Below are 72,089 nucleotides of genomic sequence, written 5' to 3' on the forward strand. Positions count from 1 at the left end.
TGATAAGCTGAACTCAACCTCAACTTAGTTCCCAACGCTTTCTATAAACTTTCCCAAAATCTAGAAGTAAATCTGGGATCTCTATCAGACACAATACTGGATGGAATACCATGCAGCCTCACTATCTCCTCAATATACAACTCTGCCAACTTCTCTAAAGAGTGATTAATCTTCATCGGCAAGAAATGCGCCGACTTAGTCAATCGATCCACAATCACCCAAATAGAATCATTACCTTTCACCGTCCTCGGCAATCCCGTCACAAAATCCATGGAAATGCTATCCCACTTCCATTCAGGAATCTTCAAAGGTTGCATCATACCTGCCGATTTCTGATGTTCAATCTTTGACTTCTGACAAGTCAAACAGGCATACACAAACTTAGCAACATCTCTTTTCATACCAGCCCACCAAAACAACTTCTTCAAATCTTGATACATTTTAGTTGCACCTGGATGGATACTCAATCCACTCCTATGGCCCTCTTCAAGAATACTCTTTTTCAATTCAGACACCTCAGGAACACAAACTCTACCTTTAAATCGCAGGATGCCATTCTCATCAATCTCAAAATTACCACCATTACCCTGGTTAACCATAGTAATATGATCAACTAGAGCGACATCAACTTGCTGACCATTCCGAATATCTTCCAGAATTCCACTAGTCAACTTCAGCATACCCAACTTTACACTATCAGCGGAAACTTCACAACCCAAACTCATATCACGGAACTGTTCAATTAACTCGAGCTCCCGAACCATCATCATAGACATATGTATCAGATTCATGGTTTCGTAAGTGGCTCTGATACCACTGAAGGAGAATTGCCATCCATGACGCAGCGGAATTTAAATTTTTCTCCATTTAGTGATCCTTACGAATGGGCATGATCAGTGATAGAATCGTTACCTCTTGTGGCGATTCAAACCTTTGGTGCAGATCTCTGATAATGATCAAAACCTTTGATACAGATCCACGGGGCGATCACGAACGTTGAACGATGACAACGTCTCTACTCAGTCCACACGAACGGATTCCTTCAATCGCAGTGCTAGCTGTTATGAATGAAGGCTTTAAGTGAGAGAGAGATACGAAATTCCAACTCTTCAGTTGTGTTTTCTGTCTCAGTGAGAGTTTCAATGCTTCTACCCAAGGGGTTCTATTTATAGAACCACTTGTGTGGGCTTCAAGCCAAAAAGCCCACTTAAGTGCATTTTGGCCCATATCTCATAAAATGCCAAAATCACTTAAGTATTTGGTACCTTAACATATTTCGTATTCTACTTAAGTACACCGTACCTTACGATGTTCCTTCATTATTCTATCTCTCATCAATCCGTCCTTTGTGTGTGACCCTATAGGTTTTCGCGGCGTTGGCAATTATATTAAATCACGCATTTAACATAATAAATAGTGAGCGGTATCTAGCAACACATCACTGCTACCCAAGTCACGAAAATGTCATGTGATCTGACAAAACCTCCTGTGATAATAATTATGTGTATAATTACCCCTTTGCCCTTATGTCTATATTGAACACAAGGTATAGACCGTGTCACCCTTGCCCAGTTCAATATTGGGCCCATAGACATTTATCCTATTACGCAGGATTGGAAAATTCCATCTAGGACACTCATGTCCCTCAGCATGCTTCGTGGAGTACCCATCAACTGTCTTTATGGTTATCCAGTTACGGACAACGTTGGATCAGCAATAAAGCACTCGACTCTACATCTAGGATCCATAATGGTTTCAGGTCGAAGAGTGGTATACACTATTATCACCATGAGAATAACTTATGACACTTTGCATAACTTTCTATATAGTATTCTCATAGCGGGTCAATCCGGTATAAATATTACTCCTAATATTCATACCTATGTTTAAGACTTGATAACTCTTTATCCATGATCCATGAGATGTGATCATTAGTCTACAAACATAATAGTCTTAATGCTTTAATGTTATCCCACTTCACACTAAAGCTCGACTACGGATACTTTAAGAATAGTGTCCTTATGTTCAATGTGTTCTCATGATTAAGTCACACTTAATACATTAAACGGACTATCTATTCCAGGGACTTTATTAATCAACCATAATAAAGAAAATGCCTTTTATTATTAATAAATAATTCGATACAAGTACCAAAAGTATTGGCCTTTAGGGCTTACACCAACAATCTCCCACTAGCACTAGAGCCAATCAGGCATACCCCGTATGCCCATTGATCTAGTATGGCCATCATGCTTCTGCTGTGCAAGAGGCTTTGTCAGTGGGTCAGCAACATTGTCAAGTGTAGGTACTTTACATATTTTCGCACAACGCCTAAGTATGTGTTTGGATCGTTGGTGAGATCTAGGCTCATTAGCTTGTGCGATAACACCATTGTTATCATAATAGAGACCAATGGGATCCACAATGCTAGGGACTATGCCAAGTTTATTGATCCAAATAGCTTCCTTTGCTGCACTTAAGGCAACAATATACTCGGCCTCAGTTGTAGAATCAGCAACTACATCTTGCGTTGAACTTTTCAAGCTCACAATGCCACCATTTAAGCAAAACACATAACCAGATTGGAATCATTCATATTAAAGCGTCTCAGCACTTTGTCTATGTATGTACTCTGACTTAGGCCAAGCAGTTTTGTGATCTATCTCTATAGATTCTGATTCCTAATATATAGGCTGCTTCACCTAGGTCCTTCATAGAAAAGCATTTCCCTAACCAAGACTTTACTTGTTGCAGGGTAGGGATATCGATTCCAATGAGTAATATGTCACCTACATATAATACCAGGAATACGGTCATGCTCCCACTAACCTTCTTGTAGACACAAGGCTCATCTTCGTTCTTGATGAATCCATACAGTTTAACTGTTTCATCAAAACGAAGATTCCATAAGTAGGTCACAGGCTCATCTTGATCCATGAGTAATACATCACCTAGATCAGATATCCATATATCTCAGGTAGGTGATGTATCCTGCCTGACCTACGCTGGTCTTGTTCTACTTGAGCAGGTTGCTCTTACACAACTACTTGTGTTTCCTGCTCTAATTCCTCCATAGGTGTATCGATACTTTGTGATTCTTGAATTTCTTCAAGTTCTACTTTCCTCCCACTGATTCCTTTGGAAATAAAATCCCTTTCTAGGAAAACTCAAGTTCGAGCGACAAACACTTTGCCCTCAGAAGGATTGTAGAAATAATATCCTCTTGTTTCTTTAGGATACCCCACAAATAAGCATTTGTCAGATTTGGGCTCAAGCTTAGTTGAAATTTGTCGTTTCACATAAACTTCGCAACCCCAAATCTTCATGTAAGACATATGTGGTCTCTTACCACTCCATATCTCATATGGTGTCTTTTCAACCTTTTGGATGGAACACGGTTAAGTGTGTAAGCTGATGTCAATGGTGTATGTCCTCAAAAGGAGTTTGGAAGATTGGTGTGACTCATCATGGATCGGACCATGTCCAACAGGGTTCGATTTCTTCTCTCAGATACACCCTTCCATTGGGATGTTCCAGGAGGAGTAAGTTGGGATAGGATCCCACACTCTTTCAGATGGTCATCAAACTCTAGGATTAAATACTCATCACTTCGATCTGATCGAAGAGTTTTAATATTCTTACCTAGTTGGTTTTAACTCGTTAGGTTTCACCCTTTTGTATTAATGTTATTAATAGGTATTTCAAGATCAAGGACATATAGTCCATTGTTCATTTGTGCAGTAGCATAGAATATATCATTCAAATAAATTGAGCAATAATTGTTCTTTATTATAAATGAAAAACCAAACTTGTCCAAACAAGCAATGGAAATAATATTCCTGCTAATTGCAGGTACATAATAACAGTTCTCTAACTGAATTATTAAACCACTAGGTAAAGTCAATACAAAAGTTCCTACGGCTAAAGCAACAACCTTTGCTCCATCGCCAACTCGTAGGTCGACTTCACCTTTTTCCAAATCTCTACTCCTTTTTAGTTCCTACACATTTGTACAAATGTGAGAATTGCATCCAGTATCTAATACCCATGATGCAGAAGTAGATAAATTAATAACAAAAATACCTGAAGTTGAAGTCTCTACTCCATTCTTCTTATCTTCCAGGTACTTTGGGCAGTTCCTCTTCCAGTGTCCGGTCTTACCGCAATGGAAGCAGGTGCCTTGTTTTGCTATGCCTCCACTAGGCTTCAAAGCAGCAGTGGGTCTGGGATTGGCAACTTCCTTGCCTTTCCCCTTATCACTCTGCTTAGTGGGCCTTTTGTTCTGTCTCTTTCCATTTCCGATCATCAGAATGGACTTCCCTTTTGACTTCAGATTCTGCTCGGCAGTTCTCAACATGGCGAGCAGTTCCGGAAGAGATTTGTCCATATCAATCATATTGAAATTTAGGACAAATTGACTGAAACTATTTGGCAACGATTGCAAGATCAAATCAATTGCAAGTTCCTTTTCGAGGGGAAAACCCAATCTCTCAAGGTTTTCCACATACCCAATCATCTTGAGTACATGGGGACCTACAGGGGCTCCCTCAGCTAACTTGCTTTGAAAAAAGGCTTTTGAAACTTCAAGCCTCTCATGCCTTGCTTGCTCTTGATAGAGCAACTTCAGGTGTTCGATCATATCGAACACTGACATGTTCTCATGTTGCTTTTGCAATTCTGAGTTCATGGTAGCCAGCATGAGACAAGCAGTTTCATTGGCATCATCGACATGCTTCTTATAAGCATCTCTTTCTGCCTTAGGTGCAGAACTAGGAGGTTCCTCTTCAGGAACAGGTGTCTCCAAGACATACAACTTTTTATCATGTTTGAGGACAATCCTCAGGTTTCGGTGCCAATCTAGAAAATTTGTCCCAGACAATTTTTTCTTATCAAGGATTGATCGCAGAATGTTGTTAGAGGTGTTTGCTGTCATGGTAATCTACATAAGGATTAATGAAAATATAAGTATCATTGACATATTCAATTAGGCTTTTAATTAAATATGCTTCCACTATTTTATTCAAAACAAATGACCCTCATCATTTGATTCGGAAAATCCCGTTGGAAGATTTTCTAGTGGGTCGAGATCCATATTTCACTTCGTTCTAAGTCCGCGTAGGCAGATTACACAAAACTAGGTTATTTTAGGTAGGAACTCCTTCCAATTGTATCTCATACAACTCTCGAAAATTTCAGTTGGGTGAATAACTCCTTATTCTAATCCATCATATGGATTATTTCCAACTCTTGCTTCTAAACATATATATAATCTTATTATAATTTGTTTAGTTAAGTTTGACCCATTGTTTTAACAGTTGGATATTACAATTATCCCATCGCACCTTACTAATATATAGATCATGCACCTCGCGTAGGCGAAACCTACATTATCCATTACTAATCTTGATGAGTGTTAAAACTTGGAAAGCATAAACTTAATATTTAATTTGAGGGAATTGCAATTTTTCTGATCTCACCGGCTTGTTTATCATATAAACCGTCTCTCACATGCATCAACATACATTCACATGCATCAACATGCATACATACATAATGAAACAGTTATGGCCCCTAGCGCAATTGTTCTCCCAAGCCAATGAGAGAACCTAAGCTAACCTACAACGATCTAAGCTTCTCCAAGCAAGATCTTCAAGGTTGTCCTCCTTTGGAACTGACTTCTTTGCTTTCTTCATATCATTACATTACATGAAAGAAACTCGTTTTACATACGAGGGAGTGAGATGAGAAAAGAAGTTACATTTGGGAGATTAAGAGAGAGGCACGACACGCAGGTCGTATTTTAAAATCCAAAGCAGAATAAAGGAAAACTAAGGCCATAACCGATCACCACAAGACAATAATAAACACTTTATTATTATTATTATTATTAATTCCTTTAATTAATTAAAATCAAATTAAATTTCGATGATCGATCACACTACGCAGAGTTAGCCGGGGGTCCGCTGCCCGGTCAGCGGACAGGGGTCAAGGGGGCAGCGCCCCTTGCGGGGTCGAAGGGGAAGCGCCCCTACTCGAAAATTTTAATGAACAATTCATTTAAAATTGATGTCGTTTTTCGTATCAACACTTGATACTTCAAAGCACTTTTTCTAGCCGAACGGGTGAATTTTTTCTTGCGTTAACCGGTTAACCATATGCGTTAACCGGTTAACACTGTTTGAAAACTTTTAGAAAATTCTTTTCTGCCTTGCGTTAACTGGTTAACCATATGCGTTAACCGGTTAACACTGTTGAAAAATTTCTTGGAAAACTGTTTTCCGCCTTGCGTTAACCGGTTAACCAAATGCGTTAACCGGTTAACACTGTTTGAAAATCTCAAAAAAAATTATTTCGCATTCCGTTAACCGGTTAACCATATGCGTTAACCGGTTAACACTGTTCCAAAAAGGTTTAGAAGGCTGTATTCAGTTTCTCGTTAACCGGTTAACCCTATGCGTTAACCGATTAACACTGTTCGAAAAAGTGTTTAGAAAGCACAACTCTTGTGCAGTCAAACCCCAATCGCATAACTCTCTGACAACACAACCCTTGTGTCGTCACTAAGCATGATGCACCGATTTCAGACCGTCAAATACATCTCGATTGTTAATTCAGTATGATTGATCAACACGTCATTGCTTCACCATACTAATGTCGGATCAAGAAGCAAACGATCATTGATCGCTCAAAGGAAAACAATCATTGAGGGTTTGAATGAACGAAACGAGAACACTATATCATATATAATGTATTTTGCATCAGGATTACATATATCACATATATGTAACTTGATCGGTCTCAATTTAACCTTTGATTCATTCTGTCTTTAATCATATTATTACATAACAAAAACAAATATCAGATTCATGGTTTCGTAAGTGGCTCTGATACCACTGAAGGAGAATTGCCATCCATGACGCAGCGGAATTTAAAATTTTCTCCATTTAGTGATCCTTACGAATGGGCATGATTAGTGATAGAATCGTTACCTCTTGTGGCGATTCAAGCCTTTGGTGCAAATCTCTGATAATGATCAAAACCTTTGATACAGATCCACGGGGCGATCACGAACGTTGAACGATGACAACGTCTCTACTCAGTCCACACGAACGGATTCCTTCAATCGCAGTGCTAGCTGTTATGAATGAAGGCTTTAAGTGAGAGAGAGATACGAAATTCCAACTCTTCAGTTGTGTTTTCTGTCTCAGTGAGAGTTTCAATGCTTCTACCCAAGGGGTTCTATTTATAGAACCACTTGTGTGGGCTTCAAGCCAAAAAGCCCACTTAAGTGCATTTTGGCCCATATCTCATAAAATGCCAAAATCACTTAAGTATTTGGTACCTTACCATATTTCGTATTCTACTTAAGTACACCGTACCTTACGATGTTCCTTAATTATTCTATCTCTCATCAATCCGTCCTTTGTGTGTGACCCTATAGGTTTTCGCGGCGTTGGCAATTATATTAAATCACGCATTTAACATAATAAACAGTGAGCGGTATCTAGCAACACATCACTGCTACCCAAGTCACGAAAATATCATGTGATCTGACAAAACCTCCTGTGATAATAATTATGTGTATAATTACCCCTTTGCCCTTATGTCTATATTGAACACAAGGTATAGACCGTGTCACCCTTGTCCAGTTCAATATTGGGCCCATAGACATTTATCCTATTACGCAGGATTGGAAAATTCCATCTAGGACACTCATGTCCCTCAGCATGCTTCGTGGAGTACCCATCAACTGTCTTTATGGTTATCCAGTTACGGACAACGTTGGATCAGCAATAAAGCACTCGACTCTACATCTAGGATCCATAGTGGTTTCAGGTCGAAGAGTGGTATACACTATTATCACCATGAGAATAACTTATGACACTTTGCATAACTTTCTATATAGTATTCTCATAGCGGGTCAATCCAGTATAAATATTACTCCTAATATTCATACCTATGTTTAAGACTTGATAACTCTTTATCCATGATCCATGAGATGTGATCATCAGTCTACAAACATAATAGTCTTAATGCTTTAATGTTATCCCACTTCACACTAAAGCTCGACTACGGATATTTTAAGAATAGTGTCCTTATGTTCAATATGTTCTCATGATTAAGTCACACTTAATACATCAAACGGACTATCTATTCCAGGGACTTTATTAATCAACCATAATAAAGAAAATGTCTTTTATTATTAATAAATAATTCGATACAAGTACCAAAAGTATTGGCCTCTAGGGCTTACACCAACAATATATTATGGCAAGGAGTTACAATTATTGAATAGGTGGTCGTTAAAAGGAAATTATAAGGGGGGAAAGACGTTATTGACATGAGAATTTATGAAGGATGTGAAGAGTCATAAAAAGGGGAGAAGGAAACCTATATGATGAGGATACATATGAAAGAGAAATTTCATAAGTTTTCTTATCCATAAACAACTTCTATATTTACACCTAAATATAAGGATAAGACAAAAGGTGCACCCGTTTTCTTATCCATAAACAACTTATATATTTACACCTAAATATAAGGATAAGACAAAAGGTGCACCAATAGGGGGTTAGTCTAGTCAAAATGATTTTTCACTTTAGTGTTTATCATCTTTTTTTGAGCATGCCCACTCTTTAAGTACCCATCGAATTCCACAAGAAAATCAATTACCCCAACAATTTTATTCTCGGTCATTACAACCGCGATGGGAAATTCTTCCAAAACCCTAGTTGTAACATACAGAAGGAAGTGGTTGTGGGAAAGAAATGGTGAAGGTTGGAGGAGGGGAAATCGAAGGATTGAAAGAGATATAACTAAGTGCAATTCTTTTGAACAACTTACAAAAGAAAGCAACTTACAGAAGAACAAAATTAGATGAACCTTCTTCAAGATAATGTTATAAAAGAAATCAACTTATAGAAGAAAGCAACTTCTTTGAACTTGTTTGAACATTGGCCATGTTAATATTCATACATAAAACATTTCGATTTATTTACCAATAGACAAATTGCTCAAGTGATGGATAATTTCCCCAATATGCTCGTAGGCATGGGTTTAAACCCTGCTTAGACAGAAATGACCTAAATGACGTCGTTTGAGGACATACAAGACTACATTGACATTTTTAAAAAGGATCAAAATGAATTCTGAGATAAAATTAAGGGACTAAAAATGATATTTTGTCTAATTAGTCACTTAATCCTTTACCATTGCTACAAAACTTCCCAAACCAAAATGATTTTTTTATATTTATGCATGAATATTTTGAAAATGTCACTTATGCTAAAAGAGATGGTCAATGTAGATTTCATGTTCTATAAGAGTTGCTTGATCAGTGTGTTGAAAGATCATTCCATCACCCTTTTGGGGTGGAAACGGTGACTCAACTAACTTGAAATAGTTGAGCAAAAGGTTAAATGAGTTAAATGTTCAAGGTCAAGTCTTTTCAAAGATGTAAATTTATACTAACATTAACCATTGACAATTTGTGATTCAAAAATAATTCCATCGTCCTTCTTGACCTTATATAGGGAAAATAGTTGATTTAATCAAGCCAAACATGTTCAAACTCATGCATGAGTCATCCCACTACTATATTGTTCAATGTTTCTTACAAGTCCACTGTGGGAAGACATTGTCAACTAGAAGATCATAGTGTATATATCTTTTTAGAATGGTTGGGTATAACGATATAGTCATGCTCATAGTGATGTCATAGTTGGATGATGTTAAACCTATACATATTGAAGACTTTGATACCGATGAATGATAATATAGTAGACTTAACTAAATACTATTTAAAATATATATGATCAAAATCAAAATTTGTTCGGCAAATGATATTTGATGAGAGAGAAATAGTATTTACGAGTATGAGAATGATGATTACTTATAAACTAAGCCATTTCTAACAACTCTATAAATATAGTAACTTTCTCAAATAACAAACTTAATTATTAATTCTTAACAAGAAAAACTTAAACTCATATAATCTATGGCATCAATCCTGATAATATTAGGCTTCATGTGATGTTGTTTTGTTACCAAAAGTATACAAGTTACTACATATGGCTATAATGCTACACGAGACAGCCAAAACTATAATTAACAAAGATAATAACTTGTCTTTTTTTGTTGCAACCCCACGTTTGTCCCTGTCAAATGGTAACCACAAAATTAAATTTTCACAGAGACTCGAATATAGATATTGAACATTTACGCGACATTAATATTGATATATTGACATCGATAATAATTTAAAAATAAATAAATTAAAAGTAATCACAAATATCGATGTTATATGAGTATCTGAAACTGACACGAAACGAGGTGAGAACTTACTTTAGAGCAATGGCGGCTGGAAAAATGTAACCAGCAGAGAGTGCAGTAGTAGCACCTGTGAATTGGAAAGCATACCAAATACTAGGAACATAATTAGCTCCAACAAAAACAAAAGCCATGAGAATTATTGTGACAAAAAAGAATCTCTTGTTGTCAAAGGCAAGTGGAATTGCATGGGGAAACAAAAGACCATCTAGGTTAAGTCTAAGTGAGAAAAAGACAATTGGGAATACAAGAATAAGGTGAATTCCATAGCTCACTCTAACTACATCATTAAGAAATGTACTATAACGAACTCCAAGATCTCCATCAAAATTCGCAAGTACATCATCTTGTATTTTGTCTCCAAATAATAATATTCCGAAAAGACTTGTTGCTATGTACGCAGATGTGCATAGTATAAGTGATGTTCGAACTATTGCATTCATATGAGAAGGTTCTTTGAGTTCATTCTCTATAGGATGCACTGCAATTATATAGATGGTGTCAGTATCCGATACAGACATAATTTTTCAGAAATATTGATGGTACAGAGTTTTGTACTTGTTGAAATATTAAACTTGATTTGGGCCTAATTTTATTATTTGATTTTAGACTTAGTTATTTGGGCTTAGTTTATATTGGATAATGTTTCTAGAAAAATCTTGTAGTATTTAGAGTATCTAGATATTTCTTAAGATTGTAATATTCTCTAGAATACTCTTTGAATATCTAGAGTTGAGAACTCTCTAGAATTAGTGTGTCTAGAGTTCTCCTTAAAGTACTATAAATAGAGATGCAATCCAACACTTTTGAATCAAGCAAAAATACAAAGTTCTCTCTTCCATAAATAATTCTCCTACCTTCCAAGTTTTTATTCAACCCTCTAATATTCCCACACACTTTTCCTAAACACAAAAGGGTCTATTTCCAACAAAGTGGCATCAGAGCTTCAAGGTCCTAAAAAAAATGGCGAATGGAGGTTTCCCTTTTCAAATGCCGATGCTCACAAAGAACAACTATGACAATTGGAGTATCAAGATGAAGGCGCTACTAGGAGCTCAAGATGTGTGGGATATCGTTGAGAAAGGCTTCAATGAGCAAGATGAAGCCTCGCTAAGCCAAGGGGTAAAGGAGACATTGAGGGAGTCAAGAAAGAGAGACAAGAAAGCTATCTTCCTCATTTATCAATCGGTGGATGAAGATACATTTGAGAAGATCTCCAACGCAACGACGGCCAAAGAAGCATGGGACAAACTTCAAACATGCAACAAAGGAGTGGAACAGGTGAAAAAGATTCGTCTTCAAACTCTTAGAGGTGATTTTGAACGTTTATTTATGGAAGAGTCCGAGTCAATTTCTGATTATTTTTCTCGAGTATTAGCCGTAGTCAATCAACTTAAAAGAAATGGTGAAGATGTTGATGAGGTAAAAGTCATGGAGAAAATACTTCGCACTTTAAATCCAAGTTTTGACTTCATTGTTACCAACATTGAAGAAAACAAGGATTTAAAGACCATGACTATTGAGCAACTCATGGGTTCCTTACAAGCATACGAAGAAAAACAAAAGAGAAAAATTAAACAAAAGGAGGCTATGGAGCAACTACTACAACTCAACATAAAGGAAGCAAATTATGCGAATTACAAGAGCCAAAGAGGACGAGGTCGTGGCCAAGATCGTGGGCGTGGACGAGGACATGGAGGAGAAGGAAGAGGTAGTTACAACAACTACTCTAACAATGGAGAAAGAAGTTGGAATCCACAAGCAACAAGAGGTCGTGGAAGAGGAAATTCATGGTCGAGGTGTGACAAATCACAAATCAAGTGCTTCAACTGCAACAAGATCGGTCACTATGCATCTGAGTGTAGACTCTCGAAGAAAGTTGTGGAGAAAGCTAACTTTGTAGAAGAAAAAGGCAGAGAAGAAGAAACTTTGTTGCTCGCGTGCCAAAACCAAGTTGAAGAGAAAAGAAACAAATGGTACCTCGACACCGGCGCAAGCAATCACATGTGTGGCGATCGAAGCATGTTCGTAGAGATCAATGAAGCGACAACTGGCAATGTCTCATTTGGAGATGACTCAAAGATACCGGTCAAAGGCAAAGGTAAAATTCTTATACGCTTAAAGAATGGGAGTCATCAATTCATATCCAATGTCTATTATGTTCCTAACATGAAGAATAATATTTTGAGCTTGGGACAATTATTAGAGAAAGGCTATGACATCCACTTGAAAGAACATAGTCTTTTCTTAAGAGATTGTAGACATAACTTGATTGCTAAGGTGCCTATGTCAAATAATAGAATGTTCCTCTTGAACATTCAAAATGATGTTGCAAAGTGTCTCAAGACTTGCTATACCGACTCTTCGTGGCTATGGCATCTACGATTCGGACATCTCAACTTCGATAGTCTAAAATGTTTGTCAAAGAAGGAAATGGTGAGAGGCTTGCCTAGTATAAACCACCCAGACCAACTATGTGAAGGATGTCTAGTTGGGAAGCAATTTCGGAAAAGCTTTCCAAAGGAATCAACGTCAAGAGCGACAAAACCGCTAGAGCTCATACACACTGATGTCTGTGGACCAATCAATCCAAACTCTTTTGGTAAGAGTAAATACTTTCTCCTCTTTATTGATGATTATTCTAGAAAAACCTGGGTTTATTTCTTGAAGGAGAAGTCAGAAGTGTTTGAAAACTTCAAGAAGTTCAAAGCCCTTGTGGAGAAAGAAAGTGGTCTTTCCATTAAGGCCATGATATCTGACCGAGGAGGAGAGTTCATTTCAAATGAGTTCCAAAAATATTGTGAAGACCATGGAATCCGCCGCCCACTAACAGTGCCAAGATCACCACAACAAAATGGAGTAGCAGAGAGAAAGAATCGGACCATACTTAACATGGTGCGAAGCATGCTTAAGAGCAAGAAGATGCCGAGAGAGTTTTGGGCCGAAGCAGTGGCATGTGCGGTTTATCTGACAAATCGTTCCCCAACAAGAAGCGTGCATGAGAAGACACCACAAGAAGCGTGGAGTGGAAGGAAGCCTGGGATCTCTCACCTCAAAGTGTTTGGAAGCATTGCCTATACTCACGTTCCTGATGAAAGGAGAACAAAGCTCGATGATAAAAGTGAGAAGTATGTATTCGTCGGTTACGACTCAAGCTCCAAAGGGTACAAGCTCTATAATCCAAATAGTGGAAAGATCGTCATAAGTCGTGACGTGGAGTTCGAAGAAGAAGATTGTTGGGATTGGAGTCTTCAAGAAGACAGGTACGATTTTCTTCCTTACTTTGAAGAAGAAGACGAAACGGAACAACCAATGATAGAAGAAAATATTACACCACCGGCCTCACCGACACCAAGGTTGGATGAAACAAGCTCAAGTGAGAGGACACCACGACTAAGGAGTATTGAAGAGCTTTATGAGGTAACCGAAAACATAAATGACATTAACCTTTTTTGCCTTTTGGATAATTGCGAGCCTCTAAGCTATCAAGAAGCAGTTGAAAATGTAAAGTGGAGAGACGCCATGGAAGAAGAAATCAAGTCAATCACGAAGAATGATACATGGGAACTTACTACACTTCCACAAGGACACAAAGCAATTGGAGTAAGATGGGTGTACAAGGCAAAGAAGAATGCAAAAGGAGACGTGGAGAGATACAAAGCAAGATTGGTGGCGAAAGGATATAGTCAAAGACAAGGAATTGACTATGATGAGGTATTTGCCCCCGTTGCTCGTCTTGAAACTATTAGACTGATCATTTCTTTGGCAGCCCAAAATGAATGGAAGATCTATCAAATGGATGTGAAGTCGGCCTTCTTGAATGGTTTTCTCGAAGAAGAAGTTTATATCGAGCAACCACAAGGCTATGAAGTAAAAGGGCAAGAAGAAAAAGTCTTGAAGTTGAAGAAGGCATTGTACGGACTCAAGCAAGCACCGAGAGCTTGGAATGTTCGAATCGACAAGTACTTTCAAGACAAGAACTTCATCAAGTGTCCATATGAGCATGCACTCTATATTAAAGCGCAAAGTGGAGATATTTTGATTGTGTGCTTATATGTTGATGACTTGATCTTCACAGGGAACAATTTAAGCATGTTCGAAGAGTTCAAGAAAGACATGTCAAATGAATTTGAGATGACAGACATGGGGCTCATGGCATATTATCTCGGCATCGAAGTAAAGCAAGAAGACAAAGGAATTTTTATCACCCAAGAAGGTTATGCCAAATAAGTCCTTAAGAAGTTCAAGATGGATGATGCCAATCCAGTTGGCACCCCGATGGAATGTGGAAGCAAGTTGAGTAAGCATGAAAATGGAGAGTTTGTTGATCCAACTCTTTACAAAAGTTTGGTTGGAAGTCTGCGTTACTTGACAAGTACAAGGCCGGATATTCTCTATGTTGTAGGAGTCGTAAGTCGCTACATGGAAGCTCCAACAACAACTCACTTCAAGGCGGCAAAAAGAATCCTTCGATACATCAAAGGTACAACAAATTTTGGCTTGCACTATTACTCTTCTAACAATTATGAGATTATTGGCTATAGTGATAGTGATTGGAGTGGAGACTTGGATGATAGAAAGAGCACTACTGGTTTTGTGTTCTTTATGGGAGATACTGCTTTCACTTGGATGTCAAAGAAGCAACCTATCGTCACACTGTCGACTTGTGAAGCTGAGTATGTTGCCGCCACATCATGTGTTTGTCATGCAGTTTGGCTAAGAAATTTGTTGAAAGAATTAAAAGTGCCACAAGAAGATCCTGTCGAAATATGTGTTGACAATAAATCAGCACTTGCTTTGGCAAAGAATCCTGTATTTCATGAAAGAAGTAAGCACATCGACACTCGTTACCATTTCATAAGAGAATGCATCGAGAAGAAGAAGGTGAAGTTGAAGTATGTGATGTCTAGAGATCAAGCTGCCGACATTTTCACCAAGCCACTCAAATTGGAAACTTTCGTGAAGCTAAGGAATATGCTTGGAGTCACAAATCAAGTTTAAGGGGGGATGTTGAAATATTAAACTTGATTTGGGCCTAATTTTATTATTTGATTTTGGACTTAGTTATTTGGGCTTAGTTTATATTGGATAATGTTTCTAGAAAAATCTTGTAGTATTTAGAGTATCTAGATATTTCTTAAGATTGTAATATTCTCTAGAATACTCTTTGAATATCTAGAGTTGAGAACTCTCTAGAATTAGTGTGTCTAGAGTTCTCCTTAAAGTACTATAAATAGAGATGTAATCCAACACTTTTGAATCAAGCAAAAATACAAAGTTCTCTCTTCCATAAATAATTCTCCTACCTTCCAAGTTTTTATTCAACCCTCTAATATTCCCACACACTTTTCCTAAACACAAAAGGGTCTATTTCCAACAGTACTGACCGTTATGATGACAGATGTAAGCAGTGACGAGTATAGGGATGGTAGTGAAGAGTTTCCAAAAGGATTCATCGTCTGTTAGTTTAGGCATTAAGCGTGGCATAGTAATGCTTCCATTAACAAACTTTAGAATTGCAAGACCTGCTGTTATCACCACAAACACAATAGCCAGTGCCACTGATAATGCTGAAGTGTACCTCAGTGAATCTGATATGTATACCATAAAATAGATCAAGAATTATGTAACATATTATAAACAATAATTATAAGAATTTTTAGATGAATATATATATTTTTTAATCTTAATTGGACGTACCTACACGTCTAAAGGATGCGAGAGGGATAAAAACAAAAAGTGTTGTGAGAAACAATAAGATAGGACGCGTTGACCAACAACGTGGACCAAACCATTCATCTAAAACTCCTGAATAGTGAACTCCTTCTGACCACGTTCCCGAGAACACATCACCTGTTATTGTAACATAGTACAATAGTGTTAAAAGAAATAGATTTTTCGAAGAAATTTTTTACACTGCATAACAATTAATTTTAAAAAAAAAAAAAAAATTTCAAAATAACGTAACATATTTATTGAATACAATTCAAATAAATTTTGAATAAATTGAGATGTAAATTGAATAATAAATTACTGCACTTTAATAAATATAAAAGTTATTATTCTAAATAAACTTTTGAACAAAATCTATTTATATTTATATATATTTTTAACTTATCAAAATAATTGTTTTGTTTGAGAAAAAAATAAATATTTAATCTGTCAATTTTTTAAGATCTCCAATTTATCAATTTTTACGGTTTTGACGATTCTCATTGGTTCAATAATTTATCTGATTCAACAATTAGATTAAACTATGATCTCTTCGACCGGTTTGATCAGTCAATTCAATCCTAATATATAGCAAGGAATATGTGTTAATCTTATTATCTTATGATGTCTTTTTTTCCGAGAGACATTTGAAAATATATGGGTATTATATGCTTTTCGTTTCCTATGTTTTTAACCTCTAAAAAATTCATAAAATTAATATAAAAAATAGAATTCTGAACCTCTAAAAAATATTGATTAAAATATTTTTAAAAATTTAGAATATGAAGTGTGTTTTTGAGGTCTATTCTAAAATTTGGACTCTTTCAATATATCACTCATGTCTCGAAATAGAAATTCTTATTCACAACCCGGTATCTTTTCTAGGGAGACGTTCTTTACATCCTTGGTGTTGTCTCCCACACTCTTGAAAATTTGAAAATATCTTCATTTGTTTGGAGATGCATCTTCGGACGCATTCAAAAGCACATCAAAATGAGCTTTTATGAGATTCACCCCAGTTAAAAAATAGTTTGAAGATGCATCATCGTATACTATTTGGGTGTATTTGGAGACGCAGCTCTGAAATATCTTATGCACTCATTTATATGATTTTGTTATTCACTCAACTGATTTAAAAACAGGTCAGTGATATTTCCGGAGATGCATATCCAAATGTGCCTAACCTGATTTGATAAAATACCTCCCTGTAAGGTAACAACAGTGTTTCCTACATCGTATGCATTACTTTGTAAGTATCACATAACCAAAAATGTGAGAAGTCGAGTAAAACCCGTGGTTGACATGAAACAAGTCAAATGTGAAGATGGAAAACTTGTCAAACTTGGTGTTGTAGTGGAAAATATAATGGATGCATCAAATTCTATAGTAAATTCTTCCACAAAAGAATTATATGTCGACTCTGTTCTAAATTTCAGGAGTGTGTATGCGTTATATCCATATTTGCTGAAATATGTTGAGGGAACTATTCTGGACCAGGTAAAAAAGATGATTGTTTATGCATGAACCAATCAAGTTCGACACTTTAGCAAAACAACAACTAATAGAGTTGAATCTGCACATTTTAGGTGAAGAATTAGTTAAGAAACAGTAAAGGTGATTTTTGTTAAGACTCAGACGCCTTGGGCCAAATGCCTAGAAACTAACATAATGAGATACAAACATCTTTTGGTCGGAGCATTACTGCGTTAGAACACCTTTTCAAAGACGACGTCCTTTATTCTCAATTGGTTGGAAACACACCTCAGGTGGCTTTGAATTTTATTTTTCACGAAACCACGCGAGCGGATATAACAGGTTCATATAGCTCAAAGTGAGGATGTACATTCAGGAACTTACAGTCTTCCATGTGCTTGTTTAAGTTCAAAGAAGCTAAAGCTTGAAAAAAAGATTCGTATGGAATAAATTTGCACTCACTAGTGTTAGATGCCCAAAAGTGCTTATTTGAGCTATCATATGTGGGCATCTTTCACTCTATTTCCCTGCTAAAATTGTCAAAATCACCTTGGTTTTTGATGAAATGCATTACATTGATAAACAAGCTTGGTGCCTTTGATTTGTGTGTTATTGTGCAGAAAGAAGGCATGAAATAATTGAAATTGAAGACACAAGAAAGTTGGCAAAGGAACCAAAGCAAACAAGCATTCATCAGCCTGCTCGCTAGGCGAGGGCTGTGGCGAAGCACTGGTTCGCTACGCGAGCGCCAAGCGAAAAGCTCCAGTAAATTGTCAATAAATTCGCCAGGCGAGCTGACAGCGAAGGTGGTAGCGAGTTCGTTCTGTTTTGGTGAAAAGCGCAGCCAGCACTCACTCGCTAGGCGAAGCTCTAGCGAGTCCCCAGCGAGCATTCCAGTAGCAAAACCTCTCAACCTCGCTGGGGCGAAGGTTGAAGCGTGTCCTTCGCTAGGCGAAGGTATGTTCGCTAGGCGAACATGACAGTTCAGCAGACCCTGTTTCTCTGGGCGCAGGTGCCTTATGTGCCCATATTAGACCCTCGCTAGGCGAGCCATTCTGCTCGCCTAGCGAGCATGACAGCCCAGCAGAGGTCTATAAGTAGCAGGTGCCACTTTTGAGCACCATACCTCATTTTTACCAACTTTTTCCACTTTTGTACTTTGGAGAGATATTTTACAGCATTGTTCTAGGGGATCTTTTATGCCCTAATTTTCATTTCTCTTCATCTTAGAACCATCTTCTACAAAAAGAAGGTGGATTCCCATCCAACTTCGATTATCCGACTTGGATGTTGATCAACCTTCTTTCCTTACTTGCCGACCAAGCTACCATGAAAATGAGTAGCTAAGTCATCCATTTGTCAAGGTTAGATGTAGGTGATTACTAGCTTTGTGTGTAAATGTAAGGATCCTCATATGTAAACTCTTTAATGGTAAATATATGATGAAAACTTTGTTTCTATTTAAAACTCTTTGTGTTGGTTTATGATCGAGAGATGTTTACCGACTCTTGACCTAGGTTTTCATCCAAACTTGTTTGTTAGCTAGAGATAGTAATGAATGATTTTGTTCACCATAAGGTTGAACCAAAAAGTTGTCATTTTGATAGATTGTGTTCGAGAGAAACAATGGATCAAAATGGCAAAACTCACAATGTGTGTTCGAGAGAAACATATTGAGAGGACTTTGTGAAATGATTTATCATCTAAAGGAGTTTATAAGATTGTTGACCGAGCAAATACATGCAAAGTGATCATTGAAACCTAACTTTGGCAATATTTCTCATTTATTCAAACCAAAACTTTTACCGCAATTTATTACTTTTTATGCAAGATAACTTGATTAAAACCAAAACCCTATTGTTACATTGAGCTAAGATTAATACAACCATCGAACGGCGGTGATATCTTACAATCCCTGTGGATACGATAACAAAAACCCGACACGAAATATACTTTCAACAAAATGGCGTCGTTGCCGGGGATTGTAAATTGATATTGCGAGCATCGCAATGGTTGTTTAAGTTTTAGCTTGTGAATTTTTGACTTGTGCTTGTAATTTGTTTGGTTTAGTGTGCAGCTTACGTTTTATGCGAGGGCAAATCCCTGTGGACGAACTTCTTTTTGATCCTGAGATCGAGAGAACCGCAAGGAGGCTTAATAGCAAAACAAGACGTAGGAGGCAACAGGCTAGGCAACGCTAAGAGCAAGGAGAAAGTTATTCAACCACAAATCCACCACCATTCATACCAAACATGGAGCCACCACCGCCACCTATTTCTACTCCATGCATCAATAGTCCAAGGAACACCGCTCAGTTTGCCAACCACACAGGAAGGCAAGCTGAGATGAAAACGGGAACTCTGAATTTATTATATGGGAGTCCATTCACCGGAATGGACCATGAAGACCCATTTGCTTTTCTCACAAAATTTTATGAGATAGCATTGGCTGCCGGAGTGGATCAGGCTCAGGAGCTTCCGTTGTTCAGACGATTATTTCCCCACGCTTTGCTCGGTAAAGCAAAGGATTGGTACCTAGATCAAACACCAGCCGTAATGACAGACTGGAACGTGTTAGAAGAGAAATTCATTGAAAGATTTTTCTCCCATAACCGATTCATGGAATCAAAGACGGCCATCTCGGTGTTTTCTCAAGGAACCAGTGAATCATTAAATGAAGCGTGGGAGAGATTCAAGTCCATGCTGAGGAAATGTAAAGGGCATGGATTTGATGAATTGACTCAAATCCATATCTTCAGAAATGGACTTCAACCAAACTGCAAGACGTTGTTGGATGCCACCTCGGGTGGCTCGTTGATGTCAAAAAGTGCCGAAGAAGCCACAAACATTATCAATCGAATGGCTTTAAATGATCTGCAGAGTCAAAGTCGTGGAAATTCTTTGAAGAAGGCGGGAGTGCTTGAGCTTGGGACGAATGATGCCATCCTTGCCCAAAACAAGCTCATCTCACAATAAGTGGAACTCTTAACGCAACAAATCAAAGAGTTAAGAGAACCGTCAAAAGCTAAACAAATAGCTTGTTGTGAACTTTGTAAAGGTGAACATGACACCGGATTTTGTCCACCTCCCGGTTTTGACGAAGTAAACTACATGGCCAATCAACGGGACTATCAACCGAGACAACAACAACAACAACAACAACCTTATCAACCGCACCCTCAAAATCAACAACAACAATTCCAAGGGAACCAAGGGTTCCAACCTAGGAGTAACTATTACCATAACCAAGGTTATGGAGGTGGTTCTTCTAGCCGTCAAAACCCTCCACAAAATCCGTATCAATCTCCACAACCGCCGGTCGTCAATTCTAAATTGGAAGAGACATTGACGCAATTCATGCAAATGTCAATGGCCAATCAAAAGAGCAATGACGCGGCCATAAAAAATCTCGAGACTCAAGTTGGGCAACTTGCCAAGCAACTCGCGGAACAACAAACCGGTCCTTCCTTTTCGGCAAACATGCAAACAAATCCTAAGGAGCATTGTAAGGCGATTATGACGAGAAGTGGGAGGGAGTTGGGTAGTGAGAATAAAAAAAGAGTTGAGAGTGAACAAAGAGAGAAAGAGAAAGAAATTGAGGAGGAAATAGTGGAGGAAAATGTTGATGGTGAAGTAGGAGTGTGGAGTGATGAGGAAGAAGTTGAAAAGAATAAAAATAATGGTGAAGTTGAAAAAGAGAAAGGTGTGGAGATGGAAAAAAATACAAGTGATGAGGTAATAAGGGAGGTAGTGAAAAAGCCTAGATGGAAAAGTGCTAGAGTTGCAAAGGGAAAGGAGGTAGTGAGCGCTACTCCTATCCAAAACCTTCCTTATCCTCATGCTCCTTCCAAAAGGGAGAATGAACGGCATTACGCCCGGTTCATGGATATTTTTAAACAGTTGCAAATCAACATTCCGTTTGCCGAAGCCTTGGAACAAATGCCTAAGTATGCCAAATTCATGAAGGACATACTAACCAAAAAGCGGAGGTATACGGAACCAGAGACCATCGTCCTTGATGCGAGCTGCAGTGCCATTATTCAAAGGACGCTTCCTAAGAAAGAGGTTGATCCGGGAAGAGTTACATTGCCAGTTAAAATTGGTGACGTGTATGTCGGGAAGGGACTTATTGACTTGGGGTCGAGCATTAATCTTATACCTTTGTCGATTATCAAGAGGCTTGGCAACATTGAGATTAAGTCCATCCGAATGACGTTGCAATTGGCGGATAAATCGACAACCCATCCTCATGGCGTAGCCCAAGATGTTTTGGTGAAGGTCGACAAATTCTTTTTCCCGGTCGATTTTATTGTTATTGATATGGAGGAAGATGATGATGCTCCGCTCATCTTGGGCCGACCATTCATGAAGACCGCGAGAATGATGATAGATGTTGATGACGGTTTAATGAAGGTGCGAGTTCAAAATGAGGAAGTCACATTCGATCTATTCGAGGCAATGAAGCATTCCAAAGATAGAAATGATAGCTTTCGCATCGATGTGATCGAAGACGCTATTATGGAGGTTTCAAAGCATATTCATGAGATATCTCCTATGGAGTTAGCTCTTGACGACTCATTGGAGGTTTTCACTATGGAAGAAGAGCTAGCTCTTGAGGAATGCTTAAAGGAACTTGATAGTTTCGACGACCTACAACCATGGGAAGTAGAGGAGGAAAACTTGAAGAAGGAGGTCATTGACGAAAAAGCGCCAATTGAATTAAAAGTGTTACCTTCGACTTTGAAGTATGTGTTTCTAGATGAGACCGAGGCAAAGCCGGTCATCATAAGCAACCTTTTGACAAAAGAAGAAGAAGCCCGTCTAATCATTGTGCTAAAAACCAATCAAGAAGCTATGGGTTGGACTCTTTCCGATCTAAAAGGAATTAGTCCATCCTATTGTATGCACAAGATTTTGATGGAGGAGGATTTCAAGCCGGTAGCTCAACCACAACGCCGCTTAAATTCTACCATGAAAGAGGTTGTTCGAAAGGAAGTTGTGAAGCTGTTGGATGCGGGGATGATTTACCCGATCTCGGATAGTCCGTGGGTTAGTCCTGTGCACGTTGTTCCGAAGAAGAGTGGAATCACCGTAATCCGAAATGACAAAGACGAATTGATCCCGACTAAAGTTGCCACGGGGTGGAGAATGTGTATTGATTATCGGCGGTTGAATACCGCGACTCGAAAGGACCATTTTCCACTCCCATTTATGGATCAAATGCTCGAAAGACTATCGGGCCAACAATACTATTGTTTTTTGGACGGCTACTCCGGGTATAACCAAATTGCGGTTGACCCGGTTGATCATGAGAAGACGGCTTTCGCGTGTCCGTTTGGAGTGTTCGCATACCGAAAAATGCCCTTTGGGCTGTGCAATGCACCGGCGACCTTCCAACGATGTGTCCAAGCCATTTTTGTCGACCTGATAGAGAAAACAATGGAAGTCTTCATGGATGACTTCTCGGTATTCGGTGGGACCTTTAGTCTATGCTTGGCGAATTTGAAAACGGTGTTGGAAAGGTGTGTGAAGACCAATTTGGTGCTTAATTGGGAGAAGTGTCACTTCATGGTGACCGAGGGGATCGTGCTAGGCCACAAAGTCTCTAGAAGGGGGCTTGAAGTGGATAGAGCTAAGGTTGAAGTAATTGAAAAATTACCCCCTCCGGTGAATGTGAAGGGCATCCGTAGCTTTTTGGGGCACGCGGGGTTCTACCGGCGCTTTATCAAGGACTTCTCAAAGGTGGCTAAGCCTTTGAGCAATTTGCTCGCCAAGGACCAGGTATTTCTCTTCACCGAAGATTGTTTGCAAGCTTTTGAGGTTTTAAAAGAAAAATTGGTTACCTCTCCAATAATAGTCGCTCCCGATTGGAATGAAAATTTTGAACTAATGTGTGACGCGAGTGACTATGCTGTTGGAGCGGTACTTGGCTAAAGAAAAGACAAAACTTTCCATGCGATACATTGTGCGAGTAAGGTTCTTAACGAGGCTCAAATAAATTATGCCACAACGGAAAAAGAACTACTTGCAATAGTGTATGCGCTAGAAAAGTTTAGGTCTTATCTTATAGGGTCTAAAGTCGTTGTGTATACCGACCACGCGGCGATTAAATATCTGCTAACCAAACCGGATTCGAAGCAAAGGCTCATCCGTTGGATCCTCTTGTTACAAGAATTCGATGTGGAAATCAAAGACAAGAAGGGGTCGGAAAACTTGGTAGCGGATCATTTATCCCGATTAGTGAACGTGGAGGTTACCGCGTCTGAAAAAGAAATCCGGGAAGAATTTCCTGATGAAAAACTGTTTAAGGTTCAAGTTAGGCCGTGGTTTGCAGACTTTGCGAACCACAAGGCTAGTGGTTTTGTGCCTGCCGACCTAACTTCGAACCAAAAAAGGAAGTTCCTTTCGGATGCGAAGTATTATGTTTGGGATGACCCATACTTGTTTAAGTTGGGTAGTGATAACCTATTAAGGAGATGCGTAACTGGTGATGAAGCCCAGAGCATCCTTTGGCATTGTCACAACTCGCCTTATGGCGGACATTATAATGGGGTTAGAACGGCCACTAAAATTCTTCAATCGGGATTTTATTGGCCAACTATTTTCAAAGACGCACATACCCATGCGCAAAGTTGTGACAGTTGCCAAAGAAGCGGTGGGATAGGTAAGAGAGATGAGATGCCTCTCCAAAATATCCAAGAAGTGGAAGTATTTGATTGTTGGGGCATAGATTTTGTAGGACCTTTCCCACCCTCTTATGGGAATGAGTACATGCTTGTCGCTGTCGATTATGTCTCTAAGTGGGTTGAGGCGATTGCCTCACCTCGGGCGGATGCCAAAACGGTGATAAAATTTTTGAAGAAAAACATATTCTCCCGTTTCGGAACCCCCCGAGTGTTGATAAGTGACAGAGGGTCACACTTTTGTAATGCACCTTTGGAAACTATTTTAAAACATTACGGTGTATCGCATAGGGTGACAACTCCGTATCACCCTCAGGCTAACGGGCAAGCTGAGGCCTCTAATCGAGAGATTAAGAGAATCCTCGAAAAAACCGTGTCTAATTCAAAAAAGGAGTGGTCCCAAAAATTGGACGAAGCATTATGGGCCTACCGTACGGCCTTTAAAGCTCCAATTGGCCTAACTCCCTTTCAATTGGTATTTCGTAAAACTTGCCATTTGCCGGTTGAATTGGAGCACAAGGCCTTGTGGGCCCTAAAGTTTTTAAATTTTGAGCATGAGTTGGCCGGTAACAAAAGGAAAGTGCAACTACTGGAGTTGGAGGAGATGCGCAATGCCGCATACCACTCAAGTTGGTTGTACAAGGAAAAGGCAAAGAAGTATCACGACAAGAAGCTCCGTAACAAAGAATTTGTGCCCGGACAATTGGTCCTATTGTTCAACTCCCGGTTGAAATTGTTTCCCGGGAAGTTGAAATCAAAATGGTCGGGGCCATTTCGGGTGAAAGAAGTAAAGGAATATGGGGCTATTGTCATTGAAGACATAGACCAGAAAGATAGTTGGACAGTGAATGGCCAACGATTGAAAATTTATCTCGGCGGTCATGTGGATCGCGAGAGCTGTGCTCTACCGCTCGATGCTCCTCTGTGAGCATCGCACCGTCGAGCTTAGCCGACGTTAAACAAGCGCTTGTTGGGAGGCACCCCAACATTGTAAGTATTTACTGTTTTTGTGTTGTGTTGTGTTGGGTTACCTTGTGATAAAACTGTTCTGGATGAACTTGCAAGTGCTGCATTTGAAAAAAGCACTTGCTGTCATGCTCGCTAGCAGCTCGCCAGGCGAGGCAGTAGCGAGCAGGTTCGCTAGCTGCTCGCTAGGCGAGGCAGCAGCGAGCGCTGCATGACAGTTTGTATTTAAATCTCAGCAGGGCAACCATTTTGCCCCAAACTCAAAAATTTTCTGTACGGCTCTGCTGAGGAATTTTTGATAAGCTCTTCACACTCTCTCATTTGCATCTCTATCACCAACACTTGCTCTATTCGGTCATTTGCAAACTCTACTCTCTTCACATTTCCGAATCCGTGTAACTAAGGTTTGCTCTACTACATTTTTCTTGTTGTTTGAATTCTAAATTTCCAATATGAATAGCAATTAGGATGAGTGGAGTATGGGAAACTTTAGCTTTGCATGTGGTATTTAGGGTTTTGCAAATTGGGATTTTAGGTTTAGGAATTGGGGATTTTTAGGTTTTGTATGCAAATAGGTAATCCCCAATAGCATAGAACGATTATTTACTTGATATATCATTAGGTTCTGATGTTGGAACCAATTGAGTATGGGTTTTGGGGGAGAACCATCTGAACATGCTGAAAAACCCCAAAACCCGTAAGGTTCGCTAGCACTCGCTAGGCGAGCCTGGGGCGAGCGTTCGCTGCCACTTCGCTAGGCGAAGGAGCAGCGAGCATGGCAGTCTTTTAAATTATGCTTTGATGTCTAATCTGTTTGTTTGGTGTGTGTTGTTTCCTCTCATATTTTGCAGAATGGAGTCAAGGTCTGGAGCGGGTAAGAAAAGAAAGGGAGCAGCTACTTCCCGGACCGTGCCTATTCAATTCGATACCGACAAGTTTGTCGGTCCAAAACAGGCTGCACGGTACATCGCTCTGGAGAAGCGAAAAATACTTCCAGAGAAGCGATTTCTGATCAACCCGCAGGGCACTTACAGAAATTTTGCCGGGTTGATTGACGCGAAGAAATGGGATAGGTTGATTAATCCCTTAGAGCATTACGACATAGCGACAGTGCGTGAATTTTATGCTAACGCACTACCCGACGACGACGAGCCCTTTACTTGGGTATCTAGAGTTGCCGGGCGTCCAATTCCATTTGACCGGGATGCTATCAACCGAATCCTTGGGGAACCGCTCCAGCTGGGAGCTGAAGAGAGAGACCAATACCACATTGACCTAAGGCTTCACCGTGATGTTCCAGCCATTACTGCCGCCCTGCTATTAAGCGGGAAATCAGTTGAGCTGAACCCATCTGGGGTTCCAGTGAGGTATCGCCGGGAGGACATGACTCCCATGGCTCAGCTGATACTGCTTTTGGTTTTGACCAACATCCAGCCAAAGTCCCACACCTCTACAGTGCCGATCCCAGTGGCACATTTGGTCCATTCCATCCTCACCAATGTCGAGATCGATGTGGCGAGGATCATCGCAAATGAGCTGAAGTCCGTGGTCGAGAGCGGGCTTAAGTCGGGGGCTCGTGTTAATTGTCCCCTAGCTTTCCCGTGTTTGATCATGAGTTTATGCGTTCAGGCAAGGGTGAGACTTCCGTCTCGGGGTCAGGTAAGGATCCCGTCACCTATCGATGATCGGTATGTGGCCAAATATTGTAGAGCAAAGACTACCAGTGGCAGTGCTGCCTCAGGAAGTACTCGGGCTTCTGATGGTCCTAGTACTTATACTCCTAGAATTGATCCATACGTCCAAGCTGTGTGCAATTACAATTTGGAATGGATGGCGGCATCCCAGAGAGCCATGTTGGATATGCACGACTCTATGCAGCGGTTGCAGCTGCAAGGAAGTGGTGCTCATGCTTTGATGACGCGTGAGCAGTTTCTGCTTCACGCCAACTGGCCTGTGGATACGCCAGTGTATAGTGAGGGGGTGGGCGCTGATGGTGATGATGCTGATGATGATGATGATGTTGATGATGAGGCTACCGGTTCTGAGGCCGGTAGCGAGGAGGAGTCCTGAGCCCTTAGTGGGTTAAGTTTTTGTATTTTTTCAGTTTTTATGTCATTTCTATTTGTATTTTCGGATTTTGTATCTTGATTTTGGTGTTGTACTATTGGGGTGTTTTGTCCCCCATGAACAAATTTATATTTTCAGTTAATGTTATTTATTTATGTTTTTAATTTTGTGTGTTTAATAAATTTTTGGTTGATTAAGTGGCAAACCCTTCTAGATTGGTTGCTCCTCAAGAAGTACCCAATGAAGGTGCATCCGAGCTTGGATGGCAATGATAAGAATAAACAAGTGAATGAGGCTAAGGTACATGGTTACCTTCGGCTAGAATTTTAGAATGCATTAGGAACTTTACTCTTTTTGGTAAATTGAATATTGTCTTTTTGCAACATAATTGAATGAATGTTTCATCTAGAACTTAAAACCACAAATTGTGAGGAAACCTCCAGTGTACACTTAAATGCTGGATTCTAATAAGTTTTGTTGATTCATGAGATTCATGCTTTGTCTTTTATTATTGTGAAATTGTGGAAGCAATTAGAAATGATCAAGGCACTTGTTTTCTTTTGAGCACAACTACATCCAAAAACAACTTACCTGTGAGCAGAGAGAGTATTTGTTAACCCCTTTGAGCTTAAACAGTTGAATCTCGGCTTGAAATAAAGCGAGATCTCAAAAATCTTTTTTTTTACAACCCGGAAAATCTTGATTATTGTTCTTTTGCCGTAAAAAGTTAAGAGCATTCACTTAGGGTGAGTAAGAAATAAGTTGGGGAGAACGAAAAAGAATTGGTAAGTACCACAACTCTTGAAAAAGAAAAGAAAAACCGAGCAAGCATAGAAAAATATATGTATAGAAAATATAAAAAAAAAAACATCTGTTTTGTATATTTGATGTGATAGAAAAGAACAAAAATAGAAAGAATGAAAATGAATGCTTGCTTGGAAGAAAAATAGTGAAAAATAAAAATTGAGTTGTGGAATATGTGTTGTGAAGGTTTCAAATAAGAAACAAATGAAACAAAGTCGAGTAGTGTGAATAATACTGTGAATGTCTCTTTTGCATCGGCACTTTCGTTTCAAAGGCCTTAGAAATGACCCTTGTTTGTTAACCTAACCAAGCTTCAACCGAAAAGCCCTTAGTGATCTTTATGCTTCCACAGTACCATTTATAATTGTTAGACATTGTATGAATCTATTTGATTTCTTCATTGTTTGTTAGAGAGTGAGATTAATCCCGCGGTTGCAAACGCGTAAAATCTTCATTCCTTATTCGAAGAGGAGAGATAGGATGATTCATTCAGAATAGTACTGTTGTAGATAGATAAATATTTTGCATTGCTATTTAAGTTTTAGTTCTTGTGTATTATTTTATTCAAACCGTTGGAAACTTGTATTTGCTGATTTCGCTTGTGTTTGAGTTGTTTATCCAACTTCGGAGAAACCATTTTCTTAAAGCAAATCCTCTTGTCCTTCAAGAGGCATACTTTGCTTGAGGACAAGCAAGAATCTAGTTGGGGAGAGTTGTTAGATGCCCAAAAGTGCTTATTTGAGCTATCATATGTGGGCATCTTTCACTCTATTTCCCTGCTAAAATTGTCAAAATCACCTTGGTTTTTGATGAAATGCATTACATTGATAAACAAGCTTGGTGCCTTTGATTTGTGTGTTATTGTGCAGAAAGAAGGCATGAAATAATTGAAATTGAAGACACAAGAAAGTTGGCAAAGGAACCAAAGCAAACAAGCATTCATCAGCCTGCTCGCTAGGCGAGGGCTGTGGCGAAGCACTGGTTCGCTAGGCGAGCGCCAAGCGAAAAGCTCCAGTAAATTGTCAATAAATTCGCCAGGCGAGCTGACAGCGAAGGTGGTAGCGAGTTCGTTCTGTTTTGGTGAAAAGCGCAGCCAGCACTCACTCGCTAGGCGAAGCTCTAGCGAGTCCCCAGCGAGCATTCCAGTAGCAAAACCTCTCAACCTCGCTGGGGCGAAGGTTGAAGCGTGTCCTTCGCTAGGCGAAGGTATGTTCGCTAGGCGAACATGACAGTTCAGCAGACCCTGTTTCTCTGGGCGCAGGTGCCTTATGTGCCCATATTAGACCCTCGCTAGGCGAGCCATTCTGCTCGCCTAGCGAGCATGACAGCCCAACAGAGGTCTATAAGTAGCAGGTGCCACTTTTGAGCACCATACCTCATTTTTACCAACTTTTTCCACTTTTGTACTTTGGAGAGATATTTTACAGCATTGTTCTAGGGGATCTTTTATGCCCTAATTTTCATTTCTCTTCATCTTAGAACCATCTTCTACAAAAAGAAGGTGGATTCCCATCCAACTTCGATTATCCGACTTGGATGTTGATCAACCTTCTTTCCTTACTTGCCGACCAAGCTACCATGAAAATGAGTAGCTAAGTCATCCATTTGTCAAGGTTAGATGTAGGTGATTACTAGCTTTGTGTGTAAATGTAAGGATCCTCATATGTAAACTCTTTAACGGTAAATATATGATGAAAACTTTGTTTCTATTTAAAACTCTTTGTGTTGGTTTATGATCGAGAGATGTTTACCGACTCTTGACCTAGGTTTTCATCCAAACTTGTTTGTTAGCTAGAGATAGTAATGAATGATTTTGTTCACCATAAGGTTGAACCAAAAAGTTGTCATTTTGATAGATTGTGTTCGAGAGAAACAATGGATCAAAATGGCAAAACTCACAATGTGTGTTCGAGAGAAACATATTGAGAGGACTTTGTGAAATGATTTATCATCTAAAGGAGTTTATAAGATTGTTGACCGAGCAAATACATGCAAAGTGATCATTGAAACCTAACTTTGGCAATATTTCTCATTTATTCAAACCAAAACTTTTACCGCAATTTATTACTTTTTATGCAAGATAACTTGATTAAAACCAAAACCCTATTGTTACATTGAGCTAAGATTAATACAACCATCGAACGGCGGTGATATCTTACAATCCCTGTGGATACGATAACAAAAACCCGACACGAAATATACTTTCAACAACTAGACAAGGCTCTATTTTGATGATGATGGTGTGGCGAAGGATGATAATCAAACATATCTATCATGACTGAGTGGAAAGTGATCCAAGAGACATTCATGACAGCCAGTGACATCATGAAATTGCACATCAAAGAGAAACTGAGGAAGATTTTCTATCTAGAAACAACATATTTGATGCCATTCTCGGAACCAGTTAAAACAAAGGGTGCACCTAAAAAGGTAAAATCGACTCAAAGTGACAACTCCACGAGATGGTCTCCTTCATACTTTGAACATTTTGACTCACATTTTCTAGATTCCCCGACTCCTAAATCCCCAAAAAGTGTTTTCAAGGGTGCTCGCATTAGCGAACCATCTCCTCCACCGTCGTTACCAAAAATCAAATTCATTGAAAAAAATTCGCTTTGTGTATGACAATGCATAAGGAATCATACACAAAGCTATATGAGAGAAAAGAAAATTACGATATAATTCTCAATGCTCTTGTTCATTGTCTTAGTGGTATGGCTCCGTTTGACAAATGGATTTGCTTCTTGGAAATAAGACATCTTATAGCAAGTGCTTATGATATTGTGTGCATTGATTTAACACGATATCGTTTTTCGAAAACATTCTTTCCACTTATAAGTAAGCCACCTCAAAATCCATCTGAATCGTCATGTGTATCGGTTGGCTATAAACAAAATAACATTTTGTTCAAGTTTATTTGAAACCATAATGTCCTATACCAAAAACATCAGAGTGAACGACAAATTTCACACAAGATGTTGAAACATGGCCAAATCACTTTCTTGAAAGGATGGAAGAGTTCACCAGGTTGATCGACATTGAACGAAAAGAAAATAACGAAAGTTCGAAGAATGAGCCACCAATAAATTTCGGTAATGATATATGTTTTGATGAATTTGAGTTGTAATCTAATAATGTAACATGTTTTTTTAAGTAATGCGATGCATAATGTTATAAAATTAAGTGTTTTTTTTACAATTTTTGTTTTTGAAATTCTGCTATGTATTATCAATTGGTTTTGTTCTGCATAATTTTTTGGTGGTTCCAAGGATGAAACTTCGGACACGCCTTCTAATTATTAAAAAAATAGAATAAGGGATCATACGAAGATGCACCTCTGGGCAGACCCTTATTTTTTGAAAAAGAAGACGGATCCGAATATGTATCTCTGAAATTTTGCATGAAAATATGATCATGTTTGTAAGGTCCTTATTGTTTTACAACTTCTATAAATAGGATCTCTCATTCTATCTTGTTTACATAAACCAGAATGTCCATATATCCCCATCTTGCATTTGTGTATTTCAATGGCGCAAAACCCATTTCAATTCCGGATCTTCAAGGACATACTTCTTATCAATCTGAAAACCAAATTGAATACTCTCCTATGATATCTAGAAAATCGAAGAGTTGTCAAACTCGAGTAGCGTTCACCTCGATAGACAACAAAAGGAAGATATGATTTACCATGCTTGAACTAAAGATAGGTGATGATTTGAAGGTTATGCGGAGTACCTTTTATCGTTACTCAACAAAGGGTCCGATTGAATTGGATGCGACAATTCGAAGATCAGTCAAAGATATTATAAGAATGTTGCAACGTCTTGAACCACCTCTTTTTAATGACATGTAATGTTAAATTTATGTAATGTTTATTTTGACGTTAATTTATGTTAGTTTTCCATTATGCCATTTTTTCCGCTTGTTTCTGCTTTGAACTAACAAAGCATATTCTGGAGATGCATCTCTAGAAAGCTCGCTGACTAATGAACTAAGGGGGGTTATGGAGATGCATCTTATGTATGCTCACAGACTAATGGATTAAGGGGGTTACGGAGATGCATCTTTGAATCAATATTTTGTGCATATGGAGATGCATCTCTAGATAGAGTTTTAACAAAATAAGGGTTTCTCACCATTTTCGTCTTAGTGGTATGTGGAAAAGGTGCATTCGGAGACGCATCTCTGGACGTTGGGGATATTTTAGTCTTTTCACGGTGGTGGGGGAGAACCCCTAAGGGTGGAAAGAGAAATTCCCCTTTTTTTGTAAGTCATACTAAAACTCTTTCAAAGTATAAAATTTGTATTTTAAATGGTAATCAAATCATCAATGGACTCTAGGTACATCATGTTTGTCTGAAAGCAAAGTAATGTGATTCTTAAACCTCCCTCGTTGTATTTTAAAATATTTTTCGTTCCATTCACGTTACACACTTTGTGCTGATTTTTTTAGATAAGAGACAATATAGTTCTTCTAAGAAATATTATATGTCATCTACGAAAAGAAATGATCTCAATGAAACTACTATCAAACATATTTATAATGCATGACAGAGATTCAAATAGTCTATCCGTGGTCCAAAATCTGCAATGCAACATATGATGAAGTATTTGATTAAAAATAAGTATCTGTATAACTACAGAGTATTTGTTTATTCACAAATTATCAGAGATATTTTCAAGAGCCATCTAATTGCATTGAATTGTTTAGCAGTTTTCTAAATGTTTTGGTGATGGTATTCACTTATAAAACCAACAGATACCGTTTACCTTTACTGGAGCTTGTCAATGTCACTTCTAATGATATGACATACTCAATTGCATTTTCTTATATTATATATGATAAGGAAGAAAACATCATTTGGACTTTAGAGGGGTGTCACAATTTGTTGAAATCTCCAAATAATTCTTTCAAGGTAATTGTGACTGATCAAGACAATGATTCGATGAATGATATTGACAAACTTTTCACAAAGTCTACTACTCTGCTACGTAGGTACCAAGTTTTCGAAAATGTGAGAGTAATATGTAAGTTGAGTGTTAAAGGAAAATATTTAATATCTAAGGATGAGAAAAAGATCAAATCAACTTAACTATGCAAACCTATAATAGATACATGGGAAACTATACTAGAATCTGACTCGGAGGAAATATATCTTCATTCTCTTCCAAAATTTGTAGAACATGTGGAAGATAAAATAATGGAACCGATGAAGGAGAAAGTAGTAAAATACTAGACTGATTGTGTCATGGATATTGTAAATACAACAATTAATAGAGTGAAATCTTTGCATAATAGATTAAAATAGTAAATGGAAAACAATATGCATGATAGATGCAAAAATTGGTAATCAATTAATGATATGATTTGTCTGCGGCACACTTAGATTCAAGATATTTTTTATTTATAAAAGAGTGTCATTCTAAGGAAACATAGATTCAACAAAAATGTGTTATGGTCTTAATTCGTTGAAACATTTCTAAAAATGCTTGCATTTAATTGCGGATGAAGAAAGTCAAGTGGAAGGATATGGTTCAAATAAGTCCAAATGTTGTTGCATAATAAACTCATCAGTCTGGATGAAATTCACACTGACTCAAAGATTTCAATGGAAGTACATCCAGATATATCCATTCACTTAGAATGAGAATTTATTCAGTTGTTGGTTTGGATTGTAGAATTTGGGTTACACCAATAACTGTGTTGATAAATTTGTTTGTTTGTTTAAGGATTGTAATGGATCATCATGAGGAAGAAACATTCACATTGCCAATAACTGTGTTGATAAATTTGTTTGTTTCTTTAAAGATTGTAATAGATCATCACGAGGAACAAACATTCACATTGAGTCAAACACTCACCTAAAATTTGATTATTTGTTTAAAGATTGTAATGGATCATCATGAGGAAGAAACATTCACATTGAGTCAAACACTCACCTAAAGGTCAAATGCTCATTCAAACAAGTGAGAGAGACATCACATATTCACCCAAAACCTTAAGGTGATCGGTATATGGATATTTTTAATTATAATGTGCTCAACCTCCACTTTTTTAAACAATGTGGGACTTAGAACTCATACTTGTTTCTCAATCCAACTCACACTTGTTTCTCAATAATTTCCCCCCTCAAGTGTGAGTCCATCCATGATGCCCCCCTTAGGAGAAAGCTCTTCCATCCATATTCTTGTATCGTCGTTGAAATACACCATTATCTAGTTATGGGCACTTCAACGAGACACACCTCCTGACCACCATGTCAGGAAGACTTTCGATACAAGGAGTCAGTTTCTTACTCGAATCGGGATCTGATACCATTGATGGGTCATCATGAGGGAGAATGATTCACATTGAATCAAACACGCACCTAAAGGTCAAAGAATCACCCAAATAAGTGAGAGAGACGCCACATATTCACCCCAAACCTTAAGGTGATAGGTGTATGGGTCCTCTTACTTATAAAGTGTTCAACCTCCACTTTTCTAAGCAATGTGTGACTCAGAACTCACACTTGTTTCTCAATAATTTGGATTTGTTGGGTCAAATAGTATATTCATCCAAGTCTCATATCGGGTAGTAGGAAGAAAAATATAATTTGAGTATTAATATAAATAGAAATAGTTAGTTTTAGTTCTCTACAAAAAAATGTAGTATTTTTGGTGTATTTACGATTTGAGTAGTTGTGTATTTAGAGAGGGTTTTCTATTTTTCTCGTCAAAAATAGTTTGTTAAGAGAGTTTTCTATTTTTCCGTTCAAAAATAGTTTGTTGAGAGGATTTGCAATTTTTCCGGCCAAAAATTGCAGTTGAGGGAGGGTTTGCAATTTTTCCGTCCAAAAATTGTAATCGAGAGATGGTTTACAATTTTTCCGTTCAAAAATTATAATTGAGAGAGAGTTTGCAATTTTTCCATTTAAAAGTTGTAGTTTTGAGGCTTTGCAATTTTCTCCTTAAAAATTGCAAGTTAATGAGAGAGTTTGTAATTTTGTTTTGTAAAGATTAGAGGTTGAATTATGATTTTGTGAGTTTTTTTGTTTTTAATTTTTGCTTCTTTTTCTTCTTTTATGGATGTGCTTCCGAGTGCACTGATATTTGTTTGTTTGTTATTTTTCAAACAACTGGTATCAGAGACATATTCTGATCAAGGGAGGAATGAAGAGTAACAAAAAAAATTTGATCAAAGGAGGAAGAAGACAAAAAAATTGAAGAGTAATAATTTTACAAATGTGGCTAATCATTATAATTATAATGATCGTTTTGAAGATGAAGTTGAAGACAAAGTGAAGATATGTGAGACTTTGGATGAAATGAGGATTTATTGAGTCAAATAGTATGTTCATCCAAGTCCCACATCGGGTAGTAGGAAGAAAAATATAATTTGAGTATTAATATAAATATAGATAATTAGTTTTAATTTTCTGAAGAAAAAAAAACAAAATGTAATCTCCTGAGTGTATTGGGGGTTTGGATAGTTGTGTGTTTAGAGGGGTTTTTCTATTTTTCCATTAAAAAATAGTTTGTTGAGAGAGTTTTCTATTTTTTCGTTCAAAAAAGGTTTGTTGAGAGGATTTGTAATTTTTTCGTCCAAAAATTGCAATTGATAGAGGGTTTGTAATTTTTCCGTCCAAAAATTGTAACTGAGAGAGGGTTTGTAATTTTTCCGATCAAAAATTATAATTGATCAAAAATTGTAATTGAGAGAGGGTTTGCAATTTTTCTGTTTAAAAATTGTAGTTTGGAGGGTTTGCAAATTCTCCTTAAAAATTGCAATTCAATAAGAAAGTTGTTGAATTGTAATTCCTTGTGTCGAAGCAGGTTGCTCGACAGAACAAGGAAGTGTCAAACCACCTAATATGTTAAGTTGTGTTAGTGTCTCGAAGTGTCGAAGCATGTTGCCTCACATAGAATTTCGACTTATGCCTATTTTAGTAGTGTTAGCTATTTTGGACTTTTATAGTTTTGGGCTTTAACTTGAGATCCAAGTTAACCTAAATCTATAAATAGAGGGAGTAACCCGTATTCTTGTAATGAAGTGAATAGAGTATTCATAACATTGTATTCACAGTATTTTGCAGTTGCAAAGTGAATAAGAAGTTTTCCGCAGTTTATGGGCAGAAAGAAACTCTGCAGAATTATATTACTCTTCTCCTTCACCGTTCTTTCTTTCTCTATTGTTCTTTATTTTCATTGCTATTATGTGAGTGATAACAATATTGTTCATTAAGATTGATTGAAATTCTCCATAGATTTTGAGGGATTTCCAACATCTGGTATCAAGAGCTCTAGGTACATCATGTTTGTCTGAAAGCAAAGTAATGTAATTCTTAAACTCCCTCGTTGTATTTTGAAACATTTTTCGTTACATTCATGTCACACACTTTGTGCTGATTTTTTTAGATAAGAGACAATATGGTTCTTTTAAGAAACATTATCATGTCATCTAAGAAAATAAATGATCTCAATGCAACTACTATCAAACATATTTATAATGCATGACAGAGATTCAAATAGTCTATCCATGGTCTAAAATCTACAATGCAACATATGATGAAGTATTTGATTAAAAATAAGTATGTGTGTAACTACAGAGTATTTGTTTATTCACAAATTATCAGAGATATTTTCAAGAGCCATCTAATTGCATTAAATTGTTTATCATTTTTCTAAATGTTTTGGTGATGGTATTCACTTATAAAACCAACCAATACCATTTACCGTTACTTGAGCTTGTCAATGTCACTTCTAATGATATGACATACTCGGTTGCATTTTCTTATATTATATATGATAAGGAAGAAAACATCATTTGGACTTTAGAGGGGTGTCGCAATTTGTTGAAATCTCCAAATAATTCTTTCAAGGTAATTGTGACTGATCAAGGAAATGATTTGATGAATGATATTGACAAAGTTTTCACAAAGTCTACTACTCTAATGTGAGAGTAATATGTAAGTTGAGTGTTAAAAGTCTACTACTCTAATGTGAGAGTAATATGTAAGTTGAGTGTTAAAGGCAAATATTTAATATCTAAGGATGAGAAAAAGATCAAATCAACTTAACTATGCAAAACTATAATAGATACATGGGAAAGAGAAAGTGGTAAGATACTAGATTGATTGTGTCATGGATATTGTAAATACATCAATTAATATGGTGAAATCTTTGCATAATAGATTAAAATAGTAAATGGAAAACAATATGCATGATAGATGCAAAAATTGGGAGTCAATTAATGATATGATCTGTCTGCGGCATACTTAGATCCAAGCTATTTTTTATTTATAAAAGAGTGTCATTATAAGGGAACATAGATTCAATAAAAAGGTGTTATGGTCTTAATTCTTTGGAAACATTTCTAAAAATGCTTGCATTTAATTGCGGATGACGAAAGTCAAGTGGAAGGATGTGGTTCAAATAAATCCAAATGTTGTTAATTAATTAGGAAAAATATAGATTGTCATGTTCATATGTAATTATGAAGAAGTTGTTGCATAATAAACTCATCAGTCTGGATGAAATTCACACTGAATCAAAGATTTCAATGGAAGTACATCCATATATATCCATTCACTTAGAATGAGAATTTATTCACTTGAGTGTATGTCGTTGTGGGACATAGAATTATATATTTTTTTGCTGCCAACCCTATTACTGGTGTAATTTGGATTCTACGATCTAGACTATGTTTTGTTGGTTTGGATTGTAGAATTCGGGTTACACCAATAATTGTGTTGATAAATTTGTTTGTTTGTTTGAAGATTGTGATGGGTCATAATGAGAAAGAAACATTCACATTGGGCCAAACACTCACCTAAAGGTCAAAGACTCATCCAAACAAATGAGAGAGACATCACATATTCACCCAAAAACTTTAAAGTGGTCGATATATGGATCTTCTTAATTATAAAATGATCAACCTCCACTTTTCTAAGCAATGTGGGACTCAGAACTCACACTTGTTTCTCAATAATTTCCCCCTTAAGTGTGAGTCCATCCATGATGCTCCCTCTCAGGCGAAAGCTCTTTCATCCACATTCTTCTATCACCATTGAAAGACACCATTATCTAGTTATGGGCACTTCAACGGGACACACCTCCTAACCAACACGTCAGGAAGACTTTCGACACAAGGGGTCGATTCCTTGCTCGAACCGGGCTTTGATACCACTGATGGGTCATCATGAGGGAGAATGATTCACATTGGGTCAAACACGCACCTAAAGATCAAAGAATCACCCAAACAAGTGAGAGAGATACCACATATTCACCTAAAACCTTAAGGTGATAGGTGTATGAGTCCTCTTACTTATAAAATGTTCAACCTCCATTTTTCTAAGCAATGTGAGACTCAGAACTCACACTTGTTTCTCAATACACCTCACACTTGTTTCTCAACAATTTGGATTTATTTGGTCAAATAATATATTTATCGAAGTCTCACATCGGGTAGTAGGAAGAAAAATATAATTTGAAAATTTTAAATTGTGTTATTGTTGCTTATGTATAATTGTCATTTGGTGCAGATAAATTTATTTCAATTAAATTTTTTTATTTTGTGTTATTGTTGCTTCTGTGTAACTGTCATAACCTTAGATAAAAATATGTTTTAAGAAAAATCATCCAATATCTCCTATAAGTCCATTATGAAAAATCATCGTCAACCAACTCAATCATGCTCAAGTTGATATCATAGTTTAAGATGATGTTAAACCTATACATACCGAACACCTCGATCAAATGACAATGATGATACAATAAACATAGTTAAAGATTAGTTAAAGGATATATAATTAAGAACAAACTATATTTTAAAAACACCATTTATTTTAAAGATTAGTCTGGACGAAGAAAACATAATATATGATATTTTGGTATATATCCTTAGAAGACATTAATTAAAATACTTATAATTAGATAGATATGTAAGAACAAAAATTGTTCTACAACAGATTCCATGATTTTGATGATAACAAAGGATGAAACCAAAAATGGCACCCTAACGAAAAGTTTCTAAGTGTGCAGGGTTCTAAAGAAAGAAGAAATAAATCTGATGATGTCATCAGATGCAAAACAAGATCAGATGCAAAATCTCAAGTATCAGAAGCATCTAAAGAGGAATCTCGTTTCAAGAAGCTCTGACTCTGGACAAAACTACAAAGTATCAGAAGCATCTGAACATGAAGTAAAGTCTAGAAGCTCTGACTCTGAACAAATGCCTTCTGTAAACTCTGAAGTTATCAGCGCTATCTGAACTCTCAAGAAATAACATCAGAAGCCAGATCCCAAGTTTCTCCAGATACACGAAGACTCTAATCAGAATTGTTAATCATGATGAAGTAACGTTTAAGCCAAGTTAAAGTTCTGCAAATGGATTTCCTCAATTAGAAAGAGACGTTAATCTCCACTTCCAAGAGAGAAGATACTACTTGTGGTAAGTAGTCACTTCTAAGAGAAAAAGTCTACTGCAGAAGCTATTAATGGAATGGCGTAACTACATCTCAATATCCAACAGATTCAACGCTACTTCAACTCTACTTCAACTCCTATAAATAGAGAAGAAATCTCATTCAGTAAACAAGAAATCACTAGCCAAAACTATACTGAAATTATATCACGCTCAAGAAAAACATCTTTGTTCTTCAAAGATTTTCACTAAGCTTTTGCTTATCAAGTGAAAAATTTGTTCTTAAGTTTGTAATATTTGCTTTCTTAGAAGCACTCTAGATTACACATCTTGTATCTAATTTTTATTTGATTTCCTCAAGTGACTCTTTGTAGTCTGTAGACTTGAGAGGACTAAGAGATTTTCTTCTCTCTTAGGGGTTGTTTGTAATCTTTCAAGATTAGTGGATTAAGTCCTTGTTGAAGGCGAAATCACCTTGGCCGGGTGGACTGGAGTAGCTTTGTGTTATAAGCGAACCAGTATAAAATCATTGTGTGATTTTCATTATTGCAAAAGCGCTTATTTTTCAAACAATTCAAACCCCCCCCTTTCTTGTTTTTCTCACCTTCAATTGGTATCAGAGCTCCGGCTCTGTTATTGATTTTCAAATCAAACACTTAACCGTGTAGAGAGATCCAGTGCGAGAAAAACAAATGGCCCACTCAAATGAGAAAGATTCTTACAATGCCAAGCCTCCTGTTTTTGATGGAGAAAAGTTTGATTACTGGAAAGATAGAATCGAAAGTTTCTTTCTGGGTTATGATGCTGACCTCTGGGACATTGTCACAGATGGATACAAACCTCCAACCTTAAATGGAGCTGAAGTTCCCAGAAGCAAAATGTCAGAAGATCAGAAACGTGTTTTCAAGAATCACCACAAGGCCAGAACAATACTTCTAAATGCTATATCATACAACGAATACGAAAAGATCACCAACAGAGAGACGGCTAAAGATATACTTGACTCTCTGAGGATGACCCATGAAGGAAACTCCCAAGTCAAGGAGACGAAGGCTCTGGCGTTGATCCAGAAATATGAAGCCTTCAAGATGGAAGATGACGAAGCTATAGAAGCTATGTTTTCCAGATTCCAAACTCTTATTGCAGGTCTTAAAGTGCTAGACAAGGGATACACGACTGCAGATCATGTTAAGAAGATTGTCAGAAGTCTGCCAAAGAAATGGAGACCTATGGTTACTGCTCTGAAGTTATCAAAGGATCTGAACAGTATCAGCCTTGAAGAACTTGTTAGTTCTCTCAGAAGCCATGAGATAGAACTAGAGGAGGATGAGCCTCAGAAAAGGAACAAGTCAGTGGCGCTGAAGTCCAGACCTGAAAGACGGAAGTCAGACAGAACCAAAGCTCTCCAGGCAGAAACTGCAGATACTGACGACTCTGAACCTGAAGACTCTGATGATGAAGAAGAACTGTCCTTACTAACCAGAAGAGTTAAGCAACTCTGGAAAAGAAGGAACAACAACAACTTCAGAAGATCAAGACCCAGAGGGGATAGATCAGAGTCAACTTCAAAAGGTAAACCTAATAAAGATATTACCTGTTTTGAATGTAAAGAAACAGGTCATTATAGAAATGAATGCCCCAAGCTGAAGAAAGATAACTCTAAGAAAGAAAGCTTCAAGAAAAATGCCTTCAGAACAAAGAAGGGATTAATGGCCACCTGGGACGATAGTGAATCCGAATCATCAGAATCTGACTCTGATGAACAGGCCAACGTAGCTTTTATGGCTACCACATCCAGCAGCTCAGATGAAGAATCTGAAGAGGTATTTTCTGAACTTTCTAGATCTGACTTAGAATCATGTTTATCAGAAACTCTTACCTCTCTTCAGAAATTAAAACAAAAAGTTAAAAACATCAAAGGCCTTCTTAAAGCAAAATCTGAAGAGTGTAGTAAACTTGAGACAACAATTCTAGCAAGAGATGATACAATCATATCTTTAACGTTAGAAAGAGATGAAGCTAAAACGAAAAGCTTAGAATTAGAAGAAGTGTTGTCTCAAGCACCACAAACTTCAAATGAAATTATTTATAAATATGAAGAAGCCTTTCAGAAGTTTCTGAAGAGTGGAATAGATAGGAGTATTATGGCATCCATGATTTATGGAGTAAGTCAGAATAATAAAAGGGGAATTGGGTATGATTCTGATTCTGATAAAACTTCTACCAGTAACCAGCTTAAATCTCCTTTTTCATATCATTACACACACACACAAGAACAAAAATTTAAGAATGCTAGAAGACCCAAAGTTATAAAAAACTCTGGGAAGACTAATCTAAAAGGACCCAAGAGATTCTGGGTACCGAAAGATAAGATTATCTATGTTGCAGATATCCTATGCAGCAAAGTTCAGACACCAGTCATGGTACCTGGACTCTGGATGCTCGCGACATATGACGGGAAGAAAGTCTATGTTCCAAAGCCTGGAACTTAAAGACGCTGGATTTGTAGGCTTCGGAGGAGATCAGAAAGGAAGGATCAGAGGCTCCGGAACTATTGGTAATGGTACTCTTCCCTCTATATCTGATGTTCTTTATGTAGAAGGATTAATGCATAACTTGTTATCCATAAGTCAATTAAGTGATAACGGTTATGATGTAATCTTTAATCAAAAAACGTGTAAAGCCATTAGTCAGAACGATGGCTCTGTCCTTTTCACAGGCAAGAGGAAAAACAACATTTATAAAATAAATCTTTCTGATTTAAAAGATCAAAATGTTAAATGTTTAATGTCAGTTCACAAAGAGCAATGGGTATGGCATAGACGCTTAGGCCACATTAGCATGAGAAAACTTTCTCAGCTAACTAAACTTGAGTTAGTCAGAGGCTTACCTAAACTGAAGTTTTCTTCAGATGCTCTGTGTGAAGCTTGTCAGAAAGGAAAGTTTTCAAAAACATCTTTTAAAAAGAAAAATGTTGTTTCTACCTCCAAGCCTCTGGAGCTTCTTCACATTGACTTATTTGGTCCTGTGAAAACAGCATCAGTCAATGGAAAGAAGTATGGACTTGTAATCGTTGATGATTACAGCCGATGGACATGGGTAAAATTCCTAAGGCACAAGAGTGAGTCTCACTCTGTATTCACCAGTTTCTGTTCTAAAGTGCAAAAAGAATTTGACTCTAAAATTGTTAGAGTCAGAAGTGATCATGGTGGAGAATTTGAAAATAAAGATTTTGAAGAATTATTTGATTCTAATGGAATATCCCATGATTTCTCCTGCCCTAGAACTCCACAACAAAATGGAGTTGTAGAGAGGAAGAATAGGACACTCCAAGAAATGGCCAGAACCATGATCAATGAAACAAATGTAGCAAAGCACTTTTGGGCAGAAGCTGTAAATACAGCGTGTTACATTCAGAATAGAATCTCTATTAGACCTATTCTGGATAAGACTCCCTATGAACTGTGTAAGGGAAGAAAACCCAACATTTCATATTTTCATCCTTTTGGATGCATTTGCTTTATATTAAATACTAAAGAACATCTGAACAAGTTTGATTCCAAAGCACAGAAAGGTATTATGTTAGGATACTCAGAACGCTCTAAAGGCTACAGAGTATACAACACAAGAACCAAAATTGTGGAGGAATCAATTCATGTTAGATTTGATGATAAGCTTGACCCTGAAAAGTCAAAGCTAGTTGAAAAGTTTGCAGATTTAGAGATCACTCTGGTAGAATCTGAGAAAACTCCAGAAGCAACTGTCACTCCAGACTCTGAAGAAATTAAATCTCCAGAAATTCCAAGGAAAGTCAAGAGTCGTGGCAACGTATCTGAAGATTTGATTTTGGGAAACAAAGATGAACCTGTTAGAACCAGATCTACCTTCAGAACTTCTGAAGATATTCCTCTGGGACTAGTGTCTCTGATTGAGCCTACGTCCTGTGATGAAGCTCTTCAAGACAACGATTGGGTGGCAGCTATGCAAGAAGAGTTAGATCAATTCTCCAAGAATGATGTCTGGGATCTCGTTCCTAAACCCAGAGGCACTCATGTCATTGGAACCAGATGGGTTTTCAGAAACAAACTAAACGAGAAAGGAGAAGTTGTCAGAAACAAAGCACGACTGGTAGCTCAAGGTTATAGTCAACAAGAAGGTATTGATTATAATGAAACTTTTGCTCCAGTCGCGAGGTTAGAATCTATTCGTCTTCTTGTATCTTTTGCTATTAATCATTCTATCAAATTATACCAAATGGATGTCAAGAGTGCATTTCTAAATAGTTATATTTCAGAAGAAGTGTATGTAAATCAACCTCCAGGTTTTGAAAATTCAAACTTTCCAGAACATGTTTTCAAACTTAAAAAATCTCTATATGGACTTAAACAAGCTCCCAGAGCTTGGTATGAACGTCTGAGCAATTTTCTTCTGGAACAAAATTTTATCAGAGGGAAAGTTGATTCTACACTCTTCTGTAAAAATCATGAAAATGATCTCATGATATGCCAAATTTATGTTGATGACATTATTTTTGGTTCTGCTAATATCTCTGTTTGCCAAGAATTTTCTAAGTTAATGCAGGCAGAATTTGAAATGAGTCTAATGCAAGAACTAAAGTTCTTTCTGGGAATTCAAATCAATCAAACTCCAGAAGTCACGTACATTCATCAAAGCAAGTACATTAAAGACGTTCTGAAGAAGTTTGATATGTCTGAATGCAACTCTGCAAAAACTCCTATGCACCCAACTTGCATTCTGGAGAAGGAAGAGGTAAGCAACAAGGTTTGTCAGAAGCTCTATCGAGGTATGATAGGCTCTCTTCTCTATCTGACTGCTACTCGTCCTGATATTCTCTTTAGTGTCTGTCTTTGTGCCAGATTCCAATCAGATCCTAGAGAATCTCATTTAACAGCTGTTAAGAGAATTCTTAAGTATCTGAAAGGAACTCCTAACCTGGGCCTGATGTATGAGAAAACATCAGAGTATAGGCTTTCTGGTTATTGTGATGCAGATTATGCAGGAGATAGAATAGAACGAAAAAGCACATCTGGAAATTGCCAGCTTCTGGGAAACAACTTAATCTCCTGGGCTAGCAAAAGACAGTCAACAATCGCTCTATCAACTGCAGAAGCAGAATATATCTCAGCATCACTGTGCACAACTCAGATGCTCTGGATGAAACATCAGCTAGAAGATCTTCAGATATTTGAGAGTAACATTCCTATCCTTTGTGATAATACTGCTGCTATTTGTTTGAGTAAGAATCCTATTCTACATTCCAGAGCCAAACACATAGAAATTAAACATCATTTTATTAGAGACTATGTTCAGAAAGGAATAGTAACGCTGAAGTTCATTGATACAGAACATCAATGGGCAGATATTTTTACTAAGCCTCTAGCTGAAGATAGATTTCGTTTTATATTAGAAAATCTGAACATTAAAAATTGCCCTGAGTAAAATTTGGCTCTGAACATGTAAAATGAGAATCTGATAAAAACAAATACACTTCTGCCTCTGACTCTGATACTTCTACAAGTTAAGAAGATATCTGAGTTAGAAATCTTCAGAACCAATCTCTTGGTATTCCTGAAGATCAGATACATCAACACGTGGGGAACATGCGTCTAACCCTAGAACTTCTAGACAGCTGTCAAAAGAAATCAAAGGTCAGAACGCTTGAAATCTCCTCGAGCAGTGTGCTTACTGTTGGGATTAGACATTCATTAATGAGCTGTAATCATTTTCCCCCAAACGTGCTATTTTGGTTTTTGTGCTAACGCTGATATGTGTGTCGTTTTGCATGTGTTTTTACCCTTAGTATATAAACACTTTCTCTCACTTTTCACACTTATCACTCTTCACTCACACTTAAACCCTAAACCCTCTCTCGAAGTTTTCTCTGCAACTTTCTCAGTTCTTCATCTTCTTCATCAATTTTCTTCATGAATCCTCAAGAGCAAGAAGTTTTTAACTTCTCCCAACAAATGGAAGCCGCTTCTAATCCCCAAACCTCAAACACTCAAACACCCATGGTTATAGACGTTACCACGACCCCAGTCTACAAAGAACCTCACATTCTTGAACGTGAACAACACATAAACCTTTCAACTCCCTTTGAAGGTTTAGATGTTTTGTGTGAATCGTTGGTAGATTTTGAGAATTTGAAAAGAAACGGTGTTGATCTTACTGAAGATCTTCGCAAGCAAGGTTGGGAAACCTACTTCGACAGGCTTTATGGTCCAATCTACCCTCTTCTGGTGAAGGAGTTCTGGAGATGTGCAGATGCTGATGACCAGTTCATTGTTTCTTTTGTTCTGGGTGTGAAGATTGTCATCACTGAAGCATCAATTGCTTCCTTGCTAAACATGGAGAAAGCTGGAGGTAAAAGGATTTACAATATTCCTCCAAGGTCCAAGCGCATCACAGAAGTCATTAACCCTACAATCTTCAAAGCAAACGCTGAGGGAAATCCCTCTAAGAACAAGGAACTTCATCAGAACCTCCGAGTTTGGCTGAAGATTATTCTGGGAACAATCCATCATCGTCCAGCCTCCAACTCTTCAGATTACATAAATGCTGATCAGAAATGCATCCTTTACTGTATTCAGAAGGGTATCCCGATCAACCTCCCTGTTCTCCTCTTCAGATATCTGAGGGATTCAGTCAGAGAAACCAGGAATAACATGAAGCCCAGATCCTACATTCCTCTGGGTAGATTGCTCTCTGACATCTTCATTGAGCATGGGCTGGTAGATGCTCTGGAGAAGACCAGATGTATGGATGATCTGGCAATTGATGTGGGAAAGCCTCTGAATGCCAAAAATCTGAGGAGTATGGGAATCATCAAAGACATCAGAGTCAAGCCCACTATGGATGTGACCTGGGAAGCTCTGAAGGATCAGAGGAAGATGCCTCATGGCCTTGAAAGGTTCTTCAAGAATGAACCCAGAGATGCCATTGCTATCTACCTTCAGGATCGTCTGGATGAAGGCATTGATATTTCTGATTTCCGCCTTGAAGACTGTCTGGACTCTGTAGAAGATTTGGTCAGATACAAAAGAGGTCTTTCTGAGAAGAAGATAGCTGAGGAAGCAAGGAAGGCAAAGAAAGCCAGACTTGGAGAAACCTCTGGCACCAAAGCTTCAGCACCTCTGAATGTCTCTTCTGGTAAGTCTATTCCTCCTGTCTCTTCTGAATCTATAATGGCTTCCTCTAACCCTCTCTCCTCTCAACCAATATTTACAACCTCTGAAATCCCTCCTTCAACCATCAGAACCTCTCAACCTCCACCTGTTCTAAAAATTGCTCGAAATTTCACAACAACCTCTGACCCTAATCAACTATATCACCACAGCTCTTCCTCATCCTCTGAATATGAATCACCCCCTTACCTTTCCCCTTCTTCTGACCAAGAGTTCTCTGACCAAGAGTCCTCTGACCAAGAACACTCTGACCCAAACTCCCCAACAATAGCTGAAATTTATGCTAAAAATTTCGCTCCACAACCCTCAAGACAATCTGAAGTAACCTCACCCCTCCAAACTTCACTTCCACCACAACAAACAACAACCTTACCCTCTGAAACTCAACCATCTGATCCCTTCACCTCTAATATCACTCCACCATTTATTCCCGCTGTACCTGGACCAGACTCTGACCCTTTAGACCTAAATCCACTATATGCTTCATCCCCTAGTCTTCAACCAGACGCAGATTCTGAACTTCAAGCAGAATCTGAACCTCAACAAACTGAACCTCAACCTCTAAATCTCAGCCCTCAAAACTCTCCACCTCATTCACCTGAACCTGAACCTGAACTTACCATACCTACCCTTGAGGAGGCCATTATACAGGTTGCAGAAGCTTCAGTCCAGAAGATCAAGTCTCTGGCTAAAAACTCTGAAGTTAGTGATGATCCTAAATCTGTTAGGACACACTGGAACAGAGTCATTAGTTGGATGACCTCTGAGTCTTATAGGCTGAAGAGTATCTCTGAACAAGTCAGAAATGGCTACATCAGAGACTCTGAGGAAAGACTCCAAGAGAGACTGGCTAGAGAAGCTGAGGCCAGAAGGTTAGAGGAGGAAAGATTGGCTAGGGAAGCTGAAAAAGAAGCAAAGAGGTTGGAAGAAGAACGCCTGGCAAAGGAAGCAGAACTTCTAAGGATTCAGGAAGCTGAAGCCAAGGCTAAGGCAGATGCAGAAGCCCAAGCTGCTGCTGAAGCTGAAGCTCAGCAGGCTCTGATTCAGGGGGAGTCTTCCTCTGCGATCCCTCTGATTCTTAACACTCTGAAAGAGATAAAGCAAGATCAGCAAGAGATCAAGAAAGATCAGAATGAGCTTCGTGCCAGGATGGACAAGCAAGATGCTTTGAATGAAAACATCCAGAACATGTTTGCCATGTTGCTTCAGAGACTTCCTCAACCTCCAAACCCTTAGGCACTTAGGATTTATTTTGTTTGCTTGCCTAGTGTTTTTGCTTCTGTCTTTTTTTTTTTAGCTCTGATATTCTGTTGAATCTGATGTTTTGACTGCTGTTTGCCTTTGTGCTTTTTAATGAAGTGTTTTTCTCTTTATTATTCTTTTTATTTTTTATGCCTTTTTGATTATGCCAAAAAGGGGGAGAAATTATTAATAGCTCTGATGAAAATTATGTCTAAAACCTTAAGCATTCTGCAACAATTATAGAAATAGTTCTGATATAAATAGCTCTGATTAAATAATAGCTCTGATTAAATAACTCTAACATTAAAATTAAGTAATTGCAGAAAGTTTTCAGAAATCTTATTGCTTGGAAAGCTCTGGTAAGAACTTCTGAACTCCCTAGCGCTAACTCAGGGGGAGCTTTTGTCTATCTGATCTAATATTTTTCATGTTTCATCTGATAATTTTATTTGTTTTGTCATCATCAAAAAGGGGGAGATTGTAAGAACAAAAATTGTTCTACAACAGATTCCATGATTTTGATGATAACAAAGGATGAAACCAAAAATGGCACCCTAACGAAAAGTTTCTAAGTGTGCAGGGTTCTAAAGAAAGAAGAAATAAATCTGATGATGTCATCAGATGCAAAACAAGATCAGATGCAAAATCTCAAGTATCAGAAGCATCTAAAGAGGAATCTCGTTTCAAGAAGCTCTGACTCTGGACAAAACTACAAAGTATCAGAAGCATCTGAACATGAAGTAAAGTCTAGAAGCTCTGACTCTGAACAAATGCCTTCTGTAAACTCTGAAGTTATCAGCGCTATCTGAACTCTCAAGAAATAACATCAGAAGCCAGATCCCAAGTTTCTCCAGATACACGAAGACTCTAATCAGAATTGTTAATCATGATGAAGTAACGTTTAAGCCAAGTTAAAGTTCTGCAAATGGATTTCCTCAATTAGAAAGAGACGTTAATCTCCACTTCCAAGAGAGAAGATACTACTTGTGGTAAGTAGTCACTTCTAAGAGAAAAAGTCTACTGCAGAAGCTATTAATGGAATGGCGTAACTACATCTCAATATCCAACAGATTCAACGCTACTTCAACTCTACTTCAACTCCTATAAATAGAGAAGAAATCTCATTCAGTAAACAAGAAATCACTAGCCAAAACTATACTGAAATTATATCACGCTCAAGAAAAACATCTTTGTTCTTCAAAGATTTTCACTAAGCTTTTGCTTATCAAGTGAAAAATTTGTTCTTAAGTTTGTAATATTTGCTTTCTTAGAAGCACTCTAGATTACACATCTTGTATCTAATTTTTATTTGATTTCCTCAAGTGACTCTTTGTAGTCTGTAGACTTGAGAGGACTAAGAGATTTTCTTCTCTCTTAGGGGTTGTTTGTAATCTTTCAAGATTAGTGGATTAAGTCCTTGTTGAAGGCGAAATCACCTTGGCCGGGTGGACTGGAGTAGCTTTGTGTTATAAGCGAACCAGTATAAAATCATTGTGTGATTTTCATTATTGCAAAAGCGCTTATTTTTCAAACAATTCAAACCCCCCCTTTCTTGTTTTTCTCACCTTCAAGATAGATAGATAATAGGTAGGTAGGTAGGTAGATAGATAGATAGGTAGGTAGATGGATAGGTAGTTAGGTAGGTAGGTAGATAGATAGATAGATAGATAGATAGATAGATAGATAGATAGATAGATAGATAGATAGATAGATAGATAGATAGATAGATAGAGTGAGAGATAAATAGATAGAGATAGAGTGAGATAGATAGATAGATAGATAGATAGATAGATAAATAGATAGATAGATAGAGATAGGGTGAGAGAGATAGATAGATAGATAGAGTGAGAGATATATAGATAGATAGAATGAGAGATAGATAGATAGAGAGATAGATAGAAAGATAGAGTGAGATAGATAGATAGATAGATAGATAGAGTGAGATAGATAGATAGATAGATAAATAGATAGATAGATAGATAGGTAGATAGATAGAGATAGATAGATAGATAGGTAGATAGAGTGGGAGATAGATAGATAGATAGATAGATAGAGATAAATAGATAGATAGATAGAGTGATATATATATATATATATATATATATATATAGAGAGAGAGAGAGAGAGAGAGAGAGAGATAGATAGATAGATAGAGAGGGAAAGGTTTATTGGCATAATTCTAGTTTGATTCTAGTTCGGACACTACAATATGAACCAACAAAGTAGCACAGTTCTGATCGTAAAATCCGAAACAAATCCTTAGTTTGAATGTAGTCATCGAAACTATTATTTTCTTAAATTCTAGTATGATTTGGATTTTAAAATTTAAAACTCTAAAAAATCTGGTTGGTTTTTAAAAATTTTAATATATTTTTTTGTCAATCGCCTAAGTTTTAAAAAAGATTGAGGCCCTGAGAATCACACTTTAGTCAGGCATGGCAAAAAAAAAATGCCACCGTCCAAACGTGGTCGCCACCGCCCCGAATCTAACGGGAATAAACTGATTTAATTGAGAGCAAGGGCGGGTACAGAGAAAACCCAAAATTTATTTAAGGAGGCAGAGGATACTAGTACCCGCCCTACACCTACTCCGGCCTTGACCTATTAAATTCATTTTATTATTTTTATTTTTAATAATTTTACTATATATTTACTGTTATTTAAATTTTAAGATAGAAAATTTATTAAAAGTATTATTTATTTTTAAATACATATTAAATAAAAATGATCAAATATCATCATTATTATTAAAATAATCAAATATTTAATTTAATTATTTATTTTTATTGTTATTAAAAAAATATGTATTTCAAAAAAAAAATTGTGGGTGGGTGCAGGGCGGGACGGGGAAACTCGTTCCTCATTGGGAGCGGGGTGGATGGTCATTTGTTATTCCTGACTGGGGACGAAGGCATGGGTTGGGTGGTATAAGGAGGCGAGGGCGTTGATAATGATTAAACCCGCCCTGTCCCATTGTCATGCCTAGTTTTAATTCTATGTCTGCATCACTTAACATGAGTGAAGTACGATTACAATATTGAGCTCATAATGGCCGAAACTATAACGGGCCACTGAGCCAAAAAAAAATCCCCTTACTTTCTTCAATATTTTTCCAATTCTAGATTTATGGCCCTGAGTTGTGGGAATGTATTTTTGCTTAGTTGTAAGCTTCAAAACCAAACATGTCTCAAATTGAAGTGTACGTAAGCTGATTTAGGTTGGATTTGACCAAGCCCAAAATCCAAAACCATATAAAGTACTCTCGTTTGGTATGATAAAATAATTACCCTTTATATCATTTGGTCGATTTTGGAAAATCCACTAATTTTTAGATTGTGTTGAATTGGATAGTGGTTTGTCCAATTTTTTTTTTAATATTAAACATTATTATTATTACTATTTTAAAAATTACATAACCTAATTTTATTATTTTTTAGAATCATAAAATAATAAATAATAATATCAAATAATAAAATTCATTATAAAATACTTGCAACTATTGGAGTAATAGAATGCATGGCATGATGTGATAGAATGCATGGCATGATGTGATAGTATAAGAAAGTGGAGTTTGTTGTAGATAGTAACTCCTACACATTGTAACTAACCATGATAGCTTGGGTAATTTATAAATACCAAGCTTAATGCATTGTGCAACTTAATGAACTATCAACAATATTGCAAGCATAACTTGTGAATTCTTACTCTTTCAATGAAACTAGTTAATTCTTAACATGGTATCAATAACCTAAGGGGTCTCTTATGTGCGCTAATTTATCATCTTCTTAATCTAGCATCGTAATTTTGTGTATTGCACCACGTGTTCGAGGTGTAACGTTTTACTGCAAAATCTATTTCAGAAGCCAGTTTCAGAGAAGCTTCAATGTTAGATTAAGAAAGTGTGTTATAAGATGCATAAGATGTGCTCAAGTCTTCACAAGAAACAACACCTTTAATGGTGCACTCAAGCTCGGGAAACACGTTTTCCCCAAAGCTGTCTATCAAGCTCCAAGAAAACAATGTTCTTATATGGAATCAACAAATTGAAAGTATGATTTTATCACACAAACTTTAGAAAGTTGTGGTAAATCCAAAGATTCCATCCATGTTCAAAACAAATAGGGAAATATTATCGAAATTGTTTTTGAAGAGTATGGATATTGGATTGTCCAAGATCGAGCTCTATTCACTTGGTTACTCTATACCATTTCTATCAAGGGTTTTATCATGTAAGCATGCGCATGAAGTATGGGATAAGGTGCACAAGCATTTTCACCTACAAATGAATGCAAGAATTCGTCAACTAAGGGCTGAGTTGAAAACTATCAAGAAAGATAGAAGGTAGATTTTAGACTATGTTCTTCGCATTAGAGCCATTGCATGTTCATTACTTGTAGTTGGAGATCCAATATTTGAGAGAGATCAAGTTGATGTGATAGTTCAGGTTTTACCAGAAGAATATAACCCATTCATCATGATGATTTATGGCAAAGTGGAACCTATTGACATATATGCAGTTTAAGCCTTACTCTATGTTCAATAAGCTCAAATGGAGAAATATAAACAAGATCTCATAAGTCTAAGTGTAATGTTTAACATAGCTCAAGATGGCCCTAATAATCTCAGCATGAAATGCAGGTGGATCAGGTACCTTTCAGCAACATAGGGGTTGGGCTCATGGCATCACATGTAGGGAACAAGGTAGACAAAGCTACACTACAGGAAACAAGCCTACATGTCAACTCTGCAACAAATATGTCCATATAGTCATGGAGTGTTGGTATATATTTGCTAAGTACTTTGTCCTTGCTACAAGTAAACTTAAGGCACATGGATACACTTTATTTGGAACTATTCAAGCTCAAGTTCAACTGCAAGGCCAAGGTACCATTTCCACCCAAGGAACTACACTCTTTGCTCATCAGGATGTTCTTCAAGTTCTACAAGGCATGGAATCTCAAGCATGGTTTGTAGACTTAGGTACATCCCATCACATAACTTCATGTTTGTTAAATTTGCAAAACATTCACCATAGTGCTCATCCTAATAAAGTATTAGTCGGTAATGATCATAATCTTGCAGTCTAATATATATGTTCCTCTACATTTTAGTCAAAATGCATGCCTAAATCTCAACTCATGTTTAACAATATTTTACATGTCCCTAACATCACTTTAAATCTTATTTCAGTCTCAAAATTTGAAAGAGATAACAAAGTCTATTTTGAATTCCATGCTAACAAATGCTTTATCAAATTGGAGGCTTCTAACATGGTATTGCTTGATGATTTCTTGATAAAAGTGGATTGTAATGCTTCAATAATCTCACTTTTGATCCGTCACGCAATTCTACTTCAAATGATTTTCAAATTTTACATTCCTTTGTTAAGAATACAATTGGCAGTCGTAGGCAGGATAATTCATCCCATATTGCCAACAATAATGTACTTTGGAATCATAGATTAGGACATATGCCCATCCTAAAGCAGTAAGTCATGTTCTTGATTTGTGTAACATTCCCTTGAATAATAAGAAATCTGAAAATTTATGTCATGCTGGTTGTTTAGGCAAATCACATAGGCTTCATGCACCTTTAACTCATACAAAATATAGTAGAGCTTTTGAACTAATTCATACGGATCTATGGAGAACATCACCAACTCCATCTAGAGGAGGCTACTCTTATTATGTCTAATTTGTTGATGCTCATACAAGGTACACTTAGATATACATGCTGAAGCATAAAAGTGACGCTCTCAATACATTTAAACTCTTTCAAAGCTATGCCATAACACAATTCAACTCTCAAAATCAAAGATACTCAATCAGACTTTAGAGGTGAGTTCAGGCCGTTTACAAGGTACCTAAATGAGCTTTGCATATTACACAAACTCACTTGTCCACACACAACCTATCAAAATATGACAGTTGAAAGGAATCATAAACAAACTTTGGAAATGGGATTAGCCTTGATAACACATGCTTACTTACAACTTGACATGTGGGATCATAGCTTTACACCTACAATGTATCTAATCAATCGTACTTCCTACATCAATTCTACCAAATTACTCTTCACCATTCTTTGTCTTACACAACAAGAAACTGGAGTACAAGAATCTAAAAGTGTTTGGTTGTTCATGTTACCCTCACTTGAGGCCATTCAATCAACATAAGTTGGATTTCAGAAGCACCGAATGTGTTTACCTGGGAGTCTCTCCAACACACAAGGGTCACAAATCTATGGACAAAGATGGCAAAAATTATATCTCAAAGAATGTAAAGTTCAATGAAGTACAAACTAAGCTTGTCACTAGTATATCAACTCATGATCAACACACTAGTCTCCTACCTATACCTTTATTTACTGAGTCCCAACTACAATTATTAGGCCCTACATAAAATGGTGTGTTGTTTGAGTCATTACCTGAGTCTAGTTACATAACAGCTAGTCCTCAACCTGAGCCTCTTCACTCTCAGCAGGCCTAGTCCAAAGTCCACTAATCATGTATTACCAAGTGGTCTCAACCATGAAATATCTTTATCCATTAGTCATCACCCTAAGTCAAATGAGCATTCTAATTCTAGACAAATAGACATAAGCATGGCCAACTTAGCCTCCAGCTCTGCATCTATACACCACTACTCTTAGCCTTGAAAATAACTTGTCCAACAAGGAACCTCAACACAACTCAACATCTATATCCCAATACATAACACATTCCACAAGCCGATGTCACCTTCTTTTCATAGCCAACCTCAAAATCCTAGTCTTCTTGTCAACAATCACTCAATGTTAACAAGAGCCAAAAATAAAAAACCCAAGCTAAAAGCTTTCTTTATGCATTCAGAACCCACTACTACAAAACATGATTTGGCACAACATGAGTGGTCCAATGCTATGCAATCTGAATACAATTCCCTTATGAAGAATGAAACCTGGACTCTCACCTTTCTTCCATCTCATAGGAAAGCAATTTTGTGCAAGTGAATTTTCAAGGTTAAAGAAAACCCAGATGGCTCGATTAACAAGTACAAGGCAAAACTTGTTGCCAAAGGCTTTCATCAACAAGAGGGGTTTCATTTTCATGAGACTTTCTCAACTGTGGTCAAGCCTACCAGCATCAGAGTCATTATGTCCTTAACTCTCACATTTAAGTGGAACATTCAATAGATAGACACCAACAATGTTTTCTTGAATGGAGATCTTCAAGAGGAAGTGTTTATACAACAACCTCCTGGGTTGGTGGGCACAAATACCTCTCTTGTTTGCAAATTGAAGAAAGCAATTTCTAGTCTTAAACAAGCCTCTAAGACTTGGTATGAAAAGCTTCATCAGACCCTTATCAATTTTCAATTTATCTTAAGCAAATATGATAATTCACTTTTCATCTATCAACATCAGAACATCACTATGTATGTTTTAGTTTATCTATATGACATCTTTATCACATGCACATCTTCCAAGTTGGTTCATGACTTAATTTCCAAACTTCATCGCAAATATGCTCTCATGAAACTTGGGAAACCAAAGGACTTTCTTGGTATTGAAGTACATGAGCAGCAGAATAAAGATATCCTTCTCACCCAAACCAAAAACATTAAAGACTTATTGGTCGAGACAAACATGAAAGGTGCTAATGGTATCAACACACCCATGTTCAACCAATGTAAGTTGAGTAAACATGGTACATGTGTCATATATGATCCCACCCTGTACAAATCAACAGTTGGTGCCCTTCAATATGTGACCTTAACAAGGTCTGATATAACTTCAGTGTAAATAAAACGTGTCAATTTAGGGCTAAGTCAAAATTCATCAAAATCGTAATAATAAATGTTTAATTAATGAACCAATAAATTTTTTAGATTCGGGTCTGATTTTACTCGAAATTCATTTTTTTAATAAGTTTTTCATTTTTTAAAACCATATCCACCTACTTATTCAATCAATCCTATTTTTTTTATAGATTTTTTTATGTGGACATGACCGAGTTTTATGTGTTAACCCAACCCATGTGTACCCTTAATCTCAAATGAGAAATTTCTTTCAATATTACCATCCTCTTTTATATATATATATATATATATATATATATATATATATATATATATATATATATATATATATATATATATATATATATATATATATATATATAGGGTACTTTTTCGTGTTTGTTTGAATATAAATAATAGATTAACATTTTAAAAGTATAAACTTGTATTGAATGCATACTTCAAACTAAAATAAATATTAAAAACAACTAACTAAAATGTTTTAACTTTTTAAAATGAATGATAATTTGCTTCAAAATAAAATAAAATACCGATAATGACCATGTACACGACGAGCATTCCCATGTTGTTGAAGATGATACAAAGCAACAAAATGAAACGACCAACGCCACCATACGCATCACGAACAACACCAGAATACGTGGAAGATTTCGATGCGTGCGTGAATCTCAAGAGAATCACAATGGATGATTCTGTTATCATAGCACAAAGAACAATCATGACCAAACCAGGAATCAACCCGAGCTGTTTCACGGCGGCGGGAAGAGCCATGATGCCGGCACCGACGATAGTGGTTGAGAGGTTGAATACGGCTCCGGTGAATGACGAGCCGTCAAAACCGCCTTCTACGTCATCGCGTTTTGTGTCGGGGACAGGATTTTGATTGTGTGGTTTGGGGTTGCGACGCTTGCGATCTGTAAAAGGTAGGGACATTGTTGTCGGTGTTGTGTTTGTGTTGTATGTGCGTAGAATGTGAATGGAAAGGAAAATGAAAGAGAGTGTGTTTCGAAGATTGTCGGTTGAAACATTACCATTCACTTATTTATTTTATCCCAAAACTACTATTTACTTTTCTTGATCTATTCTATTATGAATATATACATTATATTTACTTTTCTTGATCTATTCTATTATGAATATATACATTATAATAAGAAAAGAGATGGTGCATAGAAATTAAATTATTTTTATACTATTAATTAATGATAGTTATATAAGAGTTTAATGATAATGTTTTGAAAATATAAAAAAATGTATACCATCAATTTTTAAATTTTAAATTATTATAAAATTTAGTACTTTAAATATTTTGATTTGATATATATTTATACTTTTTTATAGTAACACAACCATTAAACTCTACTATAATTTATCTATCAATTTTATTAAATTCTTTCATCTATCATATCCTAATTGAATATGTCTTATGTCTATTGTGTAATATAGGAACCTTTCGTTTATTCTATGCACACTTGTTTAAATTGATTAAGGGTTTTAATAGTTTGGTTTATCTTGAACAAAACCTTTATACGTGTTGCTTCGCATAATAATCTATTCTTTTAAGTGTTTTAATTATGGTAATTACGCCATCTATTGAAATAAAAGTCAAAACAATTTTTCCCCTCCTAAAGTCGCGTGTAATGCATAGGATTTGTTTTCATACTTGTATATATTTTCTTCATTGCTAACTCAGTGGTGAATGTGAATTTTAAAATCTGAAAGTAATTTTAACATAAGATCTTTAAGAAAAAGATGTTGGATCATCATGAGAAGCTTTCATATTGGATCTAAAGCAATACATAAGTGAGAGAGACATCAAATATTCATTCAAAATCTTAAGGTGATATGTGTATGAGTCCTCTCACTTATAAAATGTCCAACCTACACTTTTCTAAACAATGTGGGACTTCGAACTCGCACTTGTCCACAAGCTATTTCATCCACATACACTTGTATCGTCGTTGCGGATACTACAACAGAACATGTCACCTGACCACCACATTGTCAAGAAGACTTTCGATACAAGAGTCGGTCCCTTAATTGAACCATTGACTCTGATATCACTGTTGGGGAGTCCGAGAGAGTTGAAAGCACAAATGAAACTAATGCTCTAGAACCACAAGAGAGGGAGACGACACATCTCAATCCAAAATCTTAAGGTGTTAGGTAAATTGATCTTCTCTCTTATAAATCTAACATTTCACCCATTCATAAGCAATATGTGACTTTTAACCACTCACACTTGCATCCAACATTCTCCCACACAAGTGTGAGTCTCCCACATCCTATACTAGGATTCAACACCATATCCAATTCCCACTCCCCTACAAAGTCGAACCACGACTCTGATTGTCAGTGATGACAATGTGAAATTCTTGAAGTAGTTTATCTTCAAGTGAAATATATTTTTCATGAGAGAGTATGATAGTTTTTAAAACTATGATTGTCAGTGAAGATAATGTGAAAATTATTGGAGTGATGTAGCTTCAAGTGAATATACTTTTTATGGTGGAGTATGATTGTTAGTGAAGACAATGAAAGTTTATTTATTATTTTCAATCAAGGTGGAGATTGTTGGGGTTGGTTGAAAATATACATGTTGAAGAAGTCTCACATCACTTAGTTTTGTGAATGAAGAGAGAGTCCAATGCTATATATATGATACAAGTTCTTTTAAGTCCCACATCGTTTAGTTTTATGAAAAAAGAGGGAGTCCAATGCTATATATAGGATTCAAGTCTTGCATTCCAAGATGCACAAGTCAAAAGTACTTTAAGCTTATATTTGACTTTCTTTGTTCTCTTATGCTTTTGGATTAGAGTGTTGTGAGATGCAGTTAAATATTTGTTTTGGAGGATATGGGTGTACTGGGGGCCTTGTTTAGTTGAGGGTATATTATATGTTGTAACAATTTTCACATAGTGTTATTCTCTGGTTGTCTATTGACAACAATCATGGTTTTTTCTCCGATTTTAGAGTTTCCATGTTATGTTCTTGTGTTCCTCTTTTTTCTCTATGTTTTCTTTGTTTTTTTCCAAACAAATGCTATTAGAGCCTTTGGTTCGAATAAACAGACCGTATTACTAGTATCAAAATGCCCAAGAAGAGGTGTCTCGTTGAAATCAAAATGTCAAGGAAGAGGTGTATCAAAATGCCCAGGAAGAGATGTCAATTGCAGTTGATCAGAAAAATAACAAGTGTACGATTTTTCCTTTTGTAGTAATAAGGGGAAATTCCCTGAATGTCGATCTCAATGACTGCAAGTTAATATCGAGTTCAAATCATCGTTCAATTAAACAAAAACTATTGTTGGGAGTTTTAGATTCAGATTTATAAAAATAAAGGCAAAAGAAATTAATACTGTAAAATAAGAGTTTGCAAGGGAAGATGAACAATGTCAGGGAAGGTGTATAATTTGTCCCTATAACAACTCTGAGTCACTATTGCATCAACAATGCAAATATCAATTACTACCAGTTCTCAAGGATATTTTCTCCCAAGTCCTTGGTGAGAAAACCTTTAATCATTCAACCCTAATTTCTATGTCCATAAGAAATTATCGGTGAAATTAAGCTTTATTATATCAAGAATGCTCTGATTCATACAAGATATCCCTAGTCCGAGGTTATATCTACTGCAGAGTAATCTTATGAAAACCTTACCAATGGTGATCCAGCCTAATTGATAACCATACAACAATCTCGATTGGTCCGAAAGAGAAAGCATTAAACACATCAAAAGATTATCATAAAAACAATATTATCAATGCAATCGTAAACTCAAAGTCATTACAAATCTAAGTCAGGGACACCCCCTAGCATTGAGGGGTTTAATTACTCATATAATTCAAAATAGATTCAAGATTAAAAAATACACATTACAACTAATTGGATGACTTGGATCTTCAATTACTTCCGCTCATGAAAATCTTTCGCTCTCCGAATTCCTTGATCTCTGTAATTCTCAATCGTCTGAGAATTCTCTATGCTCTCCTTGTTCCAAAGTGTCTTCTTCTCTCATAGAAACTCTCCTAAAATAGTGAAAATCACTTGGCAATGGTTGGAGATCTCCAAAACGTCCTTGCAGCTCAAGCCCGGATAAAAAAACACAAAAATAGGAAGATTTTGCGACTGGACTGACACGGGTAGCCGTGTCAGCCCCCTGCTTTGCCATTCTCTCCTAACACGCCCCAGGTGACCTGACACGGGCCCCTGTCTTGGACATTTCTTGTATTTGCTTTGCCTTCCTCCTGACAAGGCCTATGTCAGGTGACACGGGTGGCCGTGTCAGACCTCCTGTACTGAGAAATCTCCTTTCCTCGAATGCCGGAACTTTCCACTTTCTCGCATTGAGTCTGTTGGATCTTCTACGTGGACCTGGAGGGCATAAACACAAACAACCAAAGCATAAAATCTCGAAAACACAAAATAAAACAAAAAATTGACAAAATGCTTAAATAACTTACAAAAAATAAAACTAACTCAAAAGGTACCATAATGCGCAGAAAGTGTTCCAGAATCTTTGGTTTCTTGTCGAATAAGTAATGAACACATTTTGAAAATGGTGACCGATCAGCGGTAGAAGTGTATGTGGACAAAAAAGAATTTTCACTTGAGGGGGACACATTATGGACTCACACTTTAGGGGGATGTTAAGAATAATAAAGTCAAGTGTGAATTGGAGTCCCACATTGATTACAAATGTAAATACTTGATCATTTATAAGTGGGACAATCCACACACCTATCACCTTAAGTTTTTAGGTGGATACATGGTGTTTCTCTCACTTGTGTGTTGTTCTTAGCCCAATGTTAATGCTCATCCTCATGATCCAACAGAAGAAAAAAATAATGAAATAAGAAAAGAGAGAAAATGAAACTCACTTGTCTTGATTGAACTGAAATTAATTAGTTATTAGTTAGTTATAATTTACATTTTATAGTAAATACAAATCCTAACTAACTCTAACTAATTCATATAATTGGCACAAAACAAAGTGTAATTTGTGCTACAAGTTACATGTATAACTATGGTAAATTGTGATGAAAGTTACAAGTTTAACACCCTTCCTCAAGTTAAACATGATAGAGCTTGGATATAAAACAATGATAGGTCTTGGGTGGAAAGGTTCTGATAAAAAATCACCAATTTGAGCCTTGGTATGAATTATAAGTAGCTTGAACATTCTATTTTGAATCCTTTCTCGAACCAAATGAAAATCAATCTCAAGACGCTTGCTTCTCTCATGGAAGACATAATTGACAATAATGTGGATGACACTTTGATTGTCACAATATAAATCTAGAAGTTTGGTGCATTGGACTTTTAATTCTCCCAGCAATAAAATAAGTTATTAAAGCTCATAAGAGGTAAATGAGAGAGCTTTATACTCTGCTTCACAAGAACTTTAGAACACAATATGTTGCTTCTTAGATCTTTATGAAATCAAGGATGAACTAAGGAAGAAAAAATAACCAGAAGTGGATCTCCTAGTGTTAGTGCAACTTGCCCAATCTACATCCGTGAAACCAAACAATTACAACAATGCATCTCTCCTAAATAGCATAGCTATATTAGGTGAACCTTTTAGATACTTATGACTCAACAAGAAGTCTTATAATGTGTAATTATAGGTGAGGTGAGAAATCAGTTGAGTTGTTGTGTGTAAAAGCAATATCAAGTATTGTAAATGTTAGATATATAAGCTTTCCTACAAGTTTTCTATATTGCAACATCTTCAAAAGGGGATGACGAGTCTTGGTGTAATTTTACTAAAGGGTCAAGAGGCGTCTTAGTGGGTTTAGCTTTAAGTAGTTATGTATCATGTGATAAATCAAGACAATATTTTTTTTGACATATGGTTATGAAAATTTTGGAATAAGCTACCTCGATTCCTAGAAAATGTTTCAATTAGCCAAGGTCCTTAATCTTAAACTAAGTCCAAAATTTTCTTGATCTTATGAAATTTATCAAGTGAGTTTACTGATAGATTTACATAATCAACATAGACCGAGAGAGTTATAAAATAAGAGTCATGGTGAAAAATGAAGAGATAATGATCTAATGAGGACTATTTATATCCTTGATCTGGCAAGACACCTGTCAATTTTTTATATCATTTTGTGCTTGCTTATTTGAAGTCATAGAGAAACTTGAGTAGGTTGCAGACTTTATTGGGTTTGGGGCTTGTAACACCTTAGGGAACAATCATGAAAAAAATTTCCTTACAAGTTTCTATGTAAAAAGACATTATTTACATATAACTAATGTAAATGTCAAGACTTGATAATTGTTAATGCAAGAAGAACTTGTTGACCAAGTGACTCCAAACAGAAGAGGGGGACGGTGAACTGTGTTGATCGAAAAACCTTGTCCACTTATAAAAAATTAGATTTATAAAGTTCTTTGGATTAATTTTATTGTTAAAAAACTGAAGAAGTGGAACAAACAAAATATAGGAAGAACAAGAGATGAAGAGATAGAAATAAAGTGTAAAGGAAAACAATACAAAATAAAGTAAAAAGATAAGGGAAAATGAGTATACACTATAAATTTATACAGGTTCGACCTACAAAAGAATGTGAGTTTTTCATAGGTTATGCCTACAAACCTTCTTACAATCAAATATGAGATTTTACATCGGGCTGAGCTCATGAACCAGATAGAAATTTTACCTGTCTAATCTCAAGAACAACACAAGAGGTTTTAACAGGTTAATCTTAGAACTAAACAAGAAATTTTAACTGGTTTAGCTTAGAAGTAAACCAATTTCTTCAACAAATATTACAAAAATGTCATTGCACCAACATACAAAAATTCTCCCAGTTATGTTTTACTCTCAAAGAACTAAGGAAAACTTATGATGAATTAGAAATAGATGAAGTAAGAGAGAGTAGAAGTGAAAAATGATGAGAATTCCTCTATTTATGGGAGAAAATAATAGCTCAAAAAGGAAAAAGATTCATGAGTCTTATAATGACTTAATTGATAAAATAATAGGGTTAATCGATGAAGGGCTTCAAAGATATGGCAATCTTAATCCCAAAATGGAAACCCTATAATGTTTACGTGTCTTAATCAATTAGGAGTATTTATAATCGATTAAGGGTCATGCTTCCCTGCTCTAATCGATTTGACTAAGTCCTTAATCGATTAGGCATTTTTTTGAAATGTCTTCCAAATGAAGAGGAACACTTTTGATCAATTCCACATGCCCCTAGATGGATTTTTAGGGGTTTTAAAGTGTGTTTTTAGAAAATTCAGAAATGTTTAAAATATTTTTAGGTGAGTGTGATTTTCCTTTGTAATTTGAGAATTACTCTTGTACCTTTAGAATCAATGATCACTCTGACACATGACCAAGCGAGAATCCACACTTCCTTTCTTTCACAACCTTGAAGCTTCATGTTTCTCTACTTAATTTATCATTAATTTAACATTTAATCTAGAACTTGACTATTCTATTGACGAGTCTTGATATATACTATTTGATAGATACAATCATCAAAGGTTTTTGAACCATTGATAATTAGGGATTTCACTTAACTTTGTTTGACATTGGGTGTTTTCCTTATTGAATTTGGCTTTACATCTTGATCTCATAGGATCGTTTGATAGAGCATCTTGATCATTCCTTCTTCTTGATAGTTGAAGACTTCACATTATGTTATTTGGCATATATTGTTGTCATCATCAAAACTATTGTAAACATTTGAAGATTTTAAATAGTTGTACCTGCAAGCACATAGATCCACATTCTCCCCTTTTTTTATGATGACAATGCATCTCTCAGGAAAGTGAGAAAAGTAGAAATACATAAAGGTGACAAGAAACGGGGGTTTGAATTGGGTTTCTAAAAAAGAAAAAAATTTCAACCCAACCCAACAAGCTGAAAACAAAGAACAAAAATAATGAAACAATTATTTTTAGCTCTAGAATGTAAAATGGGATTCTTAGATAAACAAATAACAAAAGTATCGCAGAGAATAGAAACGTTACTCTCATATATCTGAAAATTTTCTAACCGACTTTTCATCCAGAGCAACTGAGTGTTGCATCCAGAAGCTGCAATGTATTCAACTTCAGTAGTTGATGGTGCTATGATTGATTGTCTCTTTCTGGACCATGAGATCAAGTTGTCTCCTAGAAACTGAAAGCTTCAAGAAGTTCTTTTTCTTTCAAGTCTATCTCCAGTGTAATTAGCATCACAATAACCCACTAGCTTATACTCTTAATGATGTCATGGGTAGTTATTTTACCTCACCCAAACCAGTGTAGCTTGTATAATTTAGGTTTTTACAACCTAAAAGACTCATGTACACCCATATCCAAAAGCAGTCTTTCTGCTCCCCAAAGTGTAGCCCTTATTTGGAACCAATATGTAGAACAAAATTGAAATCCTAAATTATTTTCTTGCTTCTCATTATATATTTTTTGATAATGAGTTTTAAGGGTGGAGATAATATTATGAAATAGTAAAATATTACAATTCAGCATGTAATAACACCCGATCTTACTAATTATTTTCTGTCTATTTACATTTTCAATTAGACTTTGAATTCTTCGTGAAAGTTATAACCATTTTCAATTAGACGTGAAAGTTATAACCATGAGTGTTAGATTTCATTTTTCGTTGGTTTCACCTCAATCGAACTTATACAACTATGGATATAAGAAAAATACTTCACATGATATGACAGCTTGAGCTAATATGACATGACTTTATTTTTCTCCAACCTTTGCTTTTTTTCTTCTCCTCTACCATCCTTTAGATATCTATCTTTTTTCACAGAATTTTGTCTATACATGGGTGTTCTATTCTATCTTCTCCTTAACCAGGTTAAAACCAATATAATGACTAGCATTTATACTTTGATTAGAAGGAGTTAGTAAAGTGTATGGATTACACTTTTTTAGGGACACTTTAATTTTGTAAACTTTTTTTTCTGCTCATTTTGGTGCACTCCTTCATACATATTGAAGGTCACCTTCTCATCCAGAAATCACAACATTAGCTAACATGTCTCTCAATCAAGATTTTATCTAGAAGTTATTAAAAATGGCTTGTGTAGGAGTAAAGGGGTCTCTTTATCTTTGTTCACACCAAAATTAACCAAAACAACCAGAAATATTAAGTCATCAACTTTTACCAACACATATTCCATCACACCATAAAGGTATACATAATATCTTCCAGCTAATGTTAAAAATATACTGGTTGGTTTTCTTTCTCCCTCAATTTCTTATCCATCACGTTGATGTTAGCTCTTAAATCACTTTTTTTTTAAATCTTAACTTTCCAATAGTGCATGGAATAATAAAACCACTTGGATATGTTAACTTAAGGGGTAGTTTCCTTTGAATAATTGCATTACACTCCTTTGATAAGGAAATTATCTCATTGTTGAGGGGCTTTCATTTCTTGTCCAAAAGTTCCTTTAAAATATTTACATAAATACACATTTGTTGTAATATTTATGCAAAAAGAATACTTAATTGTAGGCGGTTGAACATTTCCACGAACGTCTTGACTAACCCTTTTTTTCTTCTTCAAATGAGGATAAGGAAGTATCATATGTTGCAAAAATTGTTTATATTATCTACTCATAATTTTCTCTCCACTCGTTTCTTTCTCATTCTCACTTTTTTTATCCTATTTCTTTCTCATTTTCAATTTCATCCTAAATAAAATTAATTTTTTCTTGGTATCTTAAATTTTTTGTTAAACTAAACCATGAAAGGTTAGAAGAAAAAAATGAAAAAACAAATAAAATTCTTAATTACCTTGTTGAAATATTCAATAATCCTCGACAATGATGTTATTTTGTTAAGATAAATTTTACAATAGTATTTTGTGTCAACGTAAATCATAATATAATGAATAAAATTATTCTATCAACATTGAATATTATTTATCCTATGAGGCAATAGTAATTTTATTTATTTAAAGATAAATAATAATAATAATAATAATAATAATAATAATAATAATAATAATAATAATAATAATAATAATAATAATAATAATAATAATAATAATAATAATAAATAAGTTTGTGTTCTCGTAAATATATAAAATTTAAATTTTAGTCTTTTAAAAAAAATTCTTAGAACTATATTTTTCCTATCGTTTTTCGTCTATATTATTGATTTTTCCGATTAATTTCCATTGACAGAGGATAAGCTGTCATGCCATATGACATATTTCTGTGACTGAATGTATACAAAACAAAATCAGTGTTGTAAAGATATTAACATGAAATGTCATATGGAAATTTTGACAGTTTTTATTATTTATATTGTTAATATTGATTAAATACATAAACACTATAATTTGGTAGCTAAAACTGTTGCAAAAGCTAAAAAGATAAAGAGTTATAGTGAAACCCATAATTTGTCACTACTTCTATAGCAAAGGATGAAGATAATAGGTTAAACTCAAAAATCATCATTAAGTCATCTTTAATTCTATCTCTAAAGTTGTTTTTAATTCAGTTTTTATAGAGTTGATCATGTTACTTGAGGTTGATGTCGTGACCTATTTTGATCTTTTTCAATTTTCTAAAATTATATTCTAACTAAAGTTGAGTCTCTTAATTTGTCAAAAATATTTAATTAAATAATTGTATTCAGGTCCACATGTTCAAGAACTTCATGAATTTGCTGCTAATTATTTAAGTTTTTTAGAATTAATTAAAAAGAAGTAATTCAAAAATATAATTACAATTTTTTAGTGTATATTATAATTTTTTTTATAGAGGGCCTATTATAAATTTTTTTATGGAGGGTCTAAACCCAAACAAAAAAAATTATTTTTCTCTTTTTATTTTTAATATGCGCTCCATAAATATAACTTTGTATTTATGGAACACATATTATAGTTAATATATGATAGAAAAAGTATAATAAATAATTTTCTCTTTTATATTTTTAAATTAAATTTAATTAGTATATTTTGGCGCATATCTTTTATTAGCACATACTCCTCCATTCTCTTTTATTTTACATTTATAATAAATAAATTTTAAAATCCTATATTTTTTATTGAATTTGTTGAGAAAAATAAGTGTGACTTAAGAATTTTGAGAAACAAAATGCGATAAACCTTTTTATAAGAAAATTGGAGATTTGACTATTTATAAGTAAGAGAATGCACACACATATTATATTAAGGTTTATGTGGTGTGTCCCTCATAAAGTGTGTTGTTCATAGAAAAAATCTCAAAATATGTTAAAATGTTCCCTGATGTTGAACTTCGAATTAATGTCCCAACAATGCTATCAGAGTCTGATTCAAGTGATGAATTGATTTCAAGTGATGTGTCTCATTGAATATTGTCAACGACGGTATAAATGTATGTGGATAAAAGATTTTCAGTTTGAGGGGACGCATTGTGGATAGACTTACCACTTGAGAAAAAATGTGTGAACAAATTATTTTGAATTAAAAAAGTGTGAGAAAATAAATTTAAAAAAATAACCAATCATAAAATTATTTTGAATTATTTTTATAAGATATTGTATTTTATTGTGATTAAATACATAAAAATAGTGTAAAAACTATAAAAATTTAAAGGGTAATGCTAACTTGTGCCCCTAGGGCACAAGTTAAGAACTAAAGAAAGATAATGTTGTGTTGGAAATTGTGCTTTGATTTTAATAAAAATATAAAATTAATTTTTTAATTGTTTTTCCCAATACAAATTTTCTATAATTAGGTTTCTTAACTTGTGCCCCTAGGGCACAAGTTAGCATTACCCAAATTTAAAAACATTGTCGCAAAATACATTAAGTTCTATTTTTAATAAGTATGTCAATTTTGAAACAAATTTTATAAAGTTACTTAACAAAGGCCGATCAAAATTGAATTAGAGATAGAATTAATAATTAATTAACAACAATTTATGGGTATATGCTTTTTTGTTCATCTTTGCAATAAAATTAGTGACAAATTCTAGATTTCACACACATATATATATATATATATATATATATATATATATATATATATATATATATATATATATATATATATATATATATATATATATATATATATATATATATATATATATATATATATATATATATATATTACAATCTATCAAAAATTGGAATAAGATTGAGCTACTATGAATCAGAATAGTTTCATAATTAATATACATTGATGATAATCAAAATAACCTAATCTTAAAAACTAATACATCCTAATTAGTAATGAAACCAAAAACTCAAAGAAGTAAGTAATAGAATTCGAGGATGGCATTGAGGATAGGAAAAAGAAATATTTCCTTGGTGAAGTCCTTAGACGGAAAGATCCAATGGAACAATCTAGGAAAACAGAATTTGCAAAGAAGTACGATGCATAAATTTTCAAACAGTACTATTTTAAGATTCAACAATGTGGATGTAGAGTTGAGATTGAAACGGTGCATGAGCATGGTGGAGGCAACCATAGGAAAGAGCATGCGTTGAGCAGTGATATTGAATGATGGATTGATCCAACGGACGAGGCGAGGGACGTAGATGTGAAAAAAGAATGTGAGGCATGTGTACAAAATTAACTCTGCAGTCATATTCATTGTAACGAATGTATGTATCCAATCCATGAGAGGAGGGAGAAAGAACTCAAAACAGAGTGTGTAGGTTATATGATAAAGTAATTCCTTGATTTCCATTGATTCTCAAAAAGAAGAGAGACACTGCTGCTACTCCAAAATTCTGTTCTCTTCAATTGATTATAAAACAACTCAATAATACTTTCTTCTTTCTCGCTAACCCTATATATAGAGATATTATCCCAACTCAATAATATTTTCTTCTTTCTCACTATTACAAAATTATGTTATCCCAATTGAGTAATATTTTCTTCTTTCTCGCTAACCCTATATATAGATATATTATCACACGTAATCTCTTTCTTAAAAGATAATTCTAACAAGAAAAAGTCTATCATTGGGTTTGTTTTTTAGCCTAAAATATCTCAACAAACTATTAATATCTACTTTCTCAATTAACTTTTTCATTCATGTTTAATATTTTAGAAATTAATTTGTTCAATATAATTTAATTTTGTTATTTTTAAATTTCATCACTTTTTAAATATAAATACTATTTATTTTATTTAACAAAATTAAACTACACACGTCTACTTTAATTTATATTTTGTTCAATTGGTCTCTTGCATAAAAAACTACATGGAATGTGTCTAGAAATTAACCTCACAAAAAGGGAAACTTTATCATTAATATCTAATATTTTAGAAAATAATTTGTTCAAATCTAATTTAATTTAAATAAATTCTTTGATATCTAAGAGTTTTGATTAGGTCAAGTATTTATTAAAAATTAATTTAAACTTTTAATTTATTTTAAAATAAAATAATTTTAAAAAGTGATATAATTTTGAATAATATTATTTGATTAAACAAAGATACCAATATCTAAATATATTTAAGGGTATTGGAATGTTAATATTTATTTTAAAGTTATTTTTAAATTAATTCTTTTTTTAAAAAAATACAAGTATTATTTATTTTATTTAACAAAATTAAATTACACCTCGTCTTCTCTCTCTCTCTCTCTCTCTCTCTCTCTCTCTCTCTCTCTCTCCTCTCTCTCTCTCTCTCTCCTCTCTCTCTCTCTTCCCTCCTCTCCTCCTCTCCCTCTCTCATCTCTCTCTCTCTTCTTAGTTGGAAGAGAATATGAAAATAAAACAATCTAGAGGGGGGAGGGGAAGAGGGGGTTGAATAGATTGGTCCCCTTATACCATTTTCAAAAATATTTTCTTTTAGAAAATTATATTTTAAATGGGAAGTAAAACGAGATAATCGAAAACAAGAAGAGACAGAAAACTAAAAGTAATGTAAACAGACAATCAACATCGAAGTAATCAAAATGGTTAAAATCATCTCATACATGTAATTAATCGAAATACTTAATTAGTCATAATATCCCAAAATAGCAGAAAAATATTTCCAACAAAATAATAAAAAAGTTGTAGTGAAATGATGCAAATGATGGAATGAAATGCATGCTAAAATAAGGCAGGTTTGATGGATAGGGATCAGGGGCAACATCTAAATCAAAATCGAAATCAAATCCTGAACCTTTTGAGCAGCGAGAGCTTCCTTGATGCTTGCAACTTGTACCAAGATGTGATCCTCTCTTGCCCTAGCTTCAGCAACCTCTGTGTTAAGTCGAGCCATCAAGCTCTCCTTTTTGACTTGAGCATTAGTCATAATATGATCAACACATACAACTAGATAAGCCTTCACATCAGGAGGCATGGCATCACAAATGGTAAGAGGTGGAGCAGATGGACCAGCTAGAGCAAAGACCTTCCCAAGGACACCACCTTCAGGAGAATTCTTATTTGGTACGAATTTTTCATCATAAACTTGCCATGATTATCCAAGTAATATTAGACACCATTATAGAGACTTTCCCAAAGACATAACTGTCATACCCCAATTTTCTCAATTATAGCTTCTCCACGTATGCTTTCAACAAGATTAATTTAGAATGAACTTTATGTTTGTGATATTGCACACTTGAACATATGTTAGTATACCCATTTATTCTTTAAGTACTTTGTTATCATCAAAACCCTAGAGATATTATCAATCTTGTTCCAACAAGTATGTGGTATATCTTTCACAAGGTGTGTTGCTCACAGAAAAAAGCTCCAACAAATATAAAAATGCTCCATCATAAAAACTGGAAAAAAATTTAAGGTACCTAATTCAACCCCCCCCCCCCCCTCTCCTCTTAGGTGCAATCCATACTTACATTTGGCATCAAAGTGGGTTTTTGGTAACTTACTCCTTAGATCCAGAGATGCCTTCCGCAAGCACAAATCTGGTTTTTAAAGATGATAGAAGTACCAACAAAACACCACTATTTTCTGGTGAATATTTTGACTTCTAGAAAATACGCATGAAGGCACATTTAGAAGTACAAGGTGAAGAAATTTGGGATGCCGTTGAAAATGGTCCTTTTGTTCCCATTAGTGTTATCAACGATGTAGGGACAATAAAGATTAAGATTGCATGGGATGATGACGATAAGAAAATATTCTCTACAACAAAAAGGAAATTAATATACTTCAGAGCGCTCTTAGCATGGATGAGTTTTTCCATCTTTCTCAGTGTGCAACCGCAAAGAAAATTTGGGATACTCTAGTTGAAACACATGAAGGAACCGCTGAAGTTAAATGGTCTAGATTAAATACCTTAAGTCAAGAGTACAAAATGTTCAGAATGCAACTCGGAGAATTCATCGTTGCATTTTAAAAAAGGTTTGTACACTTGACAAATCATTTGATTGCTCTTGGTAAGATCCTTACTAACGATAATCTTAATCTTAAAGTACTCAGATCGTTAGCCAGGGAATGGCAACCAAAAGCAACGACAATATCATAAAAGAAAAGTCTTTCTACTATGACTTCCGCTTCATTGTTTGGAAAACTACAAGAACATGAACTTGAACTCAGGAGACTTAAAAATGTGTGTTACGGTATATTCACCAGATGGAAGAAAGAAATTGTGTGTTTCATGTCTCCATCTTTCTTGTAGAGCGGGTATAAATTAGCATCAATGAAGTAGGACATGACTTTGCTAACTTGTCCAAAACCGGTGCGCTATAAATAAGGTTAAATAATCTTGTCGGTTACGATATATTCAAGGACACAAGTACGAAATTTAGATGGATCCTAAAAAAAGGATAAATAAGTTTTTTCATTAAAAGAAAATAGAAGTTGTAGAGATATTTGGGGTAAGGTGGGATTAGAGAGAAAGTTAAGGTTAAAGTAGGAAAATCCTAATTAAAAGATTAGGTTTCTAGAGTAAAAAGAGAATTAGAAGGGGAGTTCGAGACTACGTAGAAAAAAGGTGAAAATAGGCAAGAGGAGAGAGAAGGCTAGGACATAGAGGAGCACCCGTCGAAGAAGCTGAAGGAGAATTGTCATCCAAGGCGCAGCGGAATTTAAAATTTTCTCCATTTAGTGATCCTTACGAATGGGCATGATCAGTGATAGAATCGTTACCTCTTGTGGCGATCACGAACGTTGAACGATGACAACGCATCTACTCAATCCACACGAACGGATTCCTTCAATCTCAGTGCTAGCTGCTATGAATGAAGGCTTTGAGTGAGAGAGAGAGAGAGAGAGAGAGAGAGAGAAACGAAAAATGCAAGAGTCATCTCAATGCTTCTGCACAAGGGTTCTATTTATAGAACCACTTGTGTGGGCTTCAAGCTAAAAAGCCCACTTAAGTGTATTTTGGCCCATATCTTATAATATGCCCAAAATCACTTAAGCGTGTGGTACCTTACCATATTTCCATTTAAGTGCACCGTATCTTACGGTGTTCCTTAGTTACTCTATCTCTCATCAATCCGTCCTTTG

General features: G+C 36.0%; 1 protein-coding gene across 1 annotated transcript; it reads right to left on the reverse strand.

Annotated features, from left to right (window-relative positions):
* Positions 1 to 9,998: 9,998 nt before the first annotated feature.
* LOC127097147 (amino acid transporter AVT6A) lies at positions 9,999 to 56,725 on the reverse strand. Its single transcript, XM_051035658.1, has 5 exons — positions 56,214 to 56,725; positions 16,030 to 16,182; positions 15,717 to 15,920; positions 10,345 to 10,810; positions 9,999 to 10,157 (listed from the first exon to the last, which is right to left on the reverse strand). Exons 1-5 carry the CDS (start codon positions 56,614 to 56,616, stop codon positions 10,019 to 10,021), a joined length of 1,365 nt encoding a protein of 454 aa, XP_050891615.1. The 5' UTR covers positions 56,617 to 56,725; the 3' UTR covers positions 9,999 to 10,018.
* Positions 56,726 to 72,089: the final 15,364 nt, after the last annotated feature.

The sequence above is a fragment of the Lathyrus oleraceus genome, chromosome 6 (assembly GCF_024323335.1).
Source record: "Lathyrus oleraceus cultivar Zhongwan6 chromosome 6, CAAS_Psat_ZW6_1.0, whole genome shotgun sequence".
Lineage (NCBI taxonomy): Eukaryota > Viridiplantae > Streptophyta > Magnoliopsida > Fabales > Fabaceae > Lathyrus > Lathyrus oleraceus.

Coding starts and splice junctions, on each gene's coding strand:
- LOC127097147 (XM_051035658.1), bottom strand. CDS start 56,616: ATGTCCCTACCTTTTACAGATCGCAAGCGTCGCAACCCCAAACCACAC. Junction 16,183..56,213: donor CGTGTACATGGTCATTATCG/GTATTTTATTTT, acceptor TTACAATAACAG/GTGATGTGTTCTCGGGAACG. Junction 10,811..15,716: donor TTACATCTGTCATCATAACG/GTCAGTACTGTT, acceptor ATATAATTGCAG/TGCATCCTATAGAGAATGAA.